The following is a 65,534-nucleotide window of genomic DNA, read 5'->3' on the forward strand; positions in this document are numbered from 1 at the left end:
GGGTCAGCTCCGCGGCACCCACTCGAGGAGGGCTCAAGGCAGGAGGCAGACGCCGGGGCTGCTCCCCCGTTGAGCACCGGGCGGCGGCACCGATGCCCTCCGCGCCTCCCTCCTCTCTCGGCGGGGCAAACGCCCGCCGGCGCGGGGGCTGCTACTCACGTAGCCGGTTCAGAGGCATTATTCAGGACGGGGGCGCAGTGCCCGCCCCTTCCCCTCGTCCCTCTCCTCCGCCCGGGACGGGCAGGGCCGACCCCTCGCCTCGTCCTTACAGCCACCGGGGACGGAGCGGGAAGGGGAGCGGCGACCTGTCAGCGACGCACCGCCCCGGCGCCGCCGCCGGCTGGGCACGGCAGGGCACGGCACCAACGGCTGAACCCCGCTGGCCTTGGCAATTTCTTTGGACGGGGAGGCCGCCGAGGGCCTTCGGGGCAGGCGGCGGCTGCTGCTGTCACCCCGGCGGGCGAGGCACCCGCTTCCATGAGCGAGAGTCGGCCCTGCGCCGCCGCCATGACCCGAGGGAGCCGCGGGGCACCTCAGGGGAGCGGAGCTGGGGACGGGGGGACATGGCCACAGCCGTGGCGCGGGGTGCGGCCGGGGAGGCACGATGCCCTCCTTGCCTTCCCGGCCGCTTTGCCCTGTGGTGGTGTCGGGGAGGCCTGGGCAGCATCAAGGCCTCGTGGCCTCTTTGGCAAAGGCGGCGAAGGAAGGGCCTGTGGGATTTGGGGAAGGGGGATTCATTGGCCAGATCCTTTTAAGCCAAGGAGAAACACCCGTAGATGCCACCTAAAAACTCCAACGTAAAAGGTAGTGCTAAAAGTTATTTTCCACAGAAAGAAACAACTGGCCGGCGGGATCAAAAGGAAGGCTCGAGTGCCACCTGGCAGCCTGTTCAGAAAGCTGTTTTCCCCCAGATCTCAAAATGAACCACTTATTTTTAAGTCAGTTGAACCCAACGCAGAAAGCAAGCACCAAGGAAGGAAGGGCTTGTTCCTGGTGATGGCCAGGGTCTGCCTGGTGTTTCAGCTGTGGAGGCTGTGGGGCCGGGCACCCCCAGAGCCCCTTCCTCTTTCCTTCACCCACCACCGTGGCACCAGGGCGACACAAGCCCCGCCACGGCACCAGCCCACCCAGCCGAGCCCTTGGTTCATCCTTTCTGGCGGTGGGCCCTGCCGGCGCTGCGAGCAAGGTATCATGCACCTTCGCCTGGATGTTTTCCTTCCCAGTGGAATAGTTTTGTCGGTCCCCAGTTCCCATCACCCCACCACAAAACCTGGCGCCGATGGCAGTTGGGATGTGGGGCAGCCCCCCTGCTCCTCTCCCGTTCCCCAGAATCCCAGGCCAGGTGTAAGGAGAGTGAAACTACAGCATGGTGCCAGCAGCCTTCGTTTTCTAGCCTGTGACAGGTAACGAGACAAAGGCATTGACCAGCAGGAGCCCCACATCACGGGCTTGCTTTTCTGTTTTTAAAACTTCCAGTTTCCAATGTGCTGTGGTTCATGGGTGTTTCCAGGCCTGTGTGGGAGCCAAGACCTGCCAGGACCAGCAGCCCTGACCCTGGACCGAGGAATCACAGCTCACATCAAAGACAGCTTCTAAGGACAGAAGTTGCCACTCAAATACATTCAGGAAACTGACCTAAAGACCCACAAGTTGGGCAAAAACCCAAGCAAGGAAACTAGTGATTTCATTTTGAAAATTGCTCAGACTACACTGTGAATTAGCATTTGCCTTTTAAACTGCCTGATTTAGTTTCCCTTAAGCTCCTCCATTCCCTCTGCTTCTAATGACGCACAGAAATTATGTTTAGTTAAGCAAATAAAATAATAAAATCCTGCAGGAGGTCACATACCGGGACCCCAGCCAGTCTGGGGCTTTTACCTTTCTCCCAGGAGACCCATGAAAGCTGTAAATGTTTCCAGTCCCTGGAGAAGAGGTGTTCATTGTCCTTGTCTGCAAGTGGGATGTTGTCATATCCTGTATGTGGCAGGTAAAACCCGAGGGTGTAATTGCTGCTGGTTATTTTCAAATGTACTGGAGCTTGCAAATGAAAAGCAACATCCAATAAAACCTAGGCGTGTGAATAATTAAAGCTGTAGCATGGGACATACAAACTTAAGAAATGAAAAGCATAGGACACAAAGGAAAAGGAGCTACAAGTGGGCAAGAGACAGTTAAGAACAACACTGTTCTGGGTTATTTTTCCAAACATACAATTATTTCTGCAGGAACAGTTATACTGCAAGATGGCACATCAGAAAATAATGTCTATGCTAATAAATGATTGGAACTATTGAAGAGTGCATTTCTAGCCTTTGAAGTAAAACCCATGCGTCTTTAAAACCAAAATGTTACAGTTCGTCATAGCCAAATGAAAAATTCTGGTACTTTTGTTAAAGCAAGGAAAATTAACTAGGACTCGGGATAATCTAATTTCAAAATAAATTCATTATATGAGCATTGGTGGGTCACGGGTTCCATGGATAAAGATTTTAAGCCCCTAGGAGCTTTGTCACTGACTTAACACCTTACTGTGAAACAGCCCCATCATTAGCAATCAGTATCTATTGCATAACTGCCAACTTACTTGCTTTTACCCACGGGAAAAATGTAGCAGGTTACTCCTTTTTCATTACTGCATTGAACTACACCCAGGCATTTGCTACAAAACCAGGCATCCTGGTAATTGGTTTGCCTGGCTGCCAAAGCCCAGGGATCCAGTAGTCTCTAGCTGAGGGGATTTTAAATATGAAAGGACTAGGAAACTTTAAAATGTTTTACTTCAGGTATCTCACTTGTGTCTGCAAAAGAAAAATGATAACTGTTCTTTCTTTAGTAATTAATCAAAGATGTGGGCTGCAGAACACTTTTGAAGTATCATTTCTGTTCTTGTTCTGTAACCATCCTTTCTGTAATTCGAAAGCTTAGAGAAAAACTTTCAAAACATTAATCTTCACTCTCGATGCTTGTAAGACTGTAAGACCCTTTGCTGATAAGCAGCACAGGAAATCTATTCAAGCAACAAATGACTCTTGCAGACACTAAACAGAACAGGTGAGTGTATGTACACAGTGCTCGTGTGTTAGTCTTGTCTTATCATCATAGAAGTCATAGTCCTTGGAGAAAGTTTATGGGCATTAGCTAGCACTGTAAAATTACGACAGAGCAAGTTCCTGCTTCCCCTTTGAGCTTCTATAGCTCCGGAGGTGTTTTCTGCATCCACCCCACTTGGCTAACAAATTAGCAAAAGTGTCATTCCAGTCCTCGTTTAAATGTTTTTTGCTCACCCACAAATGCCCAAGAATGTATTTTTAATCATGCTAGGATGAGTTAAAAGAATTCGATGATTTAAAATGGAGGCAGAGTTTTTAAGGCAGAGAAAGAATAGTGTACCAAATCTTTGCTTGTAGAGGTCACAAGGACTTCAAGGGCTACAAGAAAAACTAGACCACATACATAAAATATGCAACTGATGTTTAAATTAACTAATTTTACCTAAGACTGGGGACAGATAAGAATATACACATGGACGATAGGGGTGGCAATGTGGAAGAGCAGTTCTTTAAGGTGCTGTAACTCAGCCATGCTTCACTGTGTGCCTATGCTCATAATTCAGGTAGAACCTCAGCATCCTGAATTGTGGTAGTATGAAGAGTAATGTGGAGAAATAGCGAATTAAATATATATTTTAATACAATGACTTTTTAATTATTTTTTTCTGATATACCTAGAACATCATTATGAAACCTGGGAGCAAATACTTAGAGCAAGATGACAGCTTTCAGCTACTTCTTTAGGGGATATCTTAAAATCTTAACACTGTCCCCCCAGGTATGCAAAAATAGACCGTATAACAGAAGGCAAAAAGCAAGCAATGCTTACTTTTAGTTGATAGGCTAGGAAACCTGTAAAGCCAGTGAGTCTAGCTCCCAGTACGTTGCTGGTCTGTTTAACAATCTTAAACAACTTACAACTGTTTAAGGTGGGGCATATTTGTGTGCTTTTTTTATGCTTTGTTAGTTCAGAGGTATATTAGGAAAATATATTCAATTTTACTTCATCCAGATAGAAGACGTTGACTGGCAAAGTTTCCTCAGTAGTAGCACCAATAGATCAATATATTATGGGTCAAGATCTAATAATCTTTAATACATAGTGATCTAAACTTTTCAGAAGAGTAAGGCAAGGGGTGAGGGGTGGGAGGGAGGGACAAAACGAGGGAGAGGAAAATCCTTCTATTAAAGTTGCATACTTTGACATGGCTTTGCACAATCCTACAGGATCTCTGTTGTCTGATTCCTTGAAATGCTGCTGTCAGCACAGTGATTAGACCTACGGCTCCCTATTAGCACAGACCCTGTGCAGTCCCACATGGTCTACAGCCAAGTCTGGATGTAAACAATTCTGTAAGCCCACTCAATCAAATAGAGATTTACCAGAGGGAGATGGATCGGCAAGGTCCCTGGTATCAGCAAACCCTCAGCACTTGTAGCTTGACGAGACGACATCCTGTGGTATGTCCTGGAGCTCTTCCCTGATCTGTTCTGCCAACACCAGGTTTCTCAACAGGGACCCAGGCTGATGCCACCATGATGTGCTCAGGTCATCTGAAGGTGATGCTGGAGTCCTAAAAGAGCAAAAAACCACAGTAAATTCACTTTTGAAGCCCAGCCCACACACAGAGCGAGAGAGAGACGGATTTCTTTCGGACCTGTCTGCCAGAATTGGGAAAAGAGCAAAAAGGTATCACCTCACCTGTGGGCCAGGATGGCAACAGCCGTGGGCAGTCACAGCGGGTCGATATTGCAGTACAGCGTGGGAAAAGGTGGTACAAGTTAGTGAATGAAGGGGAGTATATGAGCAAACTAGAAAACTGTGTAAAAATACGTCAGCAGTTAAAAATCAGTATAAAACACCGGCTTAGAGAATGTCCAAGATATACAACAATAAAAAAATATACCACAGTAAGAATATGGACAGCTGAAGTTAATGTTAAGCTTACCATTAAAAAAACCCAACTCAACCAAAAGAAAAGTCAGTAGTATTCTCATGCACAGTCTTCAGAACATTGCTGGGTGCATGAAAATAAAGAAATTGAATAATACAATACCTTGTTTATTCATAAAAAAAGTAGTTTTATCTAGATAACATCTATAAAAATCCAGTATGTTAATATTTATATATACACTGGCAGCATAGGTTCTGGTAGTCCTGTATTTCTTAGGAAATGCTATTGAATGTCCTAGAAAAATAAATAATCAAGGTATAGGCAGATGTTACATGTAAGCCTCTAGATGGTAAATAAAATCCAAACCAGTTATTTTTAAAAAGAGTTTGTTTTGGTGCAGAAAGGGAAGAATAGCTAATGTTTACTGTCTAAGTGGCCATCAGAATTACATGTTGTCCTGAAAAATTACATCGAGCACTTGAATTGTAAACCTTCCCGCATTTCTCTGTGCTGCACTGTGGTTAGCAAAAAAGCCATATTCTTGCAATAAATTCTACTTTTGTGTTTCATACACAAACTTAGAAAGTGTTAGATGGGCCAGTTTAATGGGGAAAGATGAGCAAGCGAAGTGTGAATGAACAGTTCTGTAGTTTTGGATTCAATAAGGCTGAAGCACAGAGGGTGCTCTGAAGGCAATGGCAATTTCAGAAGCATATGGGAAGTTTAAGCACAAGAAAAAAAATTGAAAACTTCTAGCGTACTTTTGTGAACAGAGGTGTAATAATAGGTGGGCTTTCCTGAATATCAGGACAGTAATAAGCAAAATGAGTGAACTTTCCAAAATGTGAAATAAAATTACCATATTAAACAGTGGTCTTGCTTGGCCAGTCCCTTAAGTTTACCAATGTGCATACACCGTGCTACCTTTAAAGATAAAAACTCAGGGCTTAAAAATAATGGACTTTTAAAAAGAGGCTTTTAGGGGGAGAGAAGAGGGTTATTACCAAATGATCAGGAAACCCCAAGTTGAGGACCTTTTTAGGTAGGATATTTAAAAAAAGAGAAAAAAAAAATTGAAAGTGCTTTTGGTAGAATCCAAGCCAGGCAACAGAATGTACGGTGAGAGGGCTCAAAACTCTCCTATTCCAAAGACAAACCATGGGCGCCACCTCCCGGGTACCAAACAGAGAGCACTGAAACCGCCCTCCAGGCTCCCTCAAGGTAAGAACCCAACGCTGCCTGGCTGGAGGGCTGTCTTTGGGACAGGGGCATTCAATTTGTGTGCCTTCTTGAGTTACAGCTTAAGGCAGTAGACAGCAACAGTCCAAAATATTCCTCGAATTGATTCCAGATGATCAGAAGCTTCATCTTCTCATTTTAACGTTTTCTGTGCCCGACTTCTGTCCAATACTGACATGAACTGGCGAAAAGTTGAAGTGAGAGCACCTCAGTTATTTGGGCATAAGCAGGAAAAATCACCTTGGACCTAAATTTGCCTGCCTCCTCCCCTTTCTGCAGGGTTCAGTTAAGATCTAAAACAGATTTTTCTTTTCAGAGCTAAAGCCAGAAGTTAGAATTGAAAGTCACAAAGTACTAGGAATAATTTGGATGGATATAATTTATCGGCTTTGAAGTTCGTCTTAACAGGATTTAAAAAGATACACAGAATAGGTTGAAAGAATTAATCATTTATTTTAAGCAGCGGAAAATTTGGTTTTTTACATAGTGTTTATCTGAAAATGGCAAGACCTGAAAGTACAAAATATCAATTTTTGGAAAAGTCAGTAATGAGGCTTGACAGTAAGTGGGACAGACATCCTAACATCACCTGCAGACTGAATTAAAAAGACTACACCCCTTTTTTCAAAGTTTTGATCCCATTTTTTCTCAGTCATTGTTACAGCTCATCTATTAAAAAAAAAAATCAGGTGAAGAAATGCCTCTACAAGATGGAATAATTTCCTTAAAGGTTAAATCCTTTCCACACTTCCTAAATAACTATCAAATAACAGTTGATATAGTGTTAAAGTCTTAAAAGATTTCTGCATCTCCATATAAAATTTTCAATAAAAAATATGAACTGCCTGTTTCAGATAAATCTTATTCAAACCACTCAACCTTGTATAGTTTGTGCACACACAGAGTATTGGCTAGCAAAGCAATTTTTCCCAGGACATATTGCAGTAATCCATGCCTTGGTTCTATCCAGAAATTGTCAGTTGTCTTTTCAATACCACTTCAACATGATTTTCTTGAGTCCATTTCCGCGCCCCCCCCCCCCAAATTTTCCAAAGGACAGTTATGTTGCAAATACAGCGATTTAAACATTCAGCTGTGTAATTCCTCTCTAACAACACAGGAATAAACATACCCTTTGCAGGTTTGACACAACTCTGTGAAAATTTCCCTCTTCAAGGAGGGACGTGATGACAGGATGGTTGCAAACAATGTAGTTTATTCAAGTATTTTGCCTAAGTACACATCACTGTAAAATCAGAGCAGGTGGAGTTGCTCAACTGGAAAAAGCAGAAGTGTCTCAGTTAGCAAGAAGAGCCAACAGACATTAAGGGTCCACTACCATTGGTGGTAGGGCAAAAAATGGCCCCTTGAGGAACGGGCCGTCATCTACTTAAGAAATGGCAGTTAATCACAGCTCCTTGTGGTCCTCCTCTCCATCCACTGTATTTCATAAGGACAGAGAAAAGGGAAAATGTACAGGAACAGTGAGGAAGACCAAGTGGTTCAGTATTTCCAAGTGGGAAGCAAAAGAGGTCTAGGAAACGTAGTCAAGTGCACAAAGGAGTTCTTTGCACACAGACAAATTCAGGGACAACTGACATAGATGAAGTCTACGGCTCTAATTCTCCTCCTAATACTAATGCAATTATTTTTAACCTAGAGTTAATTTCTGAAGTCTTACAAATAACTTCAAAACAGGTCTGTCAATGGTCACCAAGAAAAAACATATCTTTTGTTAGAAGGCTGAATTTTGGATATAGAGGTCTTCAGCTTTTGGGTACATTTTTTTTTGGGCAGTGGGGGGAAATGAGGCCAGAAGACAATCAGAAACATCAGAAGATTTACAGCCAGTGAATTCATAGGACAGCAGCTACACTAAAATACATTGACACTGCTTTTGATTATGATAAAAAAAAGAAAGGAGAGAACACTTACGGAGGGCTACTTCTTTTTAGATGCTGAAAATTACCTTCTGAGTTTTACTTTTTGGCTAGCTTAAAAGAATCTAAAATTCCTAGTATTTCAAAAATTACCCGACCAAAGATCTAGCCAAAGCCGAGATACAGTGAAAAAAACCACCACAAAACAGTCTCATATTATTACTGTACAGTCACCCATGTCAACATGTTTCAAAATAATCTGTTTCGTTGCTTACAAACAGACTATTGCTAGAGGTGAGACATGTCACTGTGCACTTCATTATTTGGAGAAAGGAATATTCAGTATCTAGCCAATCACAGCCATCACTAGCCAATGCTACTACTTGAGAATGATCGTGCCTGGTATTCATCCATGAGTGGATAGTCCCCTTTAGCAGCAATAGCCACCTTAGAGTACGCTGGCTGGATGCCTCAGCCTTGACCTGGCAGTCTGGTAGAAGACTCAATGATTTAGCACCTCCACGCTTCACACCAGCAGCCAGCTCCATCTCACTGGAGCCCCTCGGTCAGATACTGCAAGTCACAGCAGTGGCTTTTGCAGTGCGGATCCATCTCACCCAGGGGTTCGGCTGGAACCAACAATTATATTTCAGATAATGTTCCCAAGGAGCCTTTACCAGGACTCTGGATTACTCACAAGCCTGGCCTAACGTCTAATTAGGCCCCAGAAGCCAAAAAATCTGACTGGCTCAGAAGATTGCTTGTATCCTATTACCGATCTGTCTTCACTTCTCTGAACAGCAGCCAGAGCTTCACCACCCAGAAATGAACGATTTATCAACCAGAAAGTCAAGTTTGACAGGAACTAATGTCTTGGTAAATCGTACAGACCTTTCTTAAAAGGATCAATCCATTATGCTCTTAAAATTTTTAATGAAGTGGAGGGTAGCTTACTTATTTCTCTTTCCGTAATCTCCTTTACTTTCACCTTCACAGGTCATTGTACCAGCCCCCTTCATTATGCAGCTCGTATTACTACTTATACATATGAAGCTCATCTCTGAGATATGTCAACCAACCAACACAGTTGTTGGAAAACTCTACAGAAATAAACAAAGCTTTCAGCAGCACAATCCATTCTGGATTTTCAGATAACTTAAGGACCACTCTCCCTCTGAAAAACTGGCTGTGTTAAGTAAGCCTCATAAGCCTTTTCATATTTAAAAGGAAAAGGTTAGTATACAAATGGCTCATTTTTCTGTGAAAAGTAGCCAGCCCAATCACAACAAGTAACTGGGTAGAATACCCATAGGTTGACTTTAGCTGATAAAGAGTTAACTCTTGTTAAGCAACTGATATGTTAGCAAGAAATACAAAACCCCACAGCTCTGTAGTTGCCACTAGTTAACCTGGGCAGCAGCAAAACTGGGAATTGGAATAGTATGCTGCCTTGATGTATTGTGTTTCAGTTGATCCATCAAACAAATCCTAAATACAAGCTCTCTCATCTCAAAACCAGAATAATCCCCTCTACCTAACTTCTTATACAGAACCTGAAAAAAAAAAGGCTTATTAAAATTCTTCATCTATTTTCTTCAGCATTTAAATTGAGCCAAAAAGCCCATGATAGTAGTTGTAAAACTTGTGAAGGCAGTGGGATGGAACTAACATATTCCCATGCCTGAACTCAGGTTTAACTACTTGAACTCAAATCACACATTTTCAAATCCCTAATGATTGAACTGATAGCATCAATTATCTAAAAGGCTGCATCCAATGAAACATGGCTTTTTTGACATTTTCATGGTACATGATATTACATTCACACTAGGAAAACACTGGTTCTGCAAGAAATACTGATACGTATGCAAGGAATGATCTGGAGTCCTGTGATATGGAACATGTTGTCTTCCATAACAAATAGAGAATATTTTCCAGCACCATCTTTACTCAAAGCTCTGGTTTTTGGCCCCCTCCTTTTTTTTTTTTTTTTCTTGGTATGGTTTAATCTTATCTCTGAAGTTAGTTAACAGCAGCATAAAATACCTCACAGCACTCTCCTTTAAAAAAAATATATATCAGGGAAAGAAATCACTAGTAAGACACACTTGGTAACACTGTAGTCTATCATTGTATTTCATCTTTCATAGAAAAATGCTCAAGAGCATTATTTTTCTTAATGTGCTGTAGGCTAAAAATGAACCCTCAAGGGTTTCTATTGCTCTTCTTGTTGCCAGAGCAACAAAGCAGTACTCACCTGAATATCTGCCAGTGTAAGTATCAATTTACAAGCTGAGATGAAGTTTGTGCTGCTAGCAGATGTCACTAACAGCATTGTTACTATAAGCCAAATTTTAGTGGCAAGGGATGCCACGAAAACTCAAGAATATTTTACCATTTCATTTGTGCTACTTGATTATTGCTCATATAATTCAAGTGTTTCTATTAAAATGTCTTGACCAATGACATTCAAAGTGAAAGGGCAAAACTGGACAGGTTTTATATGAAATCTAATGCGCTAAAAAGACTTTGTTAAGCAACTCAGAAGAAATGTTACATGTCATTAGAAAGCATATTAGGAACCTTTCTCAATAAATTCCTTCCTAAAACTCTTTGTGGTGAGAAAATAAGAGAGGGTGGGGAGAGGGAAGCAGCTAAGAAACATTTTAAGAGCATACAAGTGTTATTACTTTCCAAATTAAAAATGGGCTCATTGTTTACCATTGCATCAGTCCACACATTCACACTGTGTTTCTGTTTGAAACAGGTGACAGAAGCATTCCTTGTATTACCATACTGTAAAGAAGGAATACAACTTTGAAATTATTTATGTGTCAAACCAAACCCAAGAGGATGATACAGAACCAAATCACAGAATTGGAAACATCACTCTCTCTTTTAAGAGCAAAGTCTATTGCTTTAAGAAAAACTCAAGGGAACAACTTATTATTATAACGTACTAAAAATTCTAATTATAAGACATTGAGAGAGAGATGTATGGAAAATAGAACAGGGAGAAAACACCTAAGCTCTATAGTTTATTACATTCCTTATGATTCATCATTTTTCTCCCCTTAAAAATTAAGAGGCAGAGGAAGAAGGAAGCAAACTCAATATTTCCTCCTATTTCCAACTCCTAATTGCAAGAGAAATGTTTTTCGGATGTTGGATCACAACACCAATTATTTCACTCTGTTCAGATAAGCAAGCTGAAAGTGCAAGAATTAAAAAGGCAAGAAAACCCAACAGGCACTTCCAGTTATGAAGTGATATACACAAGTTAGTTTAAAAACAACAGTGCTTTATTTTCACACACATTATGTGCACCTCTGTAAAAGCACCAATCCTGAAAAAAAGAAATCTTTGCTTATTCCATGCAGAGTCAGATGCAGAGGCAGTGTGAATCAGAAAGCTATATGAAGGGATTATAGGCAGAAAATTTTGTAGGCAAGGGATCGGGAGATTCAGAGCAAAGCTTCATTTTTTTTTTTTCTCATTTCCCACACAGATATGCAAACTGCTCTGCTATTGAAATGCAAAGGAATTTTGTTTCCTTTTTTCCGCAAAAAAACCCAAACAAACCCAAACCAACAGATAAGTAATAGTTATATCACTGGACTCCACAACCTTGCATTGTTTCTTTCAAACCCGCTATGCCAGTGTTACAGAAGAGCAACGGAGGTCCCGCAACGCTCACTGACTAGATACAAGAAAAATTGTCCTATCTGCAAATAAAATGCCATGTTCTGACCTCCAGCATTAAGATTTACCCTTGCACAATGGAGGTATAGTCAAATACATGCTTCCCTGCTCTCTCCACCTATTGTTGTCAGTTTTACCACATGTTTGTTTACAGCCGGTCATATGCTTTTCACTTGATTGACACACTGGTGAAGCTAAACCAAACCCTTCCAACTGCCATTCAAATTGAAGAACAAGCCAGCATTAAGATTTTCACTTCACAGTCTGTCCGGGAAGACAGACATTTCTCCCTTGAACGTCTAGGTTACTGAGCTCAGCCAAAAAAAAAGCGCTGTCTTTCTCATTCTGCTGTTTCCTTTTTGTTGCAGGCTCACTAGGAACACCAAAAGAGATGGCAAAACATGGACCTTAGATTTATCATCTGTCCACATACACGCAGACCAGCCTTTTCTAAGTATCAGTCATCCTCAACTCAGAAAAAACAACAAACCCCACAAGCCCCCACATTAGGGGGAAAACTGAAAGGCTTTTTTTGTGCATCAAAGTGGAAAGTCATGAAGTATTAATTTTTATAAAATCCACTGCTTCAAAGCCAAGGAGTTGCATTTGGTTATATGGAGCGTCTTGTGCTTAAGACCAGTTCTAAGCTACATGCTTACCAGTGGTAGCATCCTTGTAAATTAAGAGAGGTAGTCTTGTTTTACACTAAGGCTGAACGAGTTTGTTTCCCAGTTTTCATTTCCTCAAACTATTTTGTAATGACACTCATGAAGGGCAACCCTCTCAAGTGGCAGCAGTGATCTTGAGGAAAAAACCCCACAAACCAACATTTCTTCTTTTGCTTTTCTCTGCTGCTTAAGTCTGACGTTTCTCCCTCCCCCGCACCATAAACACAGTTTCAAAATGAATTGATGTAAACAGAAAGCAGTATTCATTTAATGCAATTAATAAGAAAGATTATTAAGTTTTTTTCTCTTTTTCTACAGTCAGGAATTGATTAGTTAGAAAATACTGACAGCTCCTTTTTTTGTGAAAGAGGGATGAACAATTTTGTTCAGACAGTGGAAGAACGTCATGATGGGTTTTTTTCTCTTTTTTTTTTTTTTTCCTTTTTTTTTTTTTTTTTAAAGAAGGTACTGTTGAGAGCATAAAGGCTCCTTGTACTGCAGTAACAAATCCAGTACCGTAGCACTTAAAAGGTGGTTAACAGTGCTTTGGTTCAGAATCGGTGTTAGAAAATAAAGCTTAAAAAAGTTATGATGCAGGGTATTTGGCGGGATTTCAACAGCAATTTGTAATGAACGTAGAAAGGACCGAGGCATTTGGCTTCTTCCCCTTGGCAAAGGACTTTGTTCTTCATCCTGTTTGAGTCCCAGGTTTCACGATCGCGTTTCTCATTTCCATCGATGACGCACTAAGGAGGACTCGTCATTGACCACGTCATTGTCAGTGTAGCGATGCTGACACCGCGGTGGAATGAGCAGCAGGATGATCAGTACAAGGAGGATAATTCCACACAGGCTCATGAGAGCATAGGAGGCAATCCACAACACTGGTTCATGGAAAGAAACACTAGAAACACAGTTGCTTGCAACATCTGCTGTTGTGAAAGGGCCTTCAATCTCAGATACTGGAGAGCCATCAACTTCTGAGAAATTACAAAAAGAAAAACATTAAGCCTATAGATGCCATTTAAAAGAAAATAATAAAAGATCTAGCTTAAATACCTATATATCCCTTCTCCTTCATCATCACACATCTTGGTATGCTCGTGTTTTATTGTATTTCTCATTGCAATAAGAATACTACTATGCCATATTTCTAAAACGGGAATCTGAAGCAAAAGGAGATGATGGTACTCCCACAACTACACAGGCTGTCAACAAGACAGCAGACATTTAAATCCAGTTTCCCACAGTCCAAGTTAAAGCCCAAGCCACTGGATCATCTTGTTCTGTCTGGACTAACCGTTCAGAAATGACAATTTAACAAAGCTTAAAAATCCAGCAACACCTACACTGGAGCAGGTCAGGGTCTGGGCAGCTTTTTTTGTTCCTGGCAGCAACTGGAAGAGTACCTCAGATGATTCTTACCTCTTCTGCGTTTGCTATCTTCTAGAGTCTTAGGGAGCAGCATGCATGATCATTAGCTTCATAGATACCTTAAAGGACTGTATCCTAAACACAAGGTGCAGGGTGGAAAGCAGCACAGATACTCTTGTGAGTGGAGGTGAAAATTCAGAAGGAAGAGGAGGTTGAGGCAGGAGAGCTGGGTGACAGCTGTACAGAAAAGGGGAACGGTGGAGAGGAAGGTCAATGTCAGGAGTGAGGAGCTGGGACATGAAGGAGCAGTGCTGTTGGGCAGGGAGGGGAAAGCTAACCGAGCAGCTCGAAAAATGGAGATGACAAATCTAAGGCAAGAAGCATGAAGGTGTGCCTTGGCAGCTCCCGTTTTTTGAACAGCCATCCATCTCGATAACATCACAGCCTGTGTGACTTGTTTCATTACCATCACAAACCCCTACTTGTTCAACCAGTATTTGTTAAAGGGTTATGCTGCCCACGGTTGTCACAGTAACCGTGGCAAGCGCAGCAAAGTTCCCCTGAGTTGTGGACAGGGCTAGGCGTATTGTAAAGGCAGAGCAAGTGAGTTGCCTAGGGCAACAAAATACTCAGAGCATTTCCCATCTGCAGGTATGTGGCCAGGAAAGGACAGACACCTTTTAGTTTGCTTGGGGCAACTCGGAGCCTGCAGTTAGTGCTGTCTGTGCATTTTAACAAGTCTTCCAAACAGTTGTAATTCACTTTTCCAGTCAGATACTTCAAGCCACATTTGTGTATTTCTTACAAAGGCCTCAGTTTTACCTTTCCTGCTTAATCTCTTGTTCATTTTAAACACAGACACAGTCTTGCCAAATTGTAAGTGATCCTGGCTACTGTAAACAGTACCTCTTATTTACACATATCTTAGGCACGACTCCTGAAAGCACGTTTAAAGAGACTGGCATAAAATACCCTTTGGAAAGAAGAGAGAAGCCTGGGTTTTGGAAAGGCAGGAAGGTGGCCTTTAAGGTTCTTTGTGGAGAAACGAATGCAGAATAGGTGGGCTGCTTTATCTGCAATTTATTGGGAGAAATTTTAATTGATATTCAGTCCCTGGCTTCCCAACACCTCATAAGGTTTAAGTCTCATTAGACCTAATTCAACTTAATCGTGGGCTGCGGCTAAAAGAGCTCGCTGCCCTCACTTCTGCCACTCACTGTCTGTTTGTATTGGTGCTAGTGACTGGTGGGCTGCAAGGAGAGACAGGGCAACTTGCTGATCTGACGGAAAACTGACCTGTCACGACAAACAAAATGCCCAAAGGAGGAATTTTCTGTAGGATCACTCAAATGAACTAACCCTTCTCCAGCTGCAAGCGTGGGAAGCCTCCTTCAGCAGCAATAAGCTGTCGAGAGTGGGCTGGGTGAAACCTGAGGTTGCACCCACAAGCACCCTAACATCGGTGAATACCAACCACAGACTCTCTCAACTCATCAGATAGTAATAACCCGGCTCGTGCCAAGACACTACTTTGACATAGATATGGTAAGGGAGCTGCACAGAAGTGGACAGACTTGCTAGAAGGTCTGTGGCAGAAGTCCCTTTTGTTCAGAGCCCCAGTATTGCACTTCTTCTGGACGTCTCATCCTCTCACACCATTTCATCTGTCCCCGTGAAGTCCTGCAGCAAACCCAAACTACACCACGCGTAATACTAATGTGAAATGCAAGGCATAAGTATTCCTACTTAGGAATTCAGTATTTTGAAGAAGTGAAAAAAAAAAAAAAGCTGCACGATTTTCCACCTCAGAGATAGCTTTGAAAATAAACAGTCCCTAATTACTCATTATTTGGCTTGAGTACAGTAATTACTCCTATTAAAAAAGGCAATACAAAACTGTTGCCATAGTGGCTGACATTTTAAATTACATTTTGAGAATGCTTGAGTGCAGCACAGACTCTGCTTTCTTCCCTCCAAAAAGAAAAGTTTTCCCATACTCTCTTCCACCCCTAGAGAACCTCAGAGGAAATCAAAAGAGAGGAAATTTGCCTAAATTGTTCAAAACAAGCCCATAAGATATAAACTAATAGTCACACACATTAGCTGAATTAGGACATTTTGGCTTTTTTTTTTTTTTTAGACTATGTGGTGATACCTGCGTACAATAAATTCTTGACCTTGAAGAAATGTGATTTTATTCATTATTGATGATTACAAGACAAAAATGGCACCTATGGAAAATTGCTATTGTGTAACATTTCTATGCAACTCAAACACACTCACTGTCACTCACTCAGCATCTTGGATGGTATGGAAAGGAAGCAAACTTGAAGTTAGATCCAATTTATCATAAAATTGTAAAGTGCTGCTTGGAAGAACCTTCTGGATGTCACCTAGTGCAGACCCCTACTCAGAGCAGGACTGTCACCATCAATAGATCACATCAGCTGCAGCTTCATCCAGCCAGGTCTTGTAAAACCTTGAGGATGGAGGCCCCACGATCCCTCTGGGCAGCCTGTTTCAGTGCTGTACCACCCTCCTGGTGAAGAAGAAATTCCTCATGTCCAACTTCAACCACCCGGAATGTAAGAGGTGGATCTTGCCCTTTGGTATGTAGATTCACTTGCACTCACCTGATGATTACAGTGCTTGGTGCATTTCCTCCCTAAAAAATACCCAAGTCTTGCTCCTACGATCTTCTCACTTGCTATGAAATTACTGGGGGTCTAATTCTGCTCAAGTCCAAGGTGCCATTAGGTTGCTTCACTAATACTTGATCTGAACATCTTGTCTCGAGAAGGGACCTGATCCAAAACCTTTCCTAGTAGTCCTGTAAACAGTAGACTATCCCTGAAATTATCAACAGGCAACTTGAAACAATTTGAAATTAGTAACAGGCAGAATAAGTCTTAAACGGTTTCACATATTGAGGAAAAAACAAATTTATTTCTTTGCCTGCTACAATGGAATAGCTTCCTGCAGCCGTCTGTCTAACTCTCCTCACTCTTGGTACATCCTGAAGAATGAAAATGGTACAAGGAGTATTGTGGGATGTCGGTTCTCATCTCTAGCCAAGTCTCAGTAGAAACTTGGGAGTTCAATGAAGTTAAGGCTTTTAGTCCTGTTCCCCTCATTTTTGTATTCGGCACATACCAGTTTAATATCTTATATAAACATGGACTTAAATTTAACGTTAACACTCTACTGAAAACAAGAAAGCATAGATCACTGCAAAGCCATTCCAAATGGTCTTTTATATTTCTCTGTTTCTGAAGATTTACGCCGCCAGTAATTCGATTTAATTTATGCCCATGAGCAGGCTAAAAAGCTCCAAATAAATTACATTAATATAGTTGCTATGGAGGACATGGCTGGCCTCCACAGGAAGCCAGTTAGGCAGCTTAATCCCTCACACTGCACTGCCTGCTCACCACTCACAGTTGTGGTTTTCTGATGAAAGTAGTGTTAAATATGGAAACCGCAAGCTGTGAAGAAGTGAATTCAGAATATCTGGCACATCCAGCAAAATGTCATCTGCCCCATGTGAGTGGAGCCTGACAAATCAGTGTATCTTCTCTCAGTCAGTGGCTTGTGTCATCTGATTTCTCAAGAAGCTAGATTCCCATGATGCTAGGTTAGGCATATGCATGAAAAATGGACAAAGAAACAAGGAGGAAATGCCTTCTAGCACCAGCTGGGTATCCTCATGTGTCTAAGATCATGTAAATTCAGATTTCATTTCTGTTCATTTCTGTTCTTCTCTAGATGAGGCCAGCAGAACTACATTAACTGGCCAAACTCTAAGCTTCTATGTAGCAATGGTAACATTAAGGTGTTATTATGGTTCCCTGATTCTTTTCTCAACAAAGAAGTGCTGTCAAAGCAGTTCTTATGAGCACCAGCTGGCTTATATTCCCTGCTGACCATGTTGGTCAATATGTTCTGTCAAAATGACCCCTCCCCTCTCCATTAATGGCTGCAGTGGGGCAGGGACAGAAGGCAGCTCTCCACTTGCTGAAGTTGCAGTCAGGAAGCACAAGGAAGAATGAAAGGCAGGAAAACCTGGTCTGCAGTATTTGTCTAGTTACACTCTCCTTCTAGACGCATTCAAAATGTGTCTTTCATCACTGCATGGTACCTCATAGAGGTCTTCATTAAGCAACTCGCAACAATATCTAGATTTTCTTTCATAGCAACCTCAAAGATGACAATTTTGAACCCATTATCAATGGAGAGATAGGGGAAAAAAAAAAAAGCAAGCTTTTAAAATGCCCTGGAGCTACCACTCAGCTAGCTAGTGTATCTCTTTTTTCCCCTCAATTACCTGGTTGCACTAAGCACTCAAAATACTTACTGCTTTTACGCTCTCTAACATAAATACTGAGGATTAAAGAAGCACTGTCAGTCATACTCCTTTTCGCATGCAAATCTCAGATGACACAATGCTTTTTCCAGGCATAGATCACCTCTGTTTGGGACCTTCCTGTCCTCTCCCACTTGTATGTTCTTGTGGTGCCAAAGCAATATCTCAACAACAAGGGGAGGAAACCTTAAAACTTTCTGGTTTAGCTACCCTTGGTGAGATAAGGGAAATGATGAAAAAGCAAGAAAGTTAACCAGCACTGTAAAATCAGCCAAAAAGTATAAGCCTTTTGACATTTCCTCAGCAGCTAATTAAAAAATGAATGGCTTTCTACTTACACTTAGAAAACTATTTGTTTAGAAACAATGCAAACACCACAAGTCTAAATTTGAGTCCCATTGTGATCTTAGCTCTTTCTTTAAGTATTTCTGAGAGGCTGAAAAGGCCCGATTTGCATTTAGAGGAAGGAGGGGATAAGGTACTTCACTGCATATTGCAAAAGTTAGTTGAAGAATCCATTTATCCGCAAATGAGAACAGGAACTAGACAAAAATGAAGCCACATTAAAAACAGAGACTTGTCTCATGCAACTGTTGGGGAAACTGCGCACACAGACAGATGTCTCAGAAAGAAGATCTCCTCTCAGAGGGAAGAACGCAGCTAAGATACCCAGAGCTGAGGTTGATTTACTTCATGCCAAAAGGCTGTTGCATGCAATACGGCTTTTTTTTTTTTCTTCCCTCTCCTTGAAATCTGAGTATCTTGGAATCCCCCTCTCCTTGAAATCTGAGTATCTTGGAATTGCTAAAAAATATACCCTTCACACTTCATGAGTAACCATGCTTTTCCCCATCAGATAAGTGGCAAATGCATTTCTCTGAAAGAGCAGATGTTTCCTCACTCACCAAGACCTGAACCTGAGTTCTCTTACCTGCACATGGACTCACTGCAAAGCCCACTCTCCTCTGGGCTCTGTCAAATATTACGTAGAAGCCTTCCATGACTGTAGCACCAATAACTAGAGCATTTGTGGAGGAAGAGATGCCGAATCGGTAGCACTGTAAATTCTCTCCTATTCCAAGGATGGGTTGAATATAAAGCTATTAAGAAAAACAAAAAAAGGGAGAGTGTAAGAAGCAACAACACACAGCACTTAGAAGTTCAGGCCTTATGATTTTTATATTCAGGCACTCAAACTCCCCTGAAAATAGAGAATGAATAGGGGCAAACAGATTTCTGAACATGATTGAAAACTGGTCAAAACTTACAAGCAGGTAAGAGGTAAAGCTTAAATTTGAATACAGTCAGTCACCATGTGAAAGTCAACAGCAAATTCATGACAGCCAATTTTTATTCTGTTTTCTGTAAGGGGAGGGTACCTGAGGAAGAACTTGTGATATTAACTCAAATTAGAGAATAATTTTAGTATTAAAAAAATTATCAGAAAGGAATTGATTAAAAGACCACTTGGTGTCAGCTTCAAGGCTCTAGATTTATAAATTCAAGTCACATCTTACCCCTTGTCTCCTCAGGGAAGATGAAAGATTGCCAAGCTATATGATCAATACAGAAAAAGCTTATCATAAGGCTTTACTATATTTCAAGTTAGAATGTACTTAATAGGTTCATTCTCCCCTTTGCTCCTGACCATCCCCTGAGGTAAAAGACTGTTTTAGTAATGTTAGAGGATACTAGCCTATTTTGCAACCTATACTGGGAGGGAAAGCCAGAGAGGAAAAACAGAAGTGGCACATTATATTCTGAAAGCTGGGATGGAATATTAATAAAAGCTAAACCAACTAAGTTACAGAAACTGGTGAAGAGATCACATAGGCTCATTGCCAAGACTGTCATATTCAGAAGAAGTACTCCAGCTCAGAAGGCCATGAAAAACAAATCAATTTGCTTCCCAAAACAAGAAGATCAAAATAAGCAGAGACACTCTGTATTGACATCTATTGTGGCTAAAGCTCAGGAAAACAAAACAAAAACTTGCCTATTTTTCCTGACAACTTGAAAAAATCGCTTCCAACTACATGGACTATACTCAGAGGGAAACTTTTTTTCTTTTTTCGGTTTTAGGTTTGACAAGATTGTTATTTTCCCTATTTAAAATTTGATTTTAAAAATTTGATTTAAAAAGATTTCCCTTGCATGCAATAAACCAGTTCTCTATTACTGCTAAAAATAGCTCCTAATTTTAAAGAGCACATGCTTTATAACAGTAAAAATAAATTCCTAACTGAATAAACAAAGAAGGTTGAGACCTGTGGTAGGATAGAGATCCGAAATGACCTGCTGGAGTTTTCATCCCTCAAGTAAATGGAGAGTTTGGGAAATAAGGACCAGGGTCTTTCGGTTTTGTCCCAGCATGCAAGCTGTGAACCAGTCCAGAAACCAGAGGAGAATTCTTGAATCTATTTAAAAAAAAAAAAGTGTTACATGCAGATTACATACATTTTGATAGATCTTTGTTAATTACCACTACCACTATTTTATATTTCTTCTATTCCTATGGAGAAATTCAAGCATGAAGAAAAGTCTGACGAAGACCTTTTTCTTTAAGGATCAAAGCAAAAACCCAACACAAAAATCAAGGTGCTTCATAACCCATTATGACTTGGAAGAAGGGGGAAGAGGCAAAAGCAAGTTTAGCCCTCCCCATCTGTGTCTCCTTACTTCCAGTTCTGCAATGAACACGTATGACCTCCCTGAGCAAACAGTACCACGAAGAGGCAAAGCAACAATAGGCTTTTACTGCCTATTGGCATCTTCTCTGAACAGCTCTGACCAAACAGCAATGTTTTGAGGCAGCAGACATTTTTTTGAAAAACACAAACCAAATACAAACCAGATGAATATGTAATGGAGTCATCTTCCTTCCTCACGTACCTAGAGCTTCTTACACAACTTTACGGTTTTGAAGCCAAGGGCTAAGCCAACATCTCCTGGCATCTAACAGAATCAAAGTCTGCTATAGTCAATGGGAAGAAACATGTCCCTCTGTCTCTTTTGCTGCCTGCCACTCCCTACCAATACAACTTGACATGCTTTTGAAATAAGGATGATTAAGAGTACTTCTTAATATATCCATGGCACTAACAAAGCATAACCCAAACTCCTACAGAGCTTGTTTGCCTAAGACAAACATCTTGTCTAGTGTCCGTGCTCCCTGAAGCTGATCTGCTTCCAGATCAGATGAAAAACCTTCCTTATTTGAATGCATTACTTTACTGTAGTTGTTATTCCCACGTGAAGGAAAGCAGTATCTTGTTTTCACGCTGCACAGCAAAAGCCTGCCATTTGGGTGAAGAAGAAAGATGGAATCCAGCCTGTCCACTCCTCTCACTTGTATTTATCTGTGATGTCAATTATTTTCTAAACATATGCTCGTACATTAGTTATATGGCATTTTACAGGTGACAAGTATTCACCCCACCCCACATTCCTGCCAATGAAATCTTTGTTAGGGCTGCACAGTATTAGAGACGTAATACTTGCAGGTGCTCATCTCTGTTCCTGGGCCAACAAGTGTACACTCATGTAAACACACAATGAGACTTAGCATCATAAGCAGACCCTTAACTCTGAGTGCCTGCTGAAGAACTTGTCTTGGCACAGGCCAGAATACTCTGCCCATCATAGCTAAGTCCCAAGCTGGACCTGCTGAAAAATATAGTTCTCCTCTGTTTCCATTTTCTCTTGGAAAGCAGAGCTTATGATCTGAGGAAAACTGCAAGATAGCACCCAGACTGAACAGACCAAGTCTATAAAGTGCTCTATTTTAAGTGCCTACTTTATTTCCCAGAAAGACTGCTTATTACATTGCATTTCTTTGCCTTACTTCTGTACGCTGAAGAAATGCATTGGGGGGGATTTGGCTGTATGATACCTAAAAGGTTATTAAAATAAAGATATGAGGTTTATTTGAGCCCTCCTTTCTTCAACTTATTAACTTAGCATTATATTAATGCTGTGAGTAGACTCACTGTTCTGACTTAAGCTCAGTGAAGTGTAGTAGCTGCCACCCCTCTTTGGCTATCTCTGCCCACCTGGCAAAACCACCACCTTTCAGACCTGCCAACATCAAACAGCATCTGTAGCTGCTCCCTAAAAGACTTCAGTCCAAATAAGTAAGGTTTAAAAAACAATCTGCACCACTAAAGAGCATAAAGCTCACAACCTTGATTTTTAATGGAATAAAGGAATACTTCACACGCAGTTATCCCAGCATATCTGAGGGGACAATAACATCTTCTTGGGAAGCTTGTAACAAGCTGCTAGGAACAGGAACTTGTTAACCTGGTTCACTTGTGGTCAAAGAAATATGTCTGACTACAGCAGATGATTTTATATTTCAGTGGTACATAGCCTGCCAGAAGCACAGAGTGCTAAGCATATGGTTGTGATGCCATGGTACAATTGCTGAAAATACCCATTTTCCTGACATTGCTCCCACACAGCTGGAATCTGATCCTTACATCTTGTAATTACCTTCTTATTTAATAGACTATCTCCTTTGTTTAGAGCTATGAAAGTAATTTTTGGTGTGTGCGGAGGGAAAAGGGTACGGCAGCAAGGTCCTTGAGATTAATAAGAAACCCTAAAAGAGAAGAGTTAGTTTATGCATTTTTAATAGCAAGAACAAAAAACATTAAGCAGAGTGAGTGAGTGGTTTCCCTCTAATACCTCATCGATCAATTGACCATTTACTTGTCATGTGGAAGGCCCTAGTTCAAATGTCCTGACCAGCATCACAGAGGAGTGCGGACTGCTGTGACCCACTTCACAGGAGGATGCCCTGTCCACGAGGTGCCATTACAAGAGGTCTTGGGTAGGCTTCTTTCAATTCCCCCCTCTCTCCTCCCCCATTGACTGAAATTGTTCCAGTCAATACTTAAGTGCTTTGCAAAGAGAAGAACTTTTCAACCGCGGAAGCCAAGCTTCATGAGATAGCTGATATATTTATTTCAGACACTGGACACCTGCAGGCAGTGAAGAACACTTCATGCCAAATCTCTGCTCTCAGTCAGGTAGGAAAAGGATCTCAATCTTGAATTACCAGCACACAGGCAAATACTCTGTCTCTTCGGCAGCTGGCCAACCATCTCCTTACTGTATTTCCTGTGATTTCCAATGGCTACTGCTGTCTGATTGTGAATCCATGACAAAAATATTAAAATTGTTCACTTTGAAATATCTGAGATTTATTCTTCATCTTTAACCTTCTTGGCGCTGTTCACTGTATTCAACCAAAATTTATGAGTAGTTTTTATTAACTAGAAAATGCTGTTTCAGTTACTCTACAGTCTGAGAAATCCACCATCCCCATGCCTTACTTCTAAAGGCCACTCTATTTCCAAAGAAAGACACTTTTAAACATAAATAATTCAATAATGAAGGTCAAAAGCAGCTTTATTGATATGAATAATCCTAATGAATGACATCCATTCTATACAACAATAAGAATATAATAATATAAGAATACTGTGGAAGCAACTGCTTGCAGTAGCAGGTTCTTCTACTTTATAAACACTATTTTGAAAGAAAGGACTGATTTTTGCACTCAATACTTTGAATCAGAGCAACAGGGATTATGTCAGTGTTTTTGAAATGCTTGGAACAAAATATTCCATCTCTGCACTATTTCTGATGCATTTGCATACACACACTTCTTGTCTTTCTTGGACACCCTTTTCCCCCCCTTCCTTTCCCTTTTCACCTCTTCTTTTCCATTTCCATCAAAGACTATCAGTCATTTCTCACTTATTAACAGGAGTAGACCAGAAAAGATGCTGCTCCTCTCAGGTTAAAACCCTGTGACTTACAAGGCAGATAGCAAAGATGACACTCTTTCCAAAGATTATGTGATCGCTTAATAGGCATCTAACATTTTAAGCAGACTTAATGACATTAGCTTACCAGGGAGGTGTGAGCTATTGCTTGCACAACAGCACTGAAGACTTTCTGGGGCAGGCGGAGAAGCGTGGTTCCACTGTCCACTATTGCTTTATCAGCATTATACTAGGGAGGGGGAAAAAAGGAGAGAAGTTATGCACCGTAACTTAAGGTAATGCAGATTCCACTGTTTCACAACAATAACAAAGCTGTTCCTTTTTGGTAGCTGTCTTCCCAAACCTGCATGTCATATCTGTCAGCAGCTCTCTCTAGTGGATAGCTTGAATTCAAATGAAGTCTGAGAGCAACAGCCTGGCCTCACGAGTGAGTTTATCTGCACCACTCAAGACATCACTGTGTGTCACCACTGCTGGTGCAAATGGCCAAACCACTGCAAAGAGAAAATCCTGTCCCCTCTCAGGGGTGTGAGCTAATCCACTTTACCTCCCACATGCTTTGGGCAAAAGCACTCCCAGGGTCCGTACAGGTGCCAAGCATGCTGATGTAGCTTACACATACATCCAAGCCCTCAACCAAGGCCTCTGCTATCGTGGAAACAACTCACTCATGTTTAAACACAATACAGCAGCCTACTTTCAATGACCGGCCTAACTTAAGAATAGTCAGGGAGCATAAGGCCTCATTAGTTGTCACGTTTGGTACTGGCTCAAGAATACAAATGCCAAATGCCACACCTTTCTCTCTTGACCGCGGAAAACCACTAATTATGTCTAAAGAACAAAGTTAAAACCAGATGTCTTGACTCAGTGTGTCTCGCACACCGGGTGAAGAACCCTCATTGAGGGCTGATGCTAAAACACTGACAAAAACAAGTACAAAGGAACATAAAATCTCAATTTTGCTGCCTCAAAAATATACACAAGAAAGCTAAGCAAACATTTATCTTCATTATTAAACCCCCAACTCTCAGATTAAGGGATTTCATTAAACTTCAGATACAGTAAAAAACGGAATAAATGTTTTAAAAGGTGCATTTTTTTCATGAACTCCTTAAAAATGATGATTAATTGTAAAAAAAAAAAGGGCAAGTAGCAATGGCAGCTGTTTGCATTAACTACTTTTGTTGTCACCAGCTTAGGCAGCAGGATCAACATAACTGAACAGTGACACGTTTATGGCACAATCATAACAAAGAAACATACAGCACAAGCTTTTTAGAAAGAGGTCAAACAGCAAGTGAATTTAAAATACATTGGTTTAGATGTTATCAAGCCATATGAAATAGCTTTAGCGCAGTGACAAAAATAAAACCCACCAAAAAGTGAAAAAGTGACTCAATTATTTTTTATTTTTTTTTTTGAAAGAAGAGCTGCTATAGGCTGCCAGGCAGAGATTAAAGGAAAGCAAACAGGAAACCATTTATTATACACTCAGAAATACTTCTAAGGAGTGGAGAGAAATATCAAGGCATTGTGGGGTCCATTTTAATAGATCTGTACTGCAAATACACAATCACCAGCATCCTGGAGAGCCATCCTTGCAAATAAAAGTAGGTAGGAGGCACAGCCAAAAGAGACAACCACTAACATAAACCCATGCAAAATGCCTGGGGTACCAGGATCGCGCAGCCAGGGATTATCACCTGGATTTTCACGCTACGTAGAGTGTACTGTAACTTTGTGCCTTCTTAGTCTTCCTGGTTAATATTTAGCAGTGCAGCTTAAGCACTGCCAGCAGCTCAGTACTTCTCTCAGCCCTGGCCTGCCAGGCTCAAGGCCACGGCTGCAGCGTGACATTGGACAGATTCCCGGCATTGAAGCGGGGGTCTACTTTGCTCTTGCAAGGAAAGGAGTAGTCTCTGGTGACGGTCACAAAAAATGTTCCATTTCCTAGAAAACAACTAAGAGGAGAGAGGGCACATAGTTCATCGCCCTGTACAGTGAATTATGCTTCCTCTGCAAGCCCCTAACTAGCCAAATTTTAACTGTACTAGCCCTAATTTACTATTCTTCCCCTAAATTTTTGCGGGGACATCTCCTTTGATCACGAAAGGAATGATGCCTTTTGTACCAGCGAGTAGCATGCTGTGCTCATACATACTCTGTTAAAGCAAACCCTGGCTCAGAAAAGAGCGACAATAACAGGAAACTTTCGTAACACCGCTAGGTTTTAAAGTGAGTTGTTTTCTGGAAACAGCATGTATTAAACCATTAGCACAAGGGCTCCTCTTCGAAAACATGTTGATTGTTTTTTAAGGCAAGAAAGAGAAGCAACACAAACATTTATGTTAAAAGGACGAGCAGTTTTGCCTTCCTAACAACACAACAGAGAGAGAGACATTTAAATAGACCTTGCTTTGCTTATTAAGTTGAAAGATGACATGACTCGTTTTAAATATTTTATATGGCAATATGATTTCTGTATTTTGTGCAGAAATACAATATTTATGCACATGTAAGATTTTTGTCATGAATTTCACTTAATTTGCATGACCTACAAAAACTTCAGAATTATCATGTTCTAATGATTTCCAATTAAGAGAGCAAGCACAAGATAAAATTAAGATGTCTAATGAAAACAGGGCATGAAAATTATAGAACTAAAATCAAAACATGAATAGCAACAACCTACAGCAAGAAACAAATGAAACACACACTACACACATCCTCCAGAAAAAAAATGAAACTGCACTGGAGTAAAAATGGCAACAACCCAGTCTCATTAGACTGATCAGGAGACAGCTGAACATTATTCCTAACAAAAACAGAAAACATATCCATCAGGAACAATAATTAGGAAGGCTGAAGCAAGCAAAAGTGGATTACAAAAATTAGAAAAGGAGGCAAGGGATGAGGTACTTTGGGAAGGCTCCCTGGATGACACCTGCCCACTGCCATCACGAATTACATGCTTAGACATATCCACAGAGGTCAATCCAAAATTTTCCCTTTTCTTTCTTCGACCAGAATTATCTCAAAACTCTTTGGTTTGATTGTACTGTGTAAACTGTAGTTGCTTAAAGACTGTTGTCTCCTTGAATCTTCAGAGTTTAGACACCTTTGTTACAAATGAAACTAGTCAAGAGGTTGAGCCCTTCCAAATCACATCAGCAGTATTTTCAGTGGACTGTTCACTACATAATTGTAGCTTAGTCCCTAATTTAGTAAAAATACTAGAAATGACTTTAAAGTCCTCTTTGAAGCAATTTCAGCATGCTTCATGCACACACTACATTTCACATGGCTTGCTGATTTCTTTGCAAAGTTACCGTGCAGCCTTAATTCTTGGAGGAAAACACAATACAGATCTGCTTGTAAAGACAAAACTGATCAATTACATGTTTTTCTTAACCAAGCTTGCATTTTATATAGACAGAAACACATTATTGCAAATACCTCTCTGCAGTCCAATTCGAGGTTCTGTCCTCCAACCTCCAGTTTGAGGATTTCAACCTGGTAATACCACTCCTCTTTGACAGGTGTGTACCAAATATCACCCTTGTACAGACTTGGTTCAATTCCTCCCAGAACCTGAGGGAAAAGTGAAAGGAATTCACGTGCTTTAAAATCCCAGATGCCTAGTTTTGGGACAAGTACAGGAAAAAAGGAAAAACATTTAATTGCGATGCACAAGGCATCCAAATTTTAATTTAGCACCATTTGTATGGATTTTACTGACAAGTTCTCTGCCAATAATAAAGCAGTATGAAACATCTAGACATTAAGCAGATTGTGCTTCAGCCAACCAGAATTCCCATATTGGGCCAAATTACCAGCATCCTCATCTACAAGTTTACACTGATTCTCTTATGAAAGCTCAAAAATGTTGAAGTCAAGATGGTATCTTCAGTGGTTTAATCTAGGCGATGTTTAAAAATGGGACAGAATATTAAACTTGCACATCATAAATTCACTTTATCAGATCAGGAAAGCCTTAATAACTGCTCAAAAATATTCCTTTTTTTTTTTTTTTTTTTCCCCACATCCACAATGGTATATGACCATCCTATCATTGCTATCACTATTAACTTCAAACTTACATTGAAGCTGACTGGGAGCATACTAGACCAGCAGACTTTGAACTGAATTAACATAAGCAAGTTTCCCATGGGCTTCATCTGTATCAAGTGTGTTAACATTTACAGTATGTGAATTCACAGCAAAATAACTATTTGTGATCAACACTTGTGCTGATATGCTTATTTCAGCACAATTCGGGAACAGTCATTCCAAGATAAATAATGGCCAATTCTTGGTCCCACTAAAACTGATGGAAGGTCTTTCCAGAGTAACAAGCAGAAGATCTGATCTTCAGACTTTTTCCTGTAATATGTTGTTTACAAAAAAAGGAAAAGAGCCTTGATTCCTCTCCCCCTTTTCACATCATGTAAAAAAAATACTGTAGCATTTTTATTAGCAGCTGAGTAAGGGACTACTCAGTTTGAGAAAGGCAGTAGAATCTGGCTTTCTTTATTAAGATTAAACTTGAAATGCAGAACTTTACTCAAACTTGAGAGAGAAAAAGGAATGAAGAATGAAAATAAACAGACACTTTAGTTTTGCCTAAATGCTTAACTTTTCCTCAAAAAAATATAAAACATTTCATATAAGTAAACGCTAAATTTGGAAGAAGTAGGATAGTCATAGAAAAGAGGGAGAGAGGTTAACAAAGATACATCTTCCCTCTCAGATTGACAGATACCCACAAGACTACCTCCGTTGGTACCACTTCCAGAAACAGGCAGTCCAGCACCACACATCTGCAAGGAGAAAATGTTGGGGATCTTTGCCTGCCTCACAAGAGAATCAAAGAACGTCTCCACAGAACTTGAAGGCTTGAAGGTGTCGAAAAACAAAACAAAAAACAAAAGAATTGCAGAAGTATTCATTAAAAAGTTTCTTTGCAGAAATGAGCCAATCATTCAAACAAGACCACTTTTCATGAGTAAATTGAATTTCTGACAACCAGGTGATGAAAATTCTACATATAATAAGTCATTAAAAACCCAACATCTGTCATTTTTCTGTTTCTGTTGTTTTTAAAAACACTTTTACTCTTGACCACTGTCATAGAAATCCCTAAAGCACGAGAGTATTTTTCAGTTGTAGTTTTAAACTCAAATGCTAGTTTCAGGCAGAAACTCTCACCAATGCTTTCTGTTTGGAAAAGGCTTTGGATTATTAGAACAGTCAAATGTAGCTTGCCCTTCCCACCTTTCCACAGTTAAAAGGCAGAACTTGAAAGTGAAGATTTTCAGTTTTTACACACAGTTTAATTCTAATGAACTTTGAATTCAATTGCCCTTAGTTCCTCTTCTTTCTTTTCAGGAACTTCATATCCAAGCACACTCACTTCAACTGATTACTGGCCAGCAGGTTCTTTCCTACACTGCATGTCATGCTTGTCTTTGCAGTTATCAGAGCACTGCAATTTCATTGTAATTCAGACTTCTGTTCAAGTATATCTCATGACAGGCAGAGACCCCGGCTGGTTTGCGAGATGCCAAGTGCTCTTACTACACAAAGCACAGAGCAGCCTCAGAAGCCGGCAACACTTAAGTCTTTGGAAGAAGGGGAAAATAAATGCCCTGAATACATTATTTGCCCAAGCCAGAGTTTGAGAAGCAGCTCTTCTCTGTCTGTCTGTTGACAGTGTATGACGGCAAGGACAGCAGAAGTCAATACAACGATCATGCAACTCTTGAATAAAGCCTTTTAATTACAGAGTAGGCAGACAGTACTGAATCATTTGTTCTTATGGGATATATCTCAGTTTGTGAATTTCTCAGACAGTTATGTGTAGGTTGAAAACTATGGCTATGTAGTAGTTCAATCATAGTTTTCAGTGTTCCGTTTTAGATTATAAGGTTTTAAATTTCAGACTAAAAATTTTAGGTTTTAATTTAAACATCTACCTGAATTTCCTACCTCCATATGAACAGGATGTACTTGGTTTAATGTTCATATAAACACTATAGCTAATATTTGGTCTGAAATTATCCATATATGCCCTCCATCTTAACTTCTACTTGATGAATGGACAGTGTCGTCGAATGAACTGTCAAGGGCTTTGCCAACAGAGTCCATCAGTCATTGATAAGTCTTGAGGTAGATCATCACAACATTCATAAATTCCCTCTACACGCATACCAGAAGCCTGTACTCCCATCCTCTGGTACTACAAACTCCTTATTTGTTCCAGAGGAGCTAAAATTGGAGCCTTCATCACCAGAAAAGCCTAAATCCATATATGGGACTGTGGCACCATTACAACCCAGTTTATTCTTTCTGGAACTTAACAAACACAAAAGATCCATAGGAAAGATTGGGTGGAAGGGAAGAGTCTAATGCTGACAGATCATCTACACTCTGCATTTTAATAGCTAGGGAAAGGGTGACTTACCTTGGCTAAGGCATCGTAGGCAAGACCAAGAATCCCGTGCCATTTAACACCTGGTAAGAAGAAATTCTCTGATTGAAGAATGGTAGCAATGTTGATGGTGTAGCTGCCATCAATTCCTTTTGGAATAGTAATGACGTCTGTACCCAGCACTCCAGTCCAGCTTCCTTGACTGTACTTAACTGTGACATCGATCCCTTGAGATTTGTATGTACTTGACCTTTAAAAGGAAAAGATACACTTATGCATGAGATGTTAATTCACAATGCGAGACAACAGAATATATTCAATCTTAATTTTTCCCAGAGAGAAAAAAAAGTGAAGTCTGCAAAGTCGATTGCATATACTCACAGAAGAAGGGGAATGGATTGCAAAAGCAGTAAAAAAACCCCAGCAGTAATAGAAAAATCCTTGAGGCCTTGTTTTCATGATGAAGCCATCAATGACTCACGTCTTCACAATGTATCTAGGGTTTTTTTGTGGTTTTGTTTTGGTTTGGTTTTTTTTTTTGTTTTTTGTTTTTTTAAATCTAAGGTATTATGCTACTGCATTATGTCCCTCACTCAGACTGGTCCATCATAATACAAACAATTCTCTTTAATTGGAGATGGAACATATTAAGTGGTGCTAGGAAATTAAAAGCTTCTGAATTCAAATCTAAAACCAACTGCCAGGCTAACTGAATAGCTTTAGACTAATACCTCATCAATATTATTAAAAATTAATTTGGGGTAAATTGGAATATTACTGTGAGTATCAGCAGTAAGACACAGGTTTTCTAAATCTGCAGTTTGGTCTATGTATCAGGAAGTAAGTAGATTTGGATATTATTAACAAATGATTCACTGGGTTGGAGGAAAGGAAGGGGTTCCTTCTAGACCAGGGCAGCAAAGGCAAAGGAACAGTTAAGTATGACAAGCAAAGAAAGGAAAAGAGCTTGTTTTGAAGGCTTAACAAAAATGTGAGAAAAAACATCAATAGATCTTTTCATTTTAAAATCCTGTAGTATAAACATAGTAATCATCTTCCTCATCACTTCTGAAGAGCTACAAAACTCCTAGACTTGTTACGGTCATTTTGGTCCCATTCCTTGGCATACAACTTCCCCTTCTGAAGAGGCAGATGACCATGCTTGATTGATCCAAACAGACTTTTAGTTTAACAATGTTTTTAAAAGTAAATTAAAAAAACCCAAAACAATCATAACACCACCTTTACATGTTTGTAGAACAATAGAATGTGTGGGTGATTTATCAAGTATGGTCAGTTTTTTCAAGCAGCTTTTATCTAACATCTGCTCTGACCAGAAACATGAGGAGGTTTCAGAGCCCCCTGTGCCTGAGCTCATCAGAATGAAGTCAGTGTGATTTTTGCCTATCATGGGGAACAACCTTCAGATTGCAATGCACTCCCACCCATTCAAGCAGACACTTTATCTTGAAGGACAATTTCACCATATGGACCATGCGACTGATCCTCTTCTAGCTAAGGGAGGGTGGGGAGTAGTAAGAGGCCAGGCTCTAAGCCTAAGCAGTTCTTGATACTCCCAACACCTAGCCCTCCTGGGGCATTCACAGCCCAGTAGCTTATTACATCCAAGACAGCAGAAATAAATGAGGTAATGGCTCCAGTAACTATATTTCAAAATCATGAATTCCAGAGATGCTGTTACTATCTGTACCTGGTTACTGCTACTGCCGTTTTACCTTTCCAGATAATTCTGCATTTGTATGACACTTAGACAAAGGGACATCTCTGCTCAGGCAGGGTCTTCAGAGTACCAGTGTGATACTAGCAGTACATTTTATAAATCAAAATAGAATCTGAATAATTAGTGATATAAGAGAAAATAGGGAATGGCAGGAAAAGGAAGGGAAAATACAGGGCTCTTCATGTAGAAAAGTGTCTGGCTGTGCAGCAGAAGAGGAAACATCTGAAATCAGAGAGAAAAGTGAGCGCTGGGAGAATAAAGTGATGTGAATCTGCAAATACAGACTCTGCATGACTAGCAACAGCAGCAGAATATAGCTCTTCTTCCATAAGCAGTAAGAGCCTGATGGATTGGGCTGTGGACCAGGACACAGAAAGACTCTACTTGTTTTCCAGCACTGCTGGTCAGCTTCCCTGTGGAAAGGCAGGACAAGTCACCTCCTCACCCTCTGTGCCTCAGCTTCCCCACCTGTAGAAATGGGTATGAGAATACTCATTTGCTTTGTAAAGTGCACAAACGTTGTATTGAAGAGAAGGTCTTATCACTTCCTTCAAGCAGCAAAATACCTAGTGTGGGAAGGGATCTCACATGATCCTTGTAGACTATATTCTGTTCTGCAAAACCAGTTCCTGCTCCATCTTCTTGACTGTAATCAGCCCGTGTTTGTCCATCTCACTGATCCAAAGGAAGAAAACTTTAGAGGTGAAAACTAGAGACTTGCTCATTCATAGGCTGAATGTTTTAAATGAACACACACCACAAAAAAGATTCCAAACAAACCATTGTGGCTACGATAAGAAAATAAGAAATTAAACTTTTCTGGCAGGACAGAGTATATCTTCACCAGAGGCAAGGAAAATGGCCTCTTAGATTATGGTGCTGTAGTGTCACTACTTCCTTCTCCGTCTCCTTTCTGGTTTCTATCTCTCTCCAAAACAGTCAACAGAAAGGTGGTCTTCAAACCTCATCTCAAAAAACTAGCAAGAGGTTCATTTTCGCATGCAGAATTACTCTTCATTACCAGATTACAGCATTGAACAAAACATTGACAAAATATTATGCTCAACACAGTAACAGCAAATGCACTGCACAGAAACCCCTGCTTAACACTGACCTCACCAAACACATGCAATTCCTTCCTAAGTCCATCGTCTCCTAGCTCACTTGCCACCCTGCAACAAACCAGAACTTCAGATTTTCCTACTTACCCACTCACTTTTCCCTAAGCACCAATCAATGTCTCCATGAACAGCAATGGCAAAGAAGGGACAGAAAACACCAATAGACCAAAAAATCTGAACAGAAGTTTTGATCCCTTCTCTAGTGAAGATGGATGGCACAAAACCTAGTTGTCTAAAGACTCTTCCACAACATATATTACTGTTTTTTAACCAATTAGTCCCATCTAATTTGCAGGGGTTCTGGGACAAGCTTATAATTTCCCTCAAGCCATAAACTGTACACCATATACAACCAAACTTGCGGGATCATACAGCAAAGCAGAAGCTTACTTTTTCTTGCTGGTATATAACTTATTGTATTACCTCAATTTATTGCCCATAATTTTCTTACATTCCTATCTCTTGGAATGATCATCTCTTGAGCAGTTTATTCTTGAAACTTTAGATGGTGAAGCAGTAGTACTCAAACTGAAATAAAACTGAATACTGTTGCTGAACACTGACAGCTCTGAGTTTGTCACTGTCTCACATACTGCTACAGAGCCATCACTGATAATTTAGTTTCAAGTGTAAAAATCCCTTTATACATCTGTTTAAGTAGTTCTTTTATTGTAAGTAGCGTATTCAACAAAAACTACTTGTTATTTTGAACAGCACGAGAAATAAAAGCTGTGATTTCTTTTCAGTTTGGGACAAATTAGGCCATTTCCCAAAACCTTATACATCATGGTGACTTGTACAGCATGATGACCACAGCAGATTGAGAACTTTTCACAACAAAGTTTTGTCAGAGCCACTAAAAGCCCAAGTTGTGATAGAGTTCATGATAATAGCTTTATTAATTTTGTACAGAAAGACCCAGATAATTAAATAGTAGACTTATATGACATGGATTACATGACACACAACATCATTTAACAAGCTAGTTCTAAAACTGCTCAAGGAGGGCTCTTCCTGAATAACACACCCTCTGGGTCCTTTGAAACTAAGATAATGCCTTTCCTATGCATTTTCCTCAATTTCAGTCAAAAAACAATCATGCATTTAATTTCAAATTTTGATCATTTGAATAACATTAAACTAAGAGCATGGCAATCAGGAAATTCAACCCATCACTCTCTTTCTCCAACACAACATTAATATTCTAATAAGCATGCATCTATAACTCAGTCCCATTAACTTAACAAATTACTAATCCTTCTCTCCCCTCGTCTTCAATTTGCAGTTTATGACTTTGATATGGAAGCACTTCGTGACAATATAGGGAAAAACTGCAGGAATAATTACCACATGAGAGAAAACCTCTTTATCTAATTTTGAAGTGTTCCACATAGTGTGGAAGAAAAGTGCCCATAGGTCATTTGTCTCATTTACACATGGGTAAAGGTCACTCTTAGGTAATTTTACAGATCCAGCTGCTGTGATATCAAGGCCCCTGTCTACCATCTATGCAAAATCATGACAACCAGGAAAGGTAACCTGACTACTGGGAAAAGACTATCATAAGACCAGGCTCAAAAAGAGATGAGGGCCCAGGGGCCCAAGGCCACTAGGCTTCACCTCAAGTCAGGAAAAGACTCAGAGAAAACCTCCTGGAATCCGTACTCAAGCACATGAAGGACAAGAAGGTAATCAAGGTTATTCAACAAGGAATTTCACAGGCGTATCATACCTGACCAACCACATAGCCTTCTACAACAAGATGACTGGCTAAGCAGATGAGGAAAGTGCAGTGGCTATAGCCCATCTTGACTTCTGTAACACTTTTGACACCATCTACAATGGCATTCCCATTTGGAAGATGAGGATGTAAGGCTGAACAGACAGATCGCTGTGTGGGTTGAAGATGGGCTAGGCCACTGGACCCAAAGGACAGTGACCATTGACTCAACATCAGGCTTATGAAAAGAATAGTGCCCCAGGGGTTGTGAGTGGAGGAAAAATTGTTCAATATCTTCATCAAGAAACTACACAATGGACAGACTGCAGCCTCAGGTGATCTGCACAGGACATTACATCAAGGGAAGTAGTTCATGTGCTGAATGGTAAAGCTTGAATCCAAAGGAACCTTGTAGGAGGATTTGGCCAACAGAAACCTCCTGGCTTTCAGCAAGGAGAAGCACAAAGGCTTGTCACTGAGAGGGAACAACTCCATGCATCAGGACAGACTGGGAAGCAACTGAAAAGGACTCAAAAGAATCTGGGGTGATGGTGGACACTAGGCTGAATAAGAGTCAACACCGTACTTGCCCTGTGCGTACAGCAAACTCTACACCAGGCTGCATTTGGACAGCCGTGGACAACATATCCAAGGAAGATGCTCTCCCTCTCTGGCCAGCACCGGTGATCGCACCCAGAATAGACTGTGGCCAGCTGTGGGAACCCGGTTCAACCGGGACCTGGAGAAAAAGAAGAGGGACTGGCAGAGGGCTACCAGATAGGTCGAGGACCATGAACACAAGACCTGTAATTAGAACCTGAAGGGAGCTGGGCTTCAGTTTTGCAGACGAGGCTAAGGGGACATCTTACAGCAGCTTAACAGCAACTTGAGAGACAGTTATAAAGATGACACAACCAAACTTTTCTCTGTAGTGCCAGATACTAACATAAGGAGTTACATTTTGTGAGGACATTAGGAAATATTTCCTCTGCAGGAGAGCATGGCATAGCACTGAAATACACTGCCCAGAGAGAGAACGGATTCTCCATCCTCAGAGGTTTACAGAAGGACTTGGATGGACTCAGCCATGGCTGAACTGATCTGATGACAGACCTTTCTCATTTGGGATATGTAGAAAGTGACCTACAGACATTTCTTGCAAACAAAGTTTTTGAAACATCTGACTGATTTCAGTGGGACCAGGATGCCTCCCAGGTGACATTTATTTAAATGTATTTAAAATACTTAAAATGGAAGAAGCATGGTATAGCCAGGTTCAAGCATGTGAACGGTTGTACTTTATTTTGAGCATATTGCAGTACTCTATCAATCCAACCCAAACCAGAAACTGCTATTGCAATTGCTCTGGTCTGTAATGACTGGAATTCGAATCATTTTACAAAGCAGCCTTAACTCTTCAGGGCCTAAATTTCAAGGTTTCGTTATTAACTTTATATCAAAGTTCTCAAACACAGTGCACACTGAGAACACTGATAAGAGAGTGTAACCTTCAACTGATTTCACAGCCTTTCTCAACACAGAACCTCTGCTCTTGTTGCTGTTTCTAATAGTTTATGGTTCTCATGAGAGAAGCCTTGCCCTTCCAGACAAAATAACATCACTTCAGAGAGAATGGATAACAAATGCTTGTGCTTTTAATTCCTTGCAATTAAGTTTTCTCTAGCCACTACCTATGGAAGGGCATAGCTGGCATATAAAACTCTACAGTAGTGCAGAAATGGCTTTCGAGTGCAAATTCTGGACTTTCCAGACCTGTGTTATATCAGAGTGAGATGTGAAATATCTCCATTAATGCCTAAATCTGTGATAGAAGGTAAGGCTATTCTAGTAAGCAGCATGGGAATACCAGCTTTCCCCCCATTACCAGTGCATCTTATTGGAAAAAAAAATGCAACCCCCCTGTTAAAATACATAAAGACATAACGAGAATGATGATATTCTCCAGCCTTCCAGTCCCTCTGTGTATTTTCATCCATATGCTTCAACTAAAGATAGATCCTGTGTTTTGGAGAGGTTTACCTGAAATAATTGAAACTAGAGAAGGGCAGAAAGGAAGGAAGAAAGAAGAGAGGGTGATTCAGGCAGACAAAGCTGTACTTGGCTGTAACTAATGTCAGTTTATGCTAAACACAGCAAAGTTAGTGCATAACAAGCACCAAAGCCACCAAGTCATATCTTAAAAACAACCAGATTCAGCAGGGCCTGTTCAGATCACTAACTGATCAAGGTCCTCAGCCAAACCAAGCAACAAAGTAGTTTTTGACTAATTTTGGTTTTGGATGTAATGTCAAGTAACAGATACAATTACTGGGGTTTAATTTTTGTTTTTTTAACAAAGTGGAAGGGTATTAAAAGTTTAAATTTCTTCCAAAACTATTTGGATAATAAATTGGCTGAAATTAGTGTGCAACCTGCTCTAGGAGGCCCTGCTCTGGCTGGGGGGTTGGACTAGATGATCTCCAGGGGTCCCTTCCAACCCCATATAATTCTGTGATTCTGTGACTTTGCAAACAGTTTTTATCCTGTCGTCTTCTTCCCTTTTCTCCAGCTCTGATCAGTGCTGCGCTCGGAGCTCACTTGCGCTGCCAAGAGTAGGACTGTTCATGGTGTCAGGCAGGACTCCACATCAGGCCAGGCCAATCTTCCCATTCAGGGAACAAACATCACACTCTCATGGGATGTCACAGGAGTCTCACAAACTGCCTTATCATACTCTTGCATGGAGGAGCCCGAATCTAAAAGCCATCCTAACCCACCAAGGTGTGCAGAACAGGTACTTACAGCTCGGTATTGAAGTAGGAGGTGACATCAGGATCAGGCACACCTGCTACAGCAAAGTTACTGCTCCCAGTGTCAACCAGAATATTTAACTGCCGAAACAGAAGAAAGGAGAGGTGGTTTTCATATCCAACTAAACAAACAAACAAACAAACAAAATCATTAAACTTTTTGTCTAAACTACCTTCAATTTTAAAATGACGATGGAAGTTGTCCTGAAAAATGAATACGAAGTGTCACTTTTGGGAAAGATAGGCTGCTGGAGCCCCTTCAAAACAGCTGACCATGCTGACGTGCTTTAAAATAGCCATGTTCCTGGAAGGGGGAAAACCTGCCAAGCCCACATTCGCACAGCAGATGAATTCACAAGCATCTCAGATTTCTTTTTGGCCCAACCCATGTGTCTCGGCAACCTGGTTCGTCCAGGACACAGGCTGAATTGCGTACTGTTTAAAGCACTGTTTGCCTTAGAGCTTATGAGGTTTCTAGGTAGGGGCTGAGTGCAAGTCTGAGCAGAAATAAGCAGAAGCATGAAGCTGCCTTGTGGCTTGGAGAGCACAGGAACGTTGCCCAGTTCGTCCCGAGCAGCAGCAACCTACCTACTGCTCTCACTGCCTTTAAATAGGAGGATGGGAGATTTATAAACACCGTGAAAAGCATGGATTGAGAGGTGGCCTAAGAGCGGGCCACTGGTTCAGTTAATTGGGAGGACCATTTAGGCCAAAAATTGCCTAACAAAAAACCACACGGACAAAATGAGACACCTCCTTTCCCCATTTGGCTCAGGTCAGCAGGCTGGTTCACCACAGCTGCATGACAGTTTGTGCTAGCATGAATCAGAAGGTAACAGCACGGGAGCCAGCAGCCAGATGTGGGATCACCTCTGTCAGTGAGACCTTGAAACTACGGTGTCATTAAATGATAATTTAAGTCAGTCACAGAGACTGTACTGCTACCAAAAGCAGTGGTCACGCTTTTTTTTCTTGCTCTTGGCTGGATGCTTCCTGTGGCTTCTTGGCATAAACACTAGCACCCACGGGGCTGTACTGCAAATCAAATCAGGCTCCTCACCTACGGTTACCAAAAAAAATTAGTAATCTGCGGTATCAGACAGCTACTTGAAAAGAGATGGTAGGAACAGATACTACAAAAGGCTGATTGCCTCTTTTGGTGACAGTGTGGTCTCAGTTTGGACTAAAATGATTGTGAAATTATGCCCTAGGCAGTAAGGGACACCTGCTCCCCAGAAAAATACTAAGGAATTAAGAATTTTCCTGTAGGTGGGAGCGAGACATCAGGACTGGGCTGCCTGTGGTTTGACTCTAGCTCGAACCAGCCACTTTGGTGGTCCTCATCGCTCCTTAAGACGTGAGGCAATTAGAGATCTCGCACTGCCTTACTGCATCCAAGATTTTAGATTAAGTGGAAACAATACATCGCAATTATTTTGCAACCACATACACAGACATTCAAACACATATCTTTAAAAGCAAAAGGACACCTACAAGCTCACTTGGCTCTAGGAGCTGAGGCTTTAAAAGAAAGTAAGAACATCTGAGGCATGACTTGCAATAAAATCCAAAGTTCGCTGCATACTAGATTTCAATGATATCTAAAGCCTAACATTTTGTCAACTACCTAGCAAAGGAATAACTAATCATTTTTTCCCCTCTCTGGTATAAAAATTATATTAAAAATAAATAACAAAGAGCAGCTACAATGTGTGCATCTACCAGGACTAACAAAAGTTGCCTCGAAGGGGTGCTGCAGGGCTTAAATTAATTAGCTTTTCCAAGGCAGTCTGTGATGCTTGAGTAATGGGCACTATATATCAGCTGCATAAATACACGTAGGTGTTGCCCTAGCTTCAGTAATATTCATGACACCATACACGGAGCAGTGCTTGGAGGGGAAAAAACCAAAACCAAGAAAGACCCCAATCACTAAATATGACATACATGAAAGATACTTTACCCCCACACCTGAAATACAATGTTATCATCACAGAATTCACAAATCACTGAAGAAAAGGGCAAATTTACTACCCACAGTACAGAGCAAATCAACATTTCCAAAAGAAAATAGATAGCCCCCACAAAAAAAAAAAAAAAAAAAAAAAAAAAAAAAAAAAAGAAGAAAATACAAAGCCAGCTAACCATGCAAGCCCCAGCCCACTCGGACACAGCAGCATTCACATGACAGATCGCTATTGAGGCTGACATTCTCTATCCGCATGTTTGTGCATAATGAGATGCAGGCGGCCAGGGCAGACACTGATTTATTGTAGTCCTCACAATAGCGCCAGTGATTAGCAGCTCATTTTGGGGTGGGTATAACTTACTGAGTTCTCTTTCTCTCCTGGCTACCCTTTGGGTCTGAATTTTCTTTAGTGCCTTCACGTCTCATTAAGAACCACTTTCATGTTGTCACCACTGGAGCCTACTTTATTCCATACTGCCTGCTGCCTGTTTAATGGTGCTGCTGGAGCAAGCCCTGGCGAGTCACCGGGTGGCAACCAAAGGAGCTATGGTCCAGGGCTGCCCGTCCTGCTCCATCTCCAGAGGTCAGCCCTGCCCTCTCCCAAAAGATGAAGCTAAATGCACTGGGCACTCACTCCCCAGCTGCTGTGTTCCACAGCATGGCTTACTAACAAAAACCAAAATCAACAGCACCTCCACTTGATCTACTGAGCTACGCACTGTGACAGCTGGAAAGTGGTCATACCTCTCTGCGCCTTTGCCTTTCTGCCATGGGGACAGAAGACCCTGATGCTGAGGCAGAGCCAACAATGGTGGAAGCGTCCTCTCCAGCTGCCTCCTCATGAAGCCCCAGAGACAGTGAATCTCACGGGCAGGTAGAGCAGGTTCCTTGGGTTTATTATGGACACCTGGAGCGAATCACTTCCTGTCACTGGGAGCTGATTATTTAGTGATCACCCTGTGTTGTCAGAAAGTGTCAGATGAAGTCAGATTTTGTGAAAGTCAAGGTCGGAGGGACACAGCTGAATGAAGCTGGGAAGGAAAAACTGCCCAAAGACTGCTGACGGATCACGTGCCCAGCATTAAAAACAAGAAAAGACTACTTTCTGTTCACTTTTGGAGGCACAGAAGGAAAGCCTTGGGGTTTTTTTTAATTGTGTCTTCCAAGTTCAATTTCAGACCTACACAGCAGAAAGCAGGCAGCAAGTGCAAAAGGCCACTTTTTTTCCCCTGAAGGTCACCTTTACCACAGCTGTGGGACATAAAATCTGTACCTAGTACCATACTTGGAGATTATTTTGCTGGATGCATTTCCTATATGGAAAAGTGTGAATAGTAGTAAGAGGTTCATAAAGATCCCGAGCTATAGAGTAAGCAAGATAGTAACATCCACCTCTGCCATGACAAACTTGCAGAGGAAATCTGACACTCCATCTATATGCCATTAAGTTGTGCTTATAAAAAGAAACAAATCCCAAAATGTTTACTGAAAGTCAAGAACATTGAAAGCAAAAGCCCCCTTAGGCCATGCATTTTACATATTATCTACTCTGAAGGGGTAGAGACACTGAAAAAAAAACCCCAGTAATGATTTATTTCAACTGGAAGTCAAACACATTGTCAATATTTCAAGGACCCCTCAAACTTTCCAGTGCTTGATTTAGCGCCAGCATCAAACAGAACTTACTGTCTGCTACCCTGGGTCAATAATGTAACTTACCATTATGTCTTTAATATTTTTAAGCTTTCAATTGCTGCATATTTTTGTATTTTGATATCAGAAAAAAAAAATTGCCTATTGATCTGTCATCTTTCTTTCATTCAGGAAAGCTTCATCTGCCTGTGGTTGAGGCACCTGCCCTATCTGTTACAGCAAGTGGCGTCAATACAACGTCATCAGCACTGGGCATTATCTATGCCTCATTTAACTGCCTGGTGAACAGCAATTTGCAGTTATCCCACCATGCATTCAGAAAGTGACTTCCTTCACATTTTCAAGGAAAAGTCATAAAATGTAGCAATTGTTCAATTTTTGCTGCAGAGAGGTTGCTAGCATTCTGTAGCAGGGGCAGACCTCGCCTCTGTTCTGATCTACACCTGCCTCAGAATTCGTGTAAGTTTCTCTTTCCCGTTTGAGTTTGAAGTTGGGAGGTTTTGGTAACTTTCAGAAAAATAAACAAAAGAAATCCCATAAGCTACAAGTGCATAATGCATTTCTTTGAAGCAGATCTCTGCATGATTTAGCATACACAGCCTTTTCCAGGAGTGGAATCCTATGGCTTGCATGCAACCCTGTCATGCTGTTACTTTTGATGCGATTCCCTGGGTAACCCATGCTATGCTGATGATAATCTTCATCCCTGTTAAATGTATTTGGTTCTTCATCCCTGCTTCAGCTGAAACATGGGAGAGAAAAAAAAAGGAGTAAGACTTGCACAGATAGAGCCATAAATATAATAATCAATCGCATTCAGCCTTGTGTTTACTCTGGGGTTCAGTCAAAAATCTTAATGATGGACAATGGATAGTTCCTACTGCACAAGCCAGCAGACCAAAGCAGCAGGCTCCTTAAGAGTTCATGATGAAAACTACAAGGGATGATGCCTTCTATGGGGTTTGAACTTGGCCCAAGAGCACCCTTTTCTTTGCCCTTCTCTCCCATCTCAAATAAAGAGAGCAACCAGTCCACACTAGTAACATTCATATGCTGTTCAGAATCTTGTCCTGCTGTGCTTTCATGACTTCTCCCACGCACACACTTAAAATAGGGCTTATAGTCCTACTCTGCTTGATGGAGTATGTCACACAGTGAACTATCACAAAGTAAAAAAAAAAATTTGTCCACATGTAGAGACTATAAATGGGAAGCATCCCATTGCCGGCTCATGAGCTGTTACCACACATCACGATGACGTACTGGCTTAGTAGATGTCCACCTCATCTAACAACCTCTGAACTTGTAACATCTCTTTACTCCCTCTCTTCCTTATTTTGTCCCACACATAATAAACCCTACAGAAAATAATTTGCTAGACAGTACTTAAAAAGAGGTGCAAACAAGTGCTATGTTTCTTGTTAGGGATTAGCAGCTAGAAATCATTTGGGTAACAGCTCTTCTTTTTCAAGCTGGTTATTAGATAGGCAAATTAGTTGCCAATTTAAATACTGCCTCATTTAACACAACAATTCCTAATTACATTATCAGCCCATCTGGCAAGAGCTGCTTACAACCATCACGCGAAAAAGAAAACACACTAGCAACTAGATGCTATGTTTGCCCACAGTCATTACGTGTTAAGCACTGACTGTCATTCAGGTTAGTTCAGCAATTTGTTTCTACAAATTAATAAAGTTACAATATACAGCAGCTTTTTAAGCAGAGATACTGTAGGCTTTTTTTTTTTTCCTGTATTACTTGGAATTAGCATTTACAGCCTACTTTCTAATAAACAAATTCAGAAGGCTAGGCTTTAATATAGCTTCTTCATCTGTTCCTCTTAAGATACAGAAATAAAACCTAATTAGAAGATGAGTTATAGGAATCTTTGGAAGCATTTCTAGATGCAAGAGCCTGCAAAGTTAGACACAAACTGAAAAAGCCTCCACAAGAACACATTTCTGCTTGCAGAATTATACGTATTTTGCTGAACAGGTAAGACTGAAACCAAAAAAGGGTAAGCTTGTTGGTCTGTACGACAGACTGGCACACTGCCCCTGAACACTGGGGCAGGGACGGGACTCTCCCATTTTCATTGATCATAAGCAGTCCCTGGACTGGAGCAGCCCAGTCCTCATTGTTCTGCAGCACTTCAGAGAATGGTTGAGGTGGGAAAAGACCTCTGGAGGTCATCCAGTATAACTCCCTGCTCAAGCAGGGCCACCTACAGCCAGCTGCCCAGGACCATGCCCAGATAGATTCAGAGTACCTCCAAGGATGAAGACTCCACAATGTCCTCGGGCAGCACACATCAGTGCTTGGTCACCCTCACAGTAAAAAAGTGTTTAGAAGGAACCCCTGTTTTTCTGTTTGCACCCACTGCCTCTGGTTTTGTTAGTGATCACTCTGGAAAGAGCCTGTCTCTGTCCTCTTTGCCCTCCCTTCAGGCATTTATATAGATCAGTGAGATCCACCTGAGCCTTCTCTTCTCCAGGCTGAGCAGTCCCAGCTCTCTCAGCCATTCCTCAGATGCTCCAATTCCTTAAATGTCTTCACGACCCTTCGCTGGACTCTCTCCAGCATGTCCAGTATGTCTCTCTTGTACTGGGGAGGCCAGAGCTAGACATAGCACTCCAGGTGTGGCCTCACCAGTGCCCAGTAGAGGAATTCAGAAAATAACTGAGCTTTTTGGCTGACAGCTGCATGGGCACTGGTAACACTGGAGAAGCACCCTACCAGAGCCGAACGACGCTCTGCAGCTTGGACAGCATCAAACCTCACCTTTGAGGAGGTGGAGGAGGAAGGGGGCAGCCCCACATGTTACGCCCAATCTGAGGAGAAGGACTACTTCTTGTGGTGCCCTGAGGGAGGTCACCTCACCAGTGAAAATAGACCTATTTGCTCCTACTTTCCCAAAAAATCCTCCTGTAGTTGTAAGAAGGGTTTAACCATGCAGCCGAGATAAGAGAGATGGTGTAAGAAAGAAAAATGGAATGGAAAATAATGATTTACTAATGGCATTTGTTCAGCGGGTGGTGCCTACGTTTCACTGCAACGTCACACTGGGGACGCAGGGGAAGGTGATTTACTGCAGCATGAAAATTCAGCCAAACAGGAAATCAAATATATCACCAAAGATAATTCCTGCTTTCGCAATGGCAGAAGTATGCGACAGAAACTGTGGCGTGTTTGTAGGTTGTGGACTAAGCAAGAGAACAAATGGCTAATGGAGCCTCTTACGGGCAGCAGCAGATCAAGCCCACCAGAACCTGTTTGGTGTTTGCAGCCATTCCCTTCATCACATTTCCAGCTGGCATCAGGATCTGGGATTTGAACCCATATCTATACTATCTTTACATTCACTCTCTTCTCCAGCCACCTAAAACACTCCTATCCCTTGACACTCTCACACCTGCACTGGGCCCAGCAGAAGACAGAGTCTTTGCCCTCAATCTTTTCAAGATCTGCACCGCTAGACTGGGAGGAATACTTTATTTTTTTTCTCTCTGAAAAGCAATAATCTCTTTCTTTGCCAGAAGATTACAAAGTACTATCTGGATTAGCCAATCTATCCGTGCTTAAGAGCGCTGCATGCTTCTGTAGTTGAGATTTGTATTAAAAACACAAATGCTAAAATGACTGATTGCGCTGAAGTATAAACTTGCTAAACTAAATCGTGAGTTGAAATATGAGCATCTGACTCTGGGACTGATGAATAGTCAATTTGAAGAGAAATATTACAGGAAGTGCTTTATATATATTATCATTTTGACAATAAGGGAGGGCTATTATGGTTTAAAGACAAAAAAAATAGTCAGCCAATCAATCCTGGTAACAAAACAAAATATCTATTCTTCATTTCTGCGCTCTCCTTTCTGCCAATGCCTTCAGTTCCCTAAACATTAGCATTCTTTCTGCACATGCTGTCTCATGTGGTATCTTATTTTTCAGGCTGAAATTTATTTGCTATGTCTAGATTTATGATACAACACATCCATCCTATTCATGCTATATGAACATGCTTTGCTGTTGAACATGAGCTATTACTTGCTTATCTTAGAGCTGTGTGAATCGTAGCAATTTTGTCTCATTGCCTTTTCAGAGAAGATTAAACTTTTTTTCCTCTTTTTTTTTTTTCCCCCCAGATACAAGTCCCTCTCCCATATCGCGCTCTAGAGCTGACAGAAAAATAGGTGTGTGAAGCAACCCTCTAGTTCACATAAACCAGCTACAGCTGAAGTCAAGCCTTGCTTTAGGTATTGGGTTTTAAGGAAAATCTGGGCTAGTTAGAGGAAGTTCAGTAACAACAATAATCCAGAGGTCTAGAAAAGTCTCACCTGTAAATAACCATTGTCAGGCTTGGACTGGTTTGATAAGACTGAGAACTGTGACAATCTTTTAACAGACGTATCGTTGCCACAGAGACCCCCTGGGAGCTGCATCTTCCAGAAAAAAGGGATTTCCTGTGAGCCGACTGGCATCTTCATCAATCGTTTCCATTGTAGCAGTAACGCACACTAACGTAAGGTAGACTGTTCATTCTTTCTAAAGCAATAGGGCACCTAGATGCTCAAAATCTAAGGAAAATCTATATATTTTCTATGTTTATACTAAACAAGTTCTTGAATTGAAAGATTAATGAGTGACTAGATAAATGGAAGATTAAAAAAACCCTACAAACACATGCTGAAATTCAAGAATGAATACAGGAGACATCACCTGTTTGTACTTAAGTACACACAGAGCTCTTGTTAAATCTGAAAGCATGCTTCCACCTGTTAGTAGGTGTATAGGAATTAAATCCATCAATTTTCTGCTAATTACAGTACAGCACTGATGAGACAAGGGAGACTGTAAGCCAAATGCCACTGGGACCAACTCTCATGTCTAACTGCAAGCCACATGAGGAATCCCAGTGCCCACACAGCCTTGATTTAGAGATAGGCTATGTCTAAGGTCTGTGCCACATCTGAATTAGTAAGCATCTAGTAATCCAGAGCTCATCCCTCCCTCCACAGAAAACACAGTTGCCAAAGATGTTAGAGATACAGCTACTAATTCAATAATTTAACAGTGAAAAAGAAACTGAAGAAACACCTGAAGTCTGTCTCTATCACCAGCTTGACACTCAGAGATACGCTTGTAAATGCCATGACAGATTTCAAGGTCACCTTCTCAACATAAACATCTTTCTCACTTTGAAACCACTGTGTGTAACCACTGCAAAGCAGACCTGCTGGGCTCTGCTCGGCAGGATTCTGAACTCTTTGGAGCAATGGCCAGCCACATCAGATGGCTACTCGTCCACAGAGCTATGGGCGCTGTAGGAGGACTTGAGGAGAGGGACAGCTTCTAGCTCTGTAGTAAATAGGAGGGTGACGGAGACAGGCAAAGGGCTGCACAACTGTATTTCACAATGCAGGGGCACGCACACCACCGGCCAGCAAAAAGGGGTTTTGCTGTCCCTAGACAGCTCCCTCAGCAAAGCCTCTATGCACCTCTGCCCTCATGCTTAACCACAGCCTGTCTCGTTTCATTCCTGAAGAAAACCACTGCCAATTTTTTTTTCAGTTGACCTGAAGCTAAACTTTCTCTGTAAAAAAAGGCAACCACCTCACTGAAAAAGAGCAAATCATCCACCTCAAGTGTCTTAGGTTAAATGTCTAAGTGGTGGGTTGACCTTGGCTGGACGCAAGGTGCCCACCGAAGCTGCTCTATCACTCAACCCTCCTCAATTGGAAAGGGGAGAGAAAATATAACAAAAGGCTCGTAGGTTGAGGCAAGGACAAGGAGAGATCACTCAGCAATTGCCGTCATGGGCAAAGCAGACTTGACTTGGGAAAAAAAAAAAAAAGTTTAATTTATTATCAATCAAATCAGAGTAGAATAATGAGAAATAAAAAACAAATCTTAAAAATACCTTCCTCCCAACCCTTCCCTTTTTCCTGGGCTCAATTTTACTCCTGATTTCTCTGCCTGCCCCCCTCAGGGGTGCAGGGGGACAGGGAATGGGGCTGCGGTCAGTCCACCACATGTTGTCTCTGCTGCTCCTTCCTCCTCAGGGGGAGGGCTCCTCACACTCTTCCAGCGTGGGGTCCCTCGCACAGAAGACAGTGGTCCATGAACATCTCCAACGTGAGTCCTTCCCATGGGCTGCAGTTCTTCATGAACTGCTCCAGCATGGGTCCCTTCCACAGGGTGCAGTCCTTCAGGAACAGACTGCTCCAGCATGGGTCCGCCATGGGGTCACAAGACCTGCCAGCAAACCTGCTCCAGCATGAGCTCCTCTCTCCATGGGGCCACAGCTCCTGCCAGGAGCCTGCTCCAGTGCAGGCTTCCTTTGGGGTCCCAGCCTCTTTCAGGCATCCACCTGCTCCAGCATGGGGTGCTCCACAGGCTGCAGGTGGATATCTGCACCACTGTTAACCTCTATGGGCTGCAGAGGGACAACCTGCCTCATCGTGGTTTTCACCATGGGCTGCAGGGGAGTCTCTGCTCCAGCACCTGGAGCACCATCTCCCCCTCCTTCTTCACTGACCTTGGTGTCTGCAGGGCTGCTTCTCTCACATATTCTCACTCCTCCCTCCAGCTGCAGTTGTTACTGCTCAGTGTCTGCTCAGCGTCCTGCCCCCCCCACCTTCTTAGTCATCACAGAGGTGCTTATCACAGAGGTGCTACCACCATCGCTGATGGGCTCAGCCCTGGCCAGATGCGGGTCCATCTTGGAGCCGGTTGGCATTGGCTCTATTGCACACGGGGAAAAGTTCTAGCACCTTCTCACAGAAGTCACCCCTGTAGCCACCCCACCACCAAAACCTTGCCATGCAAACCCAATACAGTCTGCTACATCTGTTCCACTCACCAGTACTACTTAGGGCATGATTCTTCTAAAAAGCACAGTCTTATGTCAAACAATTTTAGAGGGTTTTTTTTTAGGAAAAAAATAAAAATAAAAGAGGAGAAAGGGACTCATCATGCTAATACAGAATACAATACAGCTTTCAGAATATGATATCCAATGAGGGCTTTTTTTTTTTTAAAGGAAACGAAATCAGTAAGCTTGCGTTAATGTATTATAACCAGTGAATGATTACAGTTAGAAGCTGCATACAGTTCAGAATTTCAATTTTCTGAGTCTTTTGCTCTCCAAAATTAGCTTCCAATTTATTTTGTCAGGTCACCCTCTTCTTTACCTCTATTGTTCATTAGACTCAGAGATACTGCTGGCTGAAAAAAAAAAGGCATTTTTCGTTCTTCTTTACCTAGCTTCCTAAGTCCTGCACTGTAAAAAAAATAAAAGTTTGTGTTGAAACTAAAGCAACAGCCCTCCGACTGCAGTATCTGTAAGACTGAAACAGTTTTACACATATGCACTGAGCCAAACTATACTAAGCAAACTCAAGAAGGCTTGAACTGACTAACCTTTAAACCTTCCTCATGCTGTACAAGCTTCTACGCCGTGAGTCACTGCCCATATTTACTGTGCCATTTGGAAATAACAGAACTAATCAAGGGCCATCTTTTAAGCTTCACCACAGCTTATGAAGCCCATTCCTAATGCTCTTGAGCATAGACTAGGAGGTACCTCCAGCCACATGAGTGCTGTAATTTTTTTTGTAATCTACCTTTTGTCAAAGACACTGCAGTCCCCTTGCCCTTCACTAGCAGGCAGAATCATCTCAGGAGAGGTTCAGCCTCACTCCTGTATTTCTACCTCCATTAAAAGGTCTCTCTCTCACCAAAGATCTGAACTTCAATCTCAAATTTAAATAAACCCTTGGATTTCAAATTGAACTGGAGATGTGAAACTAAGAGCCAAAGCTGCTCCTGCAATATTTAAGAAGCTTTTGAAGGTAACGACTAACTTTGAAAAAGGCTACGTTTTGGAGACAGGCAGGAAGAAAAAGAAGTTTGCAGGGCAGCAGTGAGAAAAACCAGTGTTTTGAGAAGGCTGCATGCCAGGTCTCATCTCTTCCCTCTACTCCACCCGACAGCTCGCTCTCGTAGCGACATGATTCTTTTCGAGTTTTTTTCCCCTCCTCTGTCAAGATGTTAGTTTTGGAGATGGGTGTTTGTTAGCGAAGGTTTTTCAAAGCCTGGAGAGCTGCGAGGAGGAGAGGTGAAGGCAGGACACTCCTGACACATCAGGTCTATCCGTTCTACCCAGAGCAGGCTGTTCCCAGCCGTGCTGCCGTACCCACACAGTGGGGCCGCTCATTATAACGTCCTCCGAGCTGCACTTACTGCCTGCTTTCAGGGAAGGCTTGCGTATGCTTTTTCAGTGTTTTTCTTCAGGAAGGACACTGAATGCTTCTATGGTATTTTCCAGCTGTTCCCTTAAAACAGCACAACAAAACCAAAGTGGATAAGTGTGATCTTTCTGGGATTTTCTCTGTCCGTACACTGCAATGGTGAAATGACCAACCTTCCCAAAACATAAAAGCCAACGGACATGATTACATGGGAAACCCCACCTTGCTGCTTTCATGGCTGTGAAAGAAGCCTCTCCCTCCTAGAGGCCAGGATACTACAGACAATCCCATATTCACACACTGGGATCCCTGGATTAGCCGAGATTGTTGGACATGGAGTGGTAAATAAATTAGCACACACCCTGGAAAACCAACTATGAACTCCCTGTGCTTCAAGGCATGACCTCTGCTATAAAAATGCCACAACTTGTTCTTCAGGACTGGATTTGCAGCACTGCAGATTTCCTTCAGCATGCACGAGAGCTGCTACAGTATTTCATATTGCCAAACTGGGACATTCCAGCCTGGAGAGCTGAAAAGACTGGTCCCATCCTCTAACCCCCTTGAACCACATCTACCCTGCTTGCCATAGCAGCTCTCACCTCTGTTCCTCCCTTTCCACCCAGGAACAGCCACGATCCCGTGCTTTCCACATGGGATCCCCACTGGGCTGCTGCTATATGGATGGCAAAGGGACATGACTGGATCTGCTGCTGCAGGCCAGGGGAGGGAGGGAAGAGATCGGGGCGGGGGAAAAAAAAAAGAAAAAAGTAAAGCCAGCCCAGCTATGTCAAGCACAAGGACTGGAATTTGGTTATGCTGATTGTATTCCCAGCTAGAAAAGCTGCAGCACATCTCTGGGGAACAGCATAGGGTCAGGCAGCCGCCCGCTGGTCCGTGCCATCCTAAGCGACCACACGAATGTATGCAGGCAGCCCCAGGTCTCAGAGCACAAAGAAGGTGATGCAACTCTGGTGTTTTTATTTCCCTGGTAATTAATGAAGGGAATACAACAAACAGAAGGCTTTTGCTCCCCATTCCACCTGACCTATTTAGGATATTACCAAGGAGCTGGATTTGATTGTCATCATGGGTATTTCTTGGAATTATACAGGGGAGTTCAAAGGCACAAACAGAAAACAGCTTTCCACTCCATAATACCAGGAAAGACTATTTGGTTGGGGGGGCAGGGAGGGAAGCAAAAAAAACCCGCTGTTAAGCAATGTCACAATGACATGTTTGATTTATTAAAAAGAAGAAAAATATTTTAAATTCATATTTATTCTAACATTTTTTCTTAAGATATCTGGCAGGGCAATTTAAAATGCAGATTTGATTCTCAAGTGAATTAAGATATGGTGTTTTTTATTTTTATTTTAAAAAAAGCAGCAGGGTTCGCCCCCCTGCTATCAGACTCATTTATTTTTCTCTCTCCTTCTCAAACATGCACACTTTACTCTTTACCCTGGCTAATACTGTAGAGGCAGCAGCTCTGGGAAATGAACTAGCTTCGCCTGTGGCCCATACATCATTACAATTGTTAACCAAGTTCCACTATAAAAATCTTTATTACACAGGAGAACACAGAGGCATGCAAGAACACAGCTTTATTTTCAGATACCAGGTTGAGTTTGTAGGGCAGGAAGTTAAAAGACTTTTTTTTACACTCTGAGGTTGACAAAGTCTGCTACTACATACCGCAGCATCACACAGAAGACAGCTTCCCTCTATCCATTCCTCCGCATCTCAACTTGTATGTAGGACTAAGCTATCTTCTACTTCAGCCGGGGGTTACAAACCCACTGTGTTATGATGGTACCTCAAGTCCTACAGTAGCCCAGGGCTCCACACTACAAGGAAGGCAGCAAGTGCAGCGACGACAAGCTGGAGGTGATGGTGCTCAGACTACTGGAACTGTGGAATTTTGCCCATTAGCAACAGCAAATGTTGTTGGGCACGCCTGCTGTGGAGCAAGTTTCCAAATCTGAACAAAAACATGCAGGTAGTATCACTAGTATTTGGTCACTTGCCAAGAAAAGGTTAACCCAAAGGCTCAGCAGAGCACAAATGAAAGTTAATTTTAGCTGGAACATGTAACGTGTGCCAGCGTTCTTAACTACAGCTGCTGAGAAATTTTCTGAGCTTTTTTTTTCCCCCCATACATTATTTATCTCAGCAGTCCAAATGCAAAAATCTGGCACTTTGGATCATGCGAAATGTTTGTGTTATTCCCTGAAGGACTTTGCATCTGTGAAGTAATGAGAAGATTACCCTGTGACAGATAAACTGAAGCACTGTGACTGTATCAGATGTTATCTTGCTACAGCACTTCTCAGACTGTTGGGAAGTGTGACCACCTTTGGGCTCCTCTGTCTTATTTGCAACCTGAGAGTTTCCGAGAAGAAAAATGAATGGATTAAATAAAAATCTCTTTAGTCACAGAAAAGTTATCAGTAGGACTGATGAATCATTTTCTGACGTGCCTCACATTTCACTCTTCACTCCGTAACAGACATCTACTAAACATCATGGTGAATGAAAGCATAGGTCTTTCCATACTGTGTTTAAGCAGCATGGTAATAGTGCCCTGAAGACCTTCCAAATTGGTATAGCCTGCTCTGTCTTGGAAAGACGCTACAATTGTTAATTTCTTATGCCACGAACACTGACAGTCAAGGTTTCTGTATCAACGGGTACCATAACAGAATTTTGGATATAAAGTTTCCAATTAGTCAGGAAAAAAAAAAAAAGAGAGAAAAAAACCTCTCTCAAAATTTTGCAGTTGCAATTTTGAAAATAGATCTGAAGCCTACAGTTGAAATAGACATCCTAGTATATTATTTTCTGTACCAAAACTATTGCTGCCAAAGGCAATCTTCAACATTTACCTTCAGCTGTCCTGATCTATTTTTTCCTTCCCTAATACCACAACAAAAGTTTTCAAGGGGGGACATGCAGGACCCAACTTTCCGTACAATGGAGGCAGATAAGCCTTTTATTTCTCTATAAGGCCCAAATGGCTGATCTTCTCTGGTATGAAGCTTCTCATGGTAGCAAAGTAAGAAACAGAAAGAGCCTGGGTGGGTGAGAAGATTCTCGCATCTGGCCTTGACATGAGCCTGAGCACGAGCCGCAGCACCACGGCAGGCTCTGTGGGGCTCTTCTATGGACCACTCTTGCAGGCAGATCCACAAACAAATATCAAGGAATTATCTGAGACACGCCACCAAAAATTGCTTTTTTCCTATCAAATGGCAGGAGCTGGCCTTTAATGTGAAAAGGCTTATGCTCCCTCCCTCAAATGGAGAGGTGACTCTCAGTTCTTGAGTTGTCATCTGTTTTTCTTTAAAACAAAATTGCCAAAAGTGGGAAAGAGGGGTGTTATTGTGCAGTTTTAGTTCCCTGGGAATGGATTCATTTGTGTCTTCAAGGAGGAGAAGCTTACCAAGTGTTACTGCAGCATTAATACCTTTCCTCTTTTAAAATAAGACCAGACTAGCAATGACTTTGAGACAAGCATCTGCCCTAAACACTGTTAAGCAGTCTAGCTTAACAGCAGTTTTTGCTAGGAAGTAGGTACAAAAATAAACCAACCCTAAAGCTAAATGAAATCAACTAATTTTAGTACTCACAAGCTGAGCAAAGAGGACAAAATCTGCAAGTAATTTATTTTTCACAATTTCGAATTATTAGTAAGCAGTGGTGAGGAGAAAAAAGGCTTGTAGAGTGCAATTACTGTCGTAACAGATTCCCTTCAAAAGAGTCTTTTAATTATGACACATTAATTATATTCAATGAATTGTAATTTTCACTTGAATAAGATTTTTTTCCCCCACCTAGCTTATTTTCCTCAAATTCCCATTCCACCATACTCCACAGGTTTCATCTATTTACGAAGGACTCTTAAAAAACTGAAACAAAGGTTTGGAACATCTGTCCCCCGCTGCCCTCCCCGTAAAGTACTCTTAAGACATAAAAAGGCAGTGAGAACAGAAGAAGGAGAGACAGGCAAAAGGGAGAATGACAGAAGAACTCTGAAGGAGGAGAGAGAAGAGGCGGGGAAAAAGGCATTATATTATCAACCCTTGGCAAAAGAGGGAGCAAATGTTGACTCTGGCCCCAGGCTTTCTGAAGGCACGTGAGCTGACTGTGCTACGTGACTGCTCTCCTATGAGCATGTCCGAAAGCCCATCGGAGAGCCACGCTTGGAGGAAGACCACTGAAAGGGCTGGGTCTGCAGGCAGGGGAAGGTTCTTTGTGGCCAAACTTTCATTCCAAGGGGAAGACGTTTACCAAGCTCCTCGACGAGGCTCTTGGGCAGTTCTGGGCTGCTGCAGCCTTTGCTGTAGCAAAACCAAAACCCACGGTTGATGCAGACATGCTCGAGCTACCTCGGGTGCTGCCAGCAGTAATGGAGCTCACTGCATGTTGCAGAGCCACCCGGAAAAGAACCGTAGACCACGTATGCAGAGGTCCCTGTTGTCACAACCAGACCGTGACCAACCCAAGTTAGCTGGTTTCTGCTAGCTAGCTTCACACAATCCAATTGCACGGATGGCTGCAATGTAGGCATATGCAGAAAAAAGGAGAGAGATAGTCAGCTAAGTCAGTATTTAAAAACTAAGGGAGTTCATGTGCAAAAAAGTGCAAATAAACCCTGTTTTAGTCTTGAACGGGGATGGGGATGAAACTGGGATTACTGAAGTGGAGCCACTGGGTGACAATTCCGTGACAAAACTGCACTGAAAACCAGAGGTGGGTCGCAACATTGAAGTGCAGAGTGGGACAATCACCTCTCTCGAGGAGGCAGCTGGGCTGTGCCTGCCAGATGCAGCCCGGGACACGCTTGGCCCACTGGGCTTCCACAGCACACTCTTGACTCATCTTCCACTTGCATCTTTCTGTCCTCCTAGGATTTCTGTTGAAGGTTGCCCTGTAGGGAGCCAGGTTTTGGACTTGATGGTCCTCATGCATCCCCTCCACTCAGGATTGTCTATGATGGTGAGATTGCTCTGGGCAGGCAGATGATAATAAAGCCAAACTCTAGCCCCCCAGCAGCTCTGTGAAGAGAGGTCCCTCTTAAGCAGGAGCCCAGGGCAGGGGGCAGTGGCTGAGCCGGGCTGGGGGCCGGGGGGGCCTGTGATGCGCTCTGGCGCCTGGGACACCTCAGAGAATGTGTCACAATGGGGGCTGCTATAAAAGGCTCCATCGGGCAGCGCTGAGCCACTCGAGCCCGGGATGACGGTGAGTGGGCTGCTGGCAGGGGGAGGCTGGGCTGGAAGAGGGCTGGGGCAGAAACACTGGCCCCCGGGGCGGGGGGTGGGTTCTCACACGCCATCCAGGGCCCAGCCGCTGGCAGGAGCACCTTGAGCACGGTGTCACCTCTGGCTCTGGGCGCAGGCCTTGCTGCCTCCCCGCTCTCCTCCCTGTCCCCAGCTCCCCATGGCTCCCGGCCCCGCTCCCCCCGCTGCCAGCTCCTTCCCAGCCCCACTGAGACCCTTCTCTCTCTCCTCCTGCAGGCCATGGCTGCCACAGGGCTAGTGCTTTTCCACGTTCTGCAGAGCTTCTTCCAGCAGCTGCTGGATGCTCAGCTGGACGAGGCCATGCCAGAGCGCATGGAGCAGCACGAGACGTCCCTGCGAGAGCGGGTGACTGAGCTCCTGCAGGGGCTGGGGCAGGCTGCCTTTGCCTGGGCAGCCCCGCTCCTCCCTGCCTTGCAGCAGTGGCACTTCTGGGCCATTGCTGCAGTTCTCCTCCTCCTCCTGCTCTTGGGACTCGGCTACTGGCTCAGGAAGAGGGGCTGCCAGCCAGGCGGCAGCAACACGGAGGGCACCACCACCAAGAAGGCTGAGCGAGAGGAGGCTGAAGAAAAAGCCAGGGTTGCCCTGCATGGGTGCAGAATTTCAGCCCAGCGCCTCCTGGACCTCTCAGAATCCTTTACAATGGTGGAGGAACTGGCTGACGAACTCCTGCGGATCTGCCGAAAACTGTCCCGAAACAGTTTCATGCCGGAACCGAGGCCAGTCGTTGGGGTGAGCAGCAGCTTAGGAGGCTGGAATGGCTGTGAAGAGGATGCCACGTACCGCCTCCTCGTGCCCCTGAAGCCCCCTCGTGGCCACGCCTTCCACGTGGACATGGGCACCACCACCAAGGGCACGCCGGAGAAGAAGGCCAGACTCCGTGTCGAACTGCAGTGCACGTGCACGAGGGAGCCACTGGCTGAGGACATGCTCTGCTTCCTCCACCACCCCCAGAAGGAGCTGAGGGAAAGACAGCCTCCCAGCCTCCTGCGCACCCTCTGCAACGGCCCCTACCTGGACACGGACAAGACCTCGCGCTGGCTGCAGGTGTTGCTGAAAAGGGCCTGGGCAGTTATGCCTCAGTCGGCACACTGCCGCCTGACGGTGCTGCCCTCCCGGCACTCCTGCAACCTCCGGCTCACGGACGCTTCCGGCAGCACCATCGGCATGGAGATGCTCTTTGGCATCAAGCAAGGCGACTCCTATATCTTCCTGAGCTGAAAGGGGCCATTGCCAGCAGCCCTTGCAGCAGAGACTCCCTCCCCTGACCCCCTGGACACCCATTGCCCTCCCTGTCCCCAAGTCCCTTCCCTTGGTGACCTTTACCCTCTCTAAATAGGTTTCAATAGATGACTTGTTTGAACAAACGCTGTCTGTGAGAGTCTGGGCATCACTTGGTTGGCGAAGGCGGGCACAGGGTGCTGGCTGCTCAGCTCCCACAGAGTTGGGGAGAGTTTGGCACAAGAGCAGCTGCAGCGCACTCTGCTTTCGCGAGTCCCTGGGCTTTGACTTCCCAGGGCTTGTGGGTCAATCCCAGTAGCAGCTGGGTATCACTCAGCTGCTCAGTCCCTTGCCCTACTTGGGATGGTGGAGAGAATCTTAGGGGTAAAAGTGGGAAAACTTGTGGGATAAGCTACGGCGGTCCAGTAGGTAAAGCAAGAGCTACACGGCAAAGCAAAGCAAAGCAAAGCAAAGGAAGCATTCATGCCCTACTCCCCAGCTCTGCTGACCAGACCTTAAACCTAAGGGAGTTCATGTGCAAAAAAGTGCAAAGAAAACCTGTTTTAGTCTTGAAGGGGGATGGGGATGAAACTGGGATTACTAAAGTGGAGCCACTGGGTGACAATTCCATGACAAAACTGCACGGAAAACCAGAGGTGGGTCGCAACATTGCAGTGCAGAGTGGGACAATGCCCTCTCTCGAGGAGGCAGCTGGGCTGTGCCTGCCAGATGCAGCCCGGGACACGCTTGGCCCACTGGGCTTCCACAGCACACTCTTGACTCATCTTCCACTTGCCTCATTCTGTCCTCCTAGGATTTCTGTTGAAGGTTGCCCTTAGGGAGCCAGGGTTTTGGAGCACAAGTCTTATGAGGAGAGGCTGGGGGAGCTGGGGTTATTCGGCCTGGAGAAGAGGAGGCTGAGGGGAGACCTTATTGCTTTCTACAACTACCTGAAAGGAGGCTGTAGAGAGGTGGGGGTCGGTCCCTTCTCTCAAGTCACAGGCGACAGGACGAGAGGAAATGGCCTCAAGTTACATCCGGGGAGGTTCAGGCTGGATATTAGGAAAAAATTTTTCACCGAAAGGGTTATCAGACATTGGCATGGGCTGCCCAGGGAGGTGGTTGAGGCACCATCCCGGGAGGTGTTCAAAAGATGGGTTGATGTAGTGCTGGGAGGTATGGTTTAGTGATGGTGTTGCTTTTTCCCTGTTGTGCGGGTGTCTATTTTTGTCAGTTAGGTTGATGGTTGCACAAGATGATCTTTAAGGTCCCTTCCAACCTAGAAGATTCTGTTTGGAGTTGATGCTCCTCACGCGTCCCCTCCACTCAGGATTGTCTATGATGGTGAGGTTGCTCTGGGCAGGCAGATGATAATAAAGCCAAACTCTAGCCCCCCAGCAGCTCTGTGAAGAGAGGTCCCTCTTAAGCAGGAGCCCAGGGCAGGGGGCAGTGGCTGAGCCGGGCTGGGGGCCGAGGGGGACTGGTTGCCGTGGGGGCCTGTGATGCGCTCTGGCGCCTGGGACACCTCAGAGAATGTGTCACAATGGGGGCTGCTATAAAAGGCTCCATCGGGCAGCGCTGAGCCACTCGAGCCCGGGATGACGGTGAGTGGGCTGCTGGCAGGGGGAGGCTGGGCTGGAAGAGGGCTGGGGCAGAAACACTGGCCCCCGGGGCGGGGGGTGGGTTCTCACACGCCATCCAGGGCCCAGCCGCTGGCAGGAGCACCTTGAGCACGGTGTCACCTCTGGCTCTGGGCGCAGGCCTTGCTGCCTCCCCGCTCTCCTCCCTGTCCCCAGCTCCCCATGGCTCCCGGCCCCGCTCCCCCCGCTGCCAGCTCCTTCCCAGCCCCACTGAGACCCTTCTCTCTCTCCTCCTGCAGGCCATGGCTGCCACAGGGCTAGTGCTTTTCCACGTTCTGCAGAGCTTCTTCCAGCAGCTGCTGGATGCTCAGCTGGACGAGGCCATGCCAGAGCGCATGGAGCAGCACGAGACGTCCCTGCGAGAGCGGGTGACTGAGCTCCTGCAGGGGCTGGGGCAGGCTGCCTTTGCCTGGGCAGCCCCGCTCCTCCCTGCCTTGCAGCAGTGGCACTTCTGGGCCATTGCTGCAGTTCTCCTCCTCCTCCTGCTCTTGGGACTCGGCTACTGGCTCAGGAAGAGGGGCTGCCAGCCAGGCGGCAGCAACACGGAGGGCACCACCACCAAGAAGGCTGAGCGAGAGGAGGCTGAAGAAAAAGCCAGGGTTGCCCTGCATGGGTGCAGAATTTCAGCCCAGCGCCTCCTGGACCTCTCAGAATCCTTTACAATGGTGGAGGAACTGGCTGACGAACTCCTGCGGATCTGCCGAAAACTGTCCCGAAACAGTTTCATGCCGGAACCGAGGCCAGTCGTTGGGGTGAGCAGCAGCTTAGGAGGCTGGAATGGCTGTGAAGAGGATGCCACGTACCGCCTCCTCGTGCCCCTGAAGCCCCCTCGTGGCCACGCCTTCCACGTGGACATGGGCACCACCACCAAGGGCACGCCGGAGAAGAAGGCCAGACTCCGTGTCGAACTGCAGTGCACGTGCACGAGGGAGCCACTGGCTGAGGACATGCTCTGCTTCCTCCACCACCCCCAGAAGGAGCTGAGGGAAAGACAGCCTCCCAGCCTCCTGCGCACCCTCTGCAACGGCCCCTACCTGGACACGGACAAGACCTCGCGCTGGCTGCAGGTGTTGCTGAAAAGGGCCTGGGCAGTTATGCCTCAGTCGGCACACTGCCGCCTGACGGTGCTGCCCTCCCGGCACTCCTGCAACCTCCGGCTCACGGACGCTTCCGGCAGCACCATCGGCATGGAGATGCTCTTTGGCATCAAGCAAGGCGACTCCTATATCTTCCTGAGCTGAAAGGGGCCATTGCCAGCAGCCCTTGCAGCAGAGACTCCCTCCCCTGACCCCCTGGACACCCATTGCCCTCCCTGTCCCCAAGTCCCTTCCCTTGGTGACCTTTACCCTCTCTAAATAGGTTTCAATAGATGACTTGTTTGAACAAACGCTGTCTGTGACAGTCTGGGCATCACTTGGTTGGCGAAGGCGGGCACAGGGTGCTGGCTGCTCAGCTCCCACAGAGTTGGGGAGAGTTTGGCACAAGAGCAGCTGCAGCGCACTCTGCTTTCGCGAGTCCCTGGGCTTTGACTTCCCAGGGCTTGTGGGTCAATCCCAGTAGCAGCTGGGTATCACTCAGCTGCTCAGTCCCTTGCCCTACTTGGGATGGTGGAGAGAATCTTAGGGGTAAAAGTGGGAAAACTTGTGGGATAAGCTACGGCGGTCCAGTAGGTAAAGCAAGAGCTACACGGCAAAGCAAAGCAAAGCAAAGGAAGCATTCATGCCCTACTCCCCAGACTAAGGGAGTTCATGTGCAAAAAAGTGCAAATAAAACCTATTTTAGTCTCAGGCTATTTCAAGTGCTTTGTATCTGAACTAACAGATACAAATTCAAATGTAAAACTTTTGACTTCAACAGTTGTTTGGTGTCTGTGGAACACATACTGCATTTGCTGCACAAGATTAGATCTACATAGCAAAGCCAGGCTGAAAAGCGGCAAGATATGTGACAGTCCCATCAATGGCAGGAAAAAAACACTTCCTTTTTCTGAGTGCCTAATTTGGGTAGAAACAGGAGCAACAAGTTTCTTCACTTATGTACATGAATTATGATTAAATCTGTTCTTTACAGCCAGTAAGATAAGGGAGAGAGGTACAACTGATTCCTACTGGAGATGCTCATGTACAAGGGTATGCTATTGTATCAGCTTCCTTTTTCAAATGTAGCTATACTTGACAATGACCAGATCACATTTTGTGTCAGACTCCTGCACCTACAATAAGTGAGAAATTTTCTAAGATAATAAAATGTGGAGGCAGTGTAATAGCTAGCATGTCCTCACGGACTCAAAGTCGTAAGTGCCCTTCACAATAATAAAGACCCCTGCAGGGTGTAGGAGTTTTTAAACCTGTCTTGCAAGACACTATCCCTAGAGGTTACAGCCCTCTGGTTAGAGGAGGGGGGGGGAAATAAAAACAAACAACCCTCCCACGAAAAAAAAATAAAAAATTACTACTTCCTTAATAAACCCAAACATACAGGATTTTCACATGGGCTTTTGTCCATTGGTTTGTTTTCATCTAATTTCTACTCCAAGCTCCAACTAATTTACTCCTTAATAACAGGCAAAGCAGTTATTTGCTCACCCTCTATTTTACTCTTTCCAAATTTAACTGATGCTTTTGCCTTGGTATGGAACGAAATGTGAGGAGCGGTAAAAAGCGTGAACCTGACACTGCCACCACTGCTGTTCGTCACAAGAGATCTTCTGCCCTGACCCACCAGGATCTGAATGCATCATTGCTGTGATCGGCGATCCTGGGTAATAAAGCTCCCACCATGTCTCTGAAGGAGAGAAAGCGCCTCTAAAGGAGCAGTTAGTGGGGCTCTAATCCAACTGACCCTAAGAGAGCAGCACATCCTGAGGAACGACCATGATAAGCCTGTTCCATTCAGTGTCATTCTTCACGTAGACATCACAGGCCATTGCAGCTCACTTAAAAACACAGCAAGGCAAAGCCTCGCTACAAAACACTAACTGTGCTATACTCAGGGCAACTGCAATGTAATTAACACTCGTGTTTTGGGTTATTTTTATAGTACAGGCTCTACTACCTCCATGCAGCCCCTTTTGCGAGGGCTAATTTTGTATGGAAGGAGGTGCCAGAATGTTAATTTGTAAAGGCAGGGACCTTTTTGTCAACCCAAACCCAGAATGTTTGTTTGCTTTGTCTTTGGTCAAAAATACATTACACCCCACCGCACCACAGTACATTACTGTATTAGTCCTGTCTTAGGACTTTCAGGTCCTTGTTCTTTCTATTTTGCAGACATACAACAACAACAACCACCAAAATCCACCCAACACATCATATAACAACAGGAATATTTTGCATTTCAATAGTACTTCCATTAGCAGGATCTGGAGGGATTTTGACACCAGGACCTCAAAATACTCCAATACACCACAGCACACATCTTTTCTCCTGAACCTTTTTTTCAGTTTTCATAAAGAGCTCAAAAATAAACACAAAAGACCCATGTAATTATTATTTAAAAAAGGAAAGAGAGAGAGAGAGACTCGAGTTGGAGCTTGCCTTCTGGTATTTGAACCTGGAAGGATCACATTTTCAAAACTTCTTGTATCTAGAAAGGTGGTAACCCCCCTTTCATCAAAATTAAGAAAGCAGAGCTTAGCTTCTTAGGGAATAACACCGTGCCACAAATCAGCCCTTATCACCTAATATGGCAAGACTAGTGAAGTGATGAAATTACAAGAGCAGTTGAATCTTTCCTCACAATCTTCATTCCATCCAATACTCAGGAAATAAGAACTATCAACAATTAAGGAAGAATGGCTGGTGTGTTCAGAAATTGCTAATGTGTCTGTTCATCACCTTCAAAATACCACGCTATAAATTATAAGAGTCCATAACACACTTGAGGTGTCTAATCTAAATCCTTCTTTATCCTTCTTTTCTTTAACAGATGGAAGAAATTGAAGGAAAGATAAACTCCCAACAATCAGTCGGAAACGCGAGTTTGTGTTTCACAGTGACCTTAAAACTTCAGAATGAGTTTACGGAACAGGGTTTTGCTCACCCCCCGCACAGAACAAACTGCCATTAGGAAAAACAATATACCAAACCTCTTCATGCAGAGAATGAAAAATTGACGCTGAAATTTCAAAAAGGAGCTGTGGCATTCAGAGCACAAGTCAGATCCTATCGTGGTTTCAATAACCTGCTAATCAGACCACAGCTACGTGACTCTGGGCAGGCATGTGGCCAGCCTTTCATTGCAATGGAGTTGCAGGAATAACATTTACCTGGCCTCTCAATAAAACCACAATTTGGAAATGCAGCGGGACTGGCGGGTTTACCAGTACCTCACACAATGAAGACAAGCACAGGAGGCAAGATGAGGCAACAGTACTTTCTTTGCAAACATTTAATGCAGTCCAGATGGACTTCAAGAAAGCTGTGAAGAACATGGGGTGCTCTAAGAGTTTGACTATTCTATTGGTCAAGACCTCGTAGGAGAAACAAAATTAATATAAACAGAACTGCAGCGAAGACAGTGGAAAAAACCCTAAATGATCTTGGATTCAGTTCCTCACAGTGCTTAGAATCTCAGGGCAGGCAAAATAATAAAAGACAGAGCAAAGGAATTCCATCAGATTATTTAAAGAAATAAGAAGTAAGAGCAGTGCACACAATTCATATTGGGCACTTGCCACCTCTTATTTAAATCTGAAATTGGAAGAAGTGCACCTATACAGACAGGTGTAAAGCACATAATCCGTCAGAAGTAGGACACATAATAATATATCCATGAAATACGAGACAAATATATCGTATTCTTCAATACAGTAGAACTTCTTTTTCACCTTTCACTTAATTCTTCAGTAGATCTGCATGTGAATGAAAAAGAATTAATGGGAGTAATGACAGTTGACACTGCCCTGGTAGCTAGATCTGATACGATTAGGAAGGATACTGCATTATAAAACTGGAAATGATCAGAAACTCTTTGGCTGCAAACACTTTGCAAAACTGGATTGACTGCACTGAAATTTCCTCTCTTGAAAATAAAATAAATTTAACTTCCCACAGCTGCTCTATTTTTATATCGTCAGAACAAGTATTTCAGAACTGCCATTGTGAAACTCAGCTCTGTGCTGTGTTTATCTGCTATATGACAAATCTGAATTGGAATGAAAGCCAAACAGTGTGCCTTAAATGACCTGAAAAACGAAATTCTTTCGTAGCGGCTTCCTTCCAAGAACAGAAATTAAAAAAGGAAAATTTCTAAAAATGCAATTGAGCAGTAAAGCAAGCTCAGTAGTGCTGAAGTCTTTCACAAATGCTCATTCCTCACACTGGCACAGTAGCTTTCAACACTTCACGCACACACTTCCAAAGTTACCAGGCACCAACACTACCGTAACTGCGACATTAAGTCTTGTGCCTCTTCTCACAACCTGCTATTTGGTCTTGGTCCACCACTGCCTTGTTTGCATTTACCCATTCCCTCTCTGCAACGCCGTCTGGAGCAGCAGCTCTGCCATCCGCCTTGCTGCTCCGACAGCGGGGAAGGGAAGCAGTGCTGCTCTGCAGGTCTTCTTCGTTGCCAATAACCTTCTTCCTCCTAGGTACAACGTCAACAGCGTTACCCTGTGCGAGGGCTTGGCTGAGGAAGGGAATTAGCTTGGGGAAAGGTCCTATGCCAGAAGGCTGCAAGAGTAAAGATAGGTGTCCAAGCATCACTTTACTTTGTAACTTCTAACTAGAGGTCAGGTCAGGTCGGGAGGAGCATTTAAATCAGTAAGAGACATCTCTCCATTTCTACATCATCATGGCGCATCCTCACTCCAGTGAATACTTGCCCAGGGTGTTTAACACGATCCCAACACTCGACAGTATCAAGATACTTGCTTTTAGTATCAGCACTGTGAAGGATTCGAGTAGCACTAGCCTGTAGCGGCGTTGGAGCTTTATACTATTCATTGCAAAGCAGAAAAACAACAAGTACATTTGTGATCTTTAAGTCTTCCAGTTTCAGGCAGGGAAAGAGATAACAAATTCGTCTCCATCAGAAGTACAGAATAAATTTTAACTGCACTCTACTGAGTCACTACACGCCAAGATCTGATTTTGGAAACACGAGCGCATTTATAACCTTACTTAGAACCTTGGTGGGCCTACTCGTGAATAAATCTTCACATGTGCTAAACACCAGTGGCGGTCTTTTAAATAATTAACTTTGTAAGAACTCAGAACTATTTCAAAATAGTAAAAGCTTTGCAACCAGATTCAGAGCTTTTTTTCCAGAAGGTAAAAAGTCACTGAGGCAAGTTTATCTGAAACCATGCATCACATGTAATACAAGTAATACTAGCTGTTAAGTGTAAGTGAAGCCTCTGGGTGCACTGAGGGCAACACATTCTCCCTCTTAGACCTCCAGTCACATTATCAAAAGCCTGTCACATTATTCCTTCTCCATTTCTTCCAATTTCAGAATCCCCCTAGACGTGTAAGGATATGCTTGATAGTCACTTTTTCTACCTAAAATTATTTTTTTCATTTAAGGCATACTGAATTGGATTATTAGTCCAATCAAATCTGGTATCTTGATTCTGGCAGAAACCAATATTGAACATTCCCTAGAGTAACAAAGCACACACAACACCACACTAATAGAACTAGTCAAATATGCAGCCCACAACAGGGAGGAAAAATTATTTCACGGCCTTTGTGGCTGTTGGGCCACACCTTGATACATCAGACCTAGTTAGCTTTTTTTTTTTTATTTTTTAAACTCCATTTCTTGATCATAAAACAATGCCACCCTTTCTCAATACATGTATCGATCCTACTGTCGTACATTTCAATTAGAGCGACGATGTGGCCAGTCCTCTTAACATTCAAGGTGTTAAAAAAAGAAAGAACTCACACAAGTCCAAAAATGTAACAACAGCTGAACACTCCCTGTTGGCTAGGCATTTTAGCATTCCTTGGCTTTTTATTATGGAGAGGAGCTAAAGGAGAAGAATAAGGAATTATTTTTTTTTTTTGCTGTATGTGTACTCTGGGAATGCAAGGACCTAAACTCCCGCAGCAAACACGAAGTTCTAAGGAAAAGCCCCGAGGGCTTTCAGGAAATTAATCCCCACTCAGCTGACTAGTCATCCCCACCAGCAGCCCAGCACCGCTCCTCCTGGGATCTCATGACACAGATGAAAGAGCAACTACATCGCAAAAAAACCCCCAAAAAACTTCAGCAATGCCGGTGAAGGCAGTTGGAGAAGATTTAAGGAACCACGGTCTGTTTGAAAACAATATTCAAAACACACACGTTCTTTGTGTTATTAATGAGTAACACGTGAATTCCCGAAAGAAGGGGCTGTTTTTTTTGCCTAGCCATCACTTACTTCTGCAGGAAGATTTCGAGTGCTTCTCCCGAGGGGAAGCTCTATGAAAAGCGCCCAATCACAATGCAAAGCAGCTTAAAAAAAGAAATTAAATAAAAGAATACACATACACACACCCCCACACACACCCTGTGACTCCAAACCACAGTCATTTCGACTGACAGAACAACTCTCGCTTCGAATCAAAATCCCGTGAGACAGCAGGGAAACGGGGGATCGGTTCTCCCAAGGAGATCCTTCGCCGCTCCGCGTCCCCGCCGTCCTCCCTTCCCGCCCGGGGACCCGGCTAGCCGGTCGGCTCCCCGGGTCCCCGGGGGGGGAGGGGCGGCGGCG

General features: G+C 43.1%; 2 protein-coding genes across 2 annotated transcripts in view; both read right to left on the minus strand.

Moving 5' to 3' along the window:
* FAM3B (family with sequence similarity 3 member B) overlaps nt 1–296 on the minus strand; it is an 11,023-nt gene extending 10,727 nt beyond the window's left edge. Inside the window, exon 1 of the mRNA XM_014937975.1 lies at nt 160–296. Within this exon, the coding sequence (XP_014793461.1) occupies nt 160–178 (19 nt within the window). The 5' untranslated portion in view covers nt 179–296. The remainder of the gene's footprint in view (nt 1–159) is intronic.
* Nucleotides 297–10,026: 9,730 nt separating this feature from the next.
* BACE2 (beta-site APP-cleaving enzyme 2) lies at nt 10,027–42,993 on the minus strand. The gene is made up of 9 exons (XM_014937995.1): nt 42,988–42,993; nt 37,784–37,872; nt 30,433–30,649; nt 28,736–28,864; nt 27,426–27,560; nt 24,094–24,195; nt 20,439–20,588; nt 19,103–19,271; nt 10,027–13,414 (listed from the first exon to the last, which is right to left on the minus strand). Exons 1-9 carry the CDS (start codon nt 42,991–42,993, stop codon nt 13,161–13,163), a joined length of 1,251 nt encoding a protein of 416 aa, XP_014793481.1. The 3' UTR covers nt 10,027–13,160.
* Between the last annotated feature and the right edge of the window lie 22,541 nt (nt 42,994–65,534).

Source organism: Calidris pugnax, unplaced genomic scaffold (assembly GCF_001431845.1).
Source record: "Calidris pugnax isolate Ruff unplaced genomic scaffold, ASM143184v1 scaffold25, whole genome shotgun sequence".
NCBI lineage: Eukaryota > Metazoa > Chordata > Aves > Charadriiformes > Scolopacidae > Calidris > Calidris pugnax.

What these genes read in the sequence shown, in the direction of transcription:
- BACE2 (XM_014937995.1), bottom strand. An exon ending in CCTACGATGCCTTAGCCAAG is followed by an intron (nt 28,865 to 30,432) that starts GTAAGTCACCCT and finishes GACACCTTCAAG; the next exon opens with CCTTCAAGTTCTGTGGAGAC. An exon ending in GGATCTCTATCCTACCACAG is followed by an intron (nt 19,272 to 20,438) that starts GTCTCAACCTTC and finishes TTTTCTTAATAG; the next exon opens with CTTTATATTCAACCCATCCT.